This window comes from Lytechinus pictus, chromosome 2 (genome assembly GCF_037042905.1).
Source record: "Lytechinus pictus isolate F3 Inbred chromosome 2, Lp3.0, whole genome shotgun sequence".
In the NCBI taxonomy this organism is placed as follows: domain Eukaryota; kingdom Metazoa; phylum Echinodermata; class Echinoidea; order Temnopleuroida; family Toxopneustidae; genus Lytechinus; species Lytechinus pictus.
The window spans coordinates 61,396-133,484 of NC_087246.1; the positions used below are offsets into that span (position 1 = coordinate 61,396).

Below are 72,089 nucleotides of genomic sequence, written 5' to 3' on the forward strand. Positions count from 1 at the left end.
AACACTTTTCTGGGGTGGACTTGACCTTTAAATTAGATTACAAAGATGACATCTGCAAAAACAGAAGAAAATTTGAAGTAAAATTGGGTGTTAAATATGCAAATAATGTTTTTCATAAATAAATTTGCATATTTTATTCATAATGAATAAAAAATAATTATTTTCAGAATTTTTTTAAATATTAGCTTGTAGTTTATGTGGTAAAGAATGTGCGTGCCAAATTTCAGTGCGATCGTGCGAACGGCGGCCAAGATCAGAAGGGGGGGCATCATGCCGCCAACCCCCCCTCCCCCTGTCCTCAATACATCTCAAATAGCCCAGTCCTCTTAGGGTTAACATGAACATAAGGTTAAGAAAGTATTACTGAACATCCTGCCCGATTTTCAGGTTATATGACCAAGGTCATTTAGGGTCAAGGAACTTGTTAAAGTCTTTATTCCATTTCCATTCAGAACGTAATACAAAGTAATATAAATCAGATACAATTTTACAGATGAGCATTCTTACCTCGTAAAATAAACGGTATAAAATTGAGCATAAATGGAAATGAGGCAGGAAATGTTTGGGAATCGACATCAAAATCTTTACCTAGGTTAAGTTTTTGAAATGTCATCATACATGTAACTTAAAAAGTATATGAACCTAGTTCATTAAACTTGGACATAAGGTAATTAAGTATTAATATATCCTGCCTGAGTGTCGGGTCACATGACCAAGGTCAAAGGTCATTTAGGGTCAATAAACTTTGGCCAAGTTGGGGGTATTTGCTGAATTACCATCATAACTTTAAAGTTAATGGATCTAGTTCATAAAACTTAGACATAAGAGTAATAAAGTATCACTGAACACCCCATGCGAGTTTCAGGTCACATGATCAAGGTCAAATTTTATTTTAGTTCAATGAACTTTGGTGATGTTGAGATTAATTGTTGAATTGCCATCATATCTTTGAAAGTTTGTGGATGTAGTTTATGAAATGTGGACATACATGTAGGGTGTAATCAAGTATGACTGACAATCCGAAGGTCCAATATAATTTAAGGTCAATGAACGTAGTATTATATCATTACATGTATGGTGTGTTTTGTGAATGAATATTTTTAGTAGTTTTCAGATTTAGCACTGCTGCTATATTGAATTGCGTAATGCAGGCGAGACTGCCAGAGGTGCTCCACTTGATTGTTTTTTGTTACAATTTGTCTGTGACATTATTACGAATCAAGGTACTGTCGGATAATTTATTTTTCTGATTTCTAAACGGGAAAAGTGAAAACTGATTCTGATTTTGAGATTGAAAACAGAAAAACGGTCATTCATCAACAATCTGTATCAGGAATGAAATACCGGTAAAAAAAATAGAGAGTAAACAAATCATTCATTTATCTGTTTTAACATATTTTAACTTGTAGATTTTGCTTTGACAAAACAAAAAATTGAATTGAAATTCTGGTTTCCTTTACATTTTTTTTTTCATTTTTGCTTTCACAAAACAGAAAAGTGAACATTCTTCTTGTTTCCCTTGTATCTGAAAGTACCATTATTATATGGTACGATCAGATAATTCATTTTGCTCTGACTAAACAGGATATTGAAACCATGTGCGTGCACACTGACTTTTTTGCAAGCTTGCATAGGACAGCTATATAATCACGGCCATCCAAAGAGCAGAAATAAAAGAAAAGGAAAACTAGGATGAGGAAGAAAAAGATGGAGAAGAAGAAGAAGTAGAAGTTTACTCAAATATTCCTCCCTTTTCCCTTCTTTTTCATCTTTATGTTTTTTTCCCCTCTTATTTCTGCTTTTTGGTCGGCTGTGATTATAGCTGCTCTATGCAAGTTTGCACAAAAGTCAGTGCGCTTCCACATGGTGTCAATATCTTGTTTTGTCAAAGCAAAATAAATTATCTGATTGTACCTTGACAGCAGTTATTTCAGATAGTTTCTTTTACTGATTTCGAAACAGAAAAAGGAAACAAGAAGAGGCGTTCAGTTTTCTGTTTTGCAAAAAACATATTCTTGTCATTGTAAAATGTGCAGTCACCCTGTTCCTTTCCAGAGAGGGAATAACAAAATCAAATAAAAAAAAAACCCTTGTGCCCTACCCCCTTAAAAGAGTGAAATGTTTGTGTGGTTTTTTATATTTTCTTGCATGAGGATTGTTTGTGATTATGTCTCTCATATTCAGTATCATTCTCATCTGTATGGTGTCTTTCTGATCTTTTTCCTTATTCCTTTGGTGAAGTTGTATGGTTGGTTTGTTTCTTTTGCATGTTCTTTTCATCTGAGTACATATTAATATCTTTCTGATTTCATGTTTTTTACTGTATATCTCTGATTGTTTTTGGTCTTATTTTTGTGTTGCTCTTTAAAAAATCAATGGGTATCCCCTGTTAAAAGTGGCCATGAATCTTCCAAATTCTAATTCATGACCCGATATTCTTTCTTGATTTCAGTATGATTATTTCTAATCTGATATCTATACACTCTCTGTATTACAATACTTATTTGACTGTATGTATGTTGTTTTATTCCCTTACTCTAGCTGTGTCTGAAAAGAATTGTGACTGGTGTCACATATGATATCAACAAATTTAGTAGTTTTTTGTCTCGCCTGCGTAGCGGAGTGAGACATAGGTATCACTATTTCCGGCGGCGTCGTCGTCAACAATTGTGTTGTACACCCAATAACTTTCTATAGCTTCGAGGTGGGATCACCAAATTCATACCAGAGGTCCATATCCTGAAGGTACAGGTCAAGTTCGAATATGAGTCGAATTTGAATAAGGTCAAAGGTCAATGAACTTTCCATGACTGGCACTGTGCTGTGTTGTACACGTAATAACTTTCTATATCTTCGAGGTGGGATCACCAAATTTGTACGAGAGGTCCATATCCTGAAGGCACAGGTCAAGTTCGAATATGAATCGAATTTGAATAAGGTCAAAGGTCAATGAACTTTCCATGACTGGCACTGTGCTGTGTTGTACACATAATAACTTTCTATAGCTTCGAGGTGGGATCACCAAATTCATACCAGAGGTCCATCTCCTGAAGGCACAGGTCAAGTTCGAATATGAGTCGAATTTGAATAAGGTCAAAGGTCAATGAACTTTCCATGACTGGCACTGTGCTGTGTTGTACACATCACAACTTTCTATGTCTTCGAGGTGGGATCACCAAATTCATACCAGAGGTCCATCTCCTGAAGGCACAGGTCAAGTTCGAATATGAGTCGAATTTGAATAAGGTCAAAGGTCAATGAACTTTCCATGACTGGCACTGTGCTGTGTTGTACACACAATAACTTTCTATAGCTTCGATGTGAGATCGCCAAATTCATAACAGACGTCCATCTCTTGAAGGTACAGGTCAAGTTCGAATATGAGTTGAATTTGAATAAGGTCAAAGGTCAATGAACTTTCCATGACTGGCACTGTGCTGTGTTGTACACATAATAACTTTCTATGTCTTCGAGGTGGGATCACCAAATTCATACCAGAGGTCCATCTCCTGAAGGCACAGGTCAAGTTCGAATATGAGTCGAATTTGAATAAGGTCAAAGGTCAATGAACTTTCCATGACTGGCACTGTGCTGTGCTGTACACACAATAACTTTCTATATCTTTGAGGTAGGATTGCCAAATTCATACAAGAGGTCCATCTTTTGAAGGTGCAGGTCAAGTTCAAATGTGAGTTGAATTTGATTAAGGTCAAAGGTCAATGAACTTTCCATGACTGGCACTGTGCTGTGTTGTGCACTCAATAACTTTCTATAGCTTCGAGGTGGGATCGCCAAACTCGTAACAGAGGTCCATCTAAGTCATATAGCATAGTTTTGACATGCAGTCTCTTCATGACTGCAATATGCAGGCGAGACAACGCTTGGCGTTTGCCTTGTTTCTGGTTAATGCAACTATGACACTTGCACGATATCGGGGCCTGATTAGTTCATGTCTAGTTTGTGCATTAAATTGTACCAGGTCGCTCAGTGATGTGAAGTACATGTATGTTGTCTTTGTCTTTCCGTTAATGTCAACAATCATAGTATTGATTATAACATTATGGCAATTATACATGAAGATTGACTTGACCTACAGAAGATTTTTTTTGCTAGGGACTGGCAAGTGCAATACTCTGTGTAAACACCCTACTCTTTGATGCATAATGTATTTCGTTTAAATGCTATGCCCAGGACCACTATTTGCAGGCCAGTGCGGAACAGTGCTTGAAGTGTCATGCTAAAACTTTAGAATTTTTAAGATTTTGGCACCAAAAATATTGTGGCCAATTGTCCTGAACTATTTAGCCAAGAGCCATTTCTAGAAAAAGGTGTCTGTATAAACTTCTAGAGGAATGTTGGGTTAAAAGTTGGGGACTGGTATATTTTACACAATTCCGATTTGAAGAATCTGATAAGACCAGTTCCTAAACTGATTACGTAAGTTTTGACCACCTAATCTATATAAACAAAAAAAAAGGCTGCCAAATTGATGATTTTCAAGCTAATTGTCTCACGTGCATAGAGCAAGACTAGGTGCCGCTTTTCCGACGGCAGCTGTGGTGCTGTCAACATTGAAATCTCAACCAAGGTTACATTTTTGAAATGTCATAACTTAGTATTAAGTATATGGACCTATTTTATGAAACTTGGACTTGAGCTTAATCAAGTATCACTGAACGAATGACTAAGGTCAAAGATTAATGAACTTGGTATTTTATTATCATATGAATGATGTTTTGTGAATTATGAATCTTAAATAGTTATAAAGTTAGCTCTGCTGCTATATTAAATTGCATAATGAAGGTGAGACTGCCAGAGGTGTTCCACTTCTTTCTTCAATATTTCCTCATATTCGTTTTCACCATCATGGTTACTCCAAAATTCATTTGTATCATTTGTGAACATTGGTTATTCCCAGACAGAGCAAGAATATGGGCGCCACTTTTACGACAGTGGCGTCATCAAAATTGAAATCTTAACCAAGGTTAATTTTTTTTAAATGTCTTAATAACTTTGAATGTATATGGATCTTGTTCATTAAGCTTGAATAAAGTAATCAAGTATCACTGAACAAGTGAATCCTTCTCGAGTTTCAGGTCACATATCTACGGTCAAGGGTCATTTATCGTCAATGAATTAAGACCATGCTTGGGGAATCAATATCAAAAGCTTAATAACTAAGGTTGAGTTTTTGAAATGTCATCAACATATCTCTGAATGCATATGGAGCTAGTTCATGAAAAAAATGCAGCGTAGAGTACAGTTGCTAAGTAGGCCTACTATATTGTATTATTAGTCATACAAACCTTGGGTCAGATATTCACTTTATTTTGGGATGATAGTTGGTATAATGCAGATTCTGTAAGGCTAAGAATGATATGTTTAGAACAGATTGAAGAAAAATCAGACAAAAGAAAACATGGAAAATTTGATCAAAATCAGTTTGATTTGCACTATTTAGGCAAAACAGTTTTATGCAATGTGTTTATGAATATTCAAGGATCAAATTAATGATGTCATGTCTCCACATGTTCTTTTGATATATTTTAATTTTCATTGTATGAAATTATTTTGATTTAAAATTTTGTCCACAGAAAATAAAACTATTGGATTGACAGCAGCTTTAATGCATTGGATATCAGTTACTGCAACCTATTCTATCATAAGTGAGGCCCACACATGTATGAAAATATGAAATAATTATGATTTTATCTAAATAACATATTAAAGAAAATTGAAAGTTGGGACAATCTAATGAATATTCAAGATGACTTGCATAGTATCTGTTTTCACAAAATATTGCTCAACTTTGAAATTCAGTAACTTTGTTATTGTTATCAAATGTTGATGGAATTTTCAGCATTTTGCTCAGTGACTTAATTTCAGTCTGTAGTACCGGTACCCCTTGAATGGTAATGTTCTGGATATACATGTAGACTAGCCTCTTGTCGAGGCCCTGTCGGCTGCTTCCCGAGCGAAGCAAGGGATATAGCGAAGCAGAGCGCAGCGAGACAGGGCCTCTTGACATCTGAGCCGAATTTCACCGACTTTCTTTTGTTTTTTATTGTTTTTACCAATATTCGGACCAAAAACTGGTCGGTGAAAATCATCCAATGAGAGCGCGGGCTGCTATGATGACATATTGAATATTCATGAGCTCATCTTGAATGGCGAGCCGTGGATTCTTGGCGAAGAGTGACGACAAAATATCAAAGAGCATTGAATATATTGACCGATTTAAGGATTTGCAAGTCGATGAAATTAAATCTGCACTGAAAGGACGAGATGTTTTTGTAAATCTACCCACAGGATTTTGAAAAAATGTAATCTTTCATGCGATTCCACTATGCGTTGATTATCGATCTCCGCGGTGCAGTGAGGGAATGCTGGAGTCGAGTTGTTCAGTTAGTGGTGCTTCCCCCTGACTCGAGTCTGACCAGGCCGATCTCCCGGGAAGTTTTGGGGCGGTGATGGGTCTGTTACGGCTAGTACTAGTAGTAGTATTAGTACCACTACTTGTAGCATTTTGCTGGTTATATCCCCTTTAGTGTCCCGCAATTAAATGAATCCCCTGCAGAATAGTGGACTTCTAGTATTCTGAACCCCGGACAAAAAAGCTTTGACATGGTTTACTAGGTGACTGGTAATATTCATGACTCATGTATATTCATTAGGAAGATGTTCCTCATGAATATATAATTCAGCTCAGATGTCAAGAGGCCCTGGCTCGCTGCGCTCACCAGGCCTAAATCGCTTCGCGAATTAAGAAATCCCTTGCTTCGCTCGGGAAGCAGCCGCCAGGGCCTCGACAAGAGGCTAGATATAGACAGACTACAGCAAATTAAGTTTTGTGCAGCTTCATAGGCCAGAACTCCACTGCTTGCATTAAGTATATTGCTTTGTTTGGCAACATATCCATAAATCGTAGGCAGTGATTTTACAAACCGACTCAAACCTAATTTTTTGGTCAAATTTTTAGATTTATTTTTTTTGTGCATTCTGAAAGCCCTTGAATTACAAAATTTCAGATCAAAATTTGCGATATTTTAAAGAATAAGAGCCTATTTAATTGTCTTACATACCGGCTTAAACCCTTCCTTTGATTTTTACGCAGTGACATAAAGCATTCTTTGTGTACTATAAAGACTGGCATGGCTCGCAGAGGTCAAAGATCCGACCTACATGTTGTGTGTATGCGGTGTATGTATGTGGTTTTTGCCGCTCAAAAATACATGTGCATGGCATTGGATGATTTTATGAACTGGCTCAAAACGTGGTTTGTGTTGCTAAATAACAATGCGCATGGTATGTGTGATTATACGAAGTGACTTTTACCTCTTTTAGTAAAAATATACAGTTTCTGAAATGCAAACCTGCACTTCATTTCAATTATTGAAAAACTAAGTTCAAAGTGCGAACAAAATTTTGCATATTATAAAAAAACAGAATGAAAGCTTTAAATTTGTATAAATAATTGATCTGGATCTTTCTAACACAGAGTTAATTATTAGAGTTGGAGAAACCTCCAAACTTTGAACATGATTATCTGGAAACCATATTTTGGAGATCAGCCAAGGTTTTAGCTGGTTCATAAAATCACTGATGAAATAACCCGGGGGAGGGTGTTTAAGTGTGACTTAGAGTCGCACTTCAAGATAAATGCCAGTTGTGATAACAATCTCAAAATAAGTTTGAACAGAATCCTATCAAATGACCACCCAAGTGTAGTTGCAGAGAAATGTGCAAAAGAAGCATGGAATTCCATAAAATGTTGGGTATTGGCAGAATTATCAGTTTTCAACTAAGATTTCATGATTCCACAAAGTTCAGTTTATTTCAATGTACCAGATCTAAATTAACCTTTACTTTTATGTTATATTCTAAAGTATTTTAATGTATATAAATTTGTGTGTGTGTTATCCCTTCTATATAAGTGATTTCAATGATGCTTTAAGACATTGATTAATATTAATATAGTTTCTGTTGCATTATATATCATGAATATAATGTAGATTATTTAGAGATTGACAGACATTTCAATTTTTTGTATATCTTCCGTTACCTCACAGATCATACACCAACGGAAGATGATGATGAGTCTTTTGATGACTTCAAGTCTGCTCCTTCTGATAGTGGACCTGCTGAATCAGAGCTGGATCCGTCTCCGGTACCATTCCCTCCTGGGCATGGTCTCAAGTCATCGGCCAGTCCTGTTGGTCAAGTAAAACATTCTGCAGGAGCTAGTCATGTACCAGTCTTAGTCCCACCAAAAGGAATGTCTTCTAGTACCTTTACTGCAATAGCACCTCCACCACACAAAACTAAACCAGGAAGCAATGCAGTGAGACTGTGTGGATCAGAAGAGAAGCTGAGGACAGGAAATGATGACTTTGGAGATTTTAAGGCAGCTGGTGGTGAGGCCCCAATCCCTTCGCTTGGTCTAAAAGGAAAGGACGAATGGGGATCATTTGCTGGACAACAGTTCAAGCATTCTGCTTCAGAATCAAATCTGCAAGGATTGAATGATCGCTATGCAGCTCTGCGTGATATGGGAAGTAGTCTCTTTGATTCAGACCCACTAACTACAAGCCAGCCTGCCATTGGTGTAGCAGGAAATGAGGAGGGTGAGTTCGCAGATTTCCAACAAGCAGGTGTCCTTCCTGTATCATTGTCTGACACAGCAAGCATGAATATTCCTGGAAATCAAGGAAGTTCTTTTTCAGTGACTGAACATCATCATCAGCAAAACCTTGGTTTTGCTGCATTTTCTCCTCCAAAAGAAGGGTCTGACTGGGCAGAAACAGCAAAGCAAGATAGAGATATTACAACATCTAGTCCCCATGAAGAGGAATTTGAAGGCTTTTTTAGTACAAGGTCCAATGATTCAAATAAAGATGTAAAAAACCAAAATGATGAAGTGGTCACTGATAAATATAGCTCATTGGCTGGACTGCACTCCTTTTTAGTGGATAAAGATGATGAAGTGGAAGAGTCTTTCTTTGGAGATTTTCAGGCAAGTTTGAAACCTCATGCACCAACCTCTTCTGCATCAGGATCATCAAGTAAAACTTCTGTGGTGCCATCAAACTCTGGAATTACTTTGTTCCGTCTTACCCCTCCTCCCATGACATCATCCTCTCCTAGTGAAGATACTCCAGGTGATGATCGTTTCAATGCGCTCAGAGATCTTTCAGCTGTGGATCCGTTTGATGATGTTGTTACTTCTCCAGGCATAGATGGTACAGGGGCTGACTATTATGAAACACAGTTTACTACTGTAGAGAATGTAAAAGTATCCCATAAAGCAGAATTAGAATTAGATGATTTAAACATTAATGACCTTCCCCAGACAACTCCACATGAATTGGAACTCACTCTTGACACTCCAAGTAGCACCACAAATAAATCTTTTCCAATTGGGTCCATCAATCAATTAGATTTGAAAAACTATGACCTAGATCTGACCATGGAAAGCAATGCTAAAGGGATTACTAATGAGCCAAGAGAGAGGGTTGAATCATTTGGTGATTTTACTGCAGCCAGTACATCTGAACAGGCTCCTTGTGCTAAAGGTATGTTATCTAGTTTCTTATAGTCTACTGCATCAATTTTTGAAAATTGTGCGATTCAGTTTTCATAAAATAATTCAATTTTCGGCATAAAACAATATACAATTTGTAAAGTAATGACAAGTAACATAAATATAAAAATTGAACCATTCAAAAATTTTGGATATCATTTTTAGTTTGAAAAAATTCATTATTTACGAGGAACCAAATGCTTATTTCTTTCCAAATCATCTGGAGGCGTGATAGTTCAGTCAGTAGAGCAGGGTCTCCGATTCTGCTAAATTGGTTTGGTTTTCCACTTGGTGCGCTAGTGCACATTGGTAAGGCTCCTCATTGCAAGGTCCCTTTGAGAGGCCTTCAGTTCACTAGTTTCTGCTTCAGTCTATTCATTTATGCTTTCTTTCCAATCATACAAAAGTAACCAAATACCATCTGTCAATTTTGTAATGCTTGGTCTAGAATTTACTCGATTGATTTGTGTACATTCAAAAGTCCTGTAATAAAAGAATTGGACATGGAAATGCATGCCAATAGAAATGTCTATTTCCACTTATGCCCCCTCTTTTTCATACATATCAAATTAATTTTATTTTCTCTCTCAATAAAAATAGTAAAATTTGTTACAAGTAGTCGTTGATTATATACAAATGACATGACTATGTCCTAAGAATAGAACTTTACCTTTACAGTTCATTTTTCTATGTCTCTCTACAGATGATTCTGGAGGATTATCTTCATCAAGTGGTCCCCCTCCCTCTGCTTCTGTACAGAGTGAAACATCATTCTTTGGAGATAGATACTCTCAAGTTGCTGGTGATTCTTCTGTAAGTAATTTTCATCAACATCTTTCTAACTCCTGTGGAGATAACCAATATCAGAAATTTGTTGTTTTTGGCAAATTTCAAGTATGATTTTAAGGCCCTCATGTGAACATTTTAATTTTTGTTAAAACTATATAAACCCCTCAAAAAAGAAATCTGAATTTGGCCATTAGTTTCTCCCAACTCCAGATTTTACACAAAGCATATTTGATATCATTAAAAAGGTAATTTAATTCTCTTTAAAATGATACCATGCTTGTTATGATCATGCCATCACGAAACAGCAGGATTCAAAAGTGTTGGATGAGGTCTGAATTGAAAAGCTGCAAATGAGCAGAAATAGTCATGATTTCTTTTGTCTGTGTCGATACAGATAAAATCCATTTAAATCAAGCCCCTGCTTCTTCAATTTGTATGTTTTGTTGTGGTTTATGTAGTGATGATTCTGTGAGATACCATGGTTTGAGTCGTGGTTTGTAATACCCATGCATGATTGTTTGTTATGTTTGCTTGTGCAGAGGTGCATTTGATTCCATGTTAATATTGATGTTAAGGTGCATGAAAACAAAAGAAACCGCTGACAAACTCACTCATCACTACGGATAAAAGAACAGTGACTTTCAATATTGCGTCATTTTGCAACTTTTGAATTTTGACCTTGCCCCACATTTCAAGGCACTGCATCTCCATGTGAACCATAATAATATCATGTAGGGTATCATTCTAAAGAAAATTAAATGATCTATTCATTGGTATCATATCAATCACACATTAATATTCACTAAAACTGAGGAGGGATTATCAATCAAAGTCATATTTCCAAACTTTTTTTTAGAAGTTTATATTATATCCACTAGCATTTATTATATAATCTATTAATTTGTTGGTCGGTGCTGGTTGAAACCCTCTACCAAACTTCCAGTATGCAATCAATGCAATATCACAATTGCACTAATGTCACAATTGACAAAGAAATGATATGAAAATTATATTTTGTTTTAAGCCCTGAAAAATAACTACCTTCCCCCTACTGTTGCATTTTTTGGTATTATGACGTCCGCCATTAGAACCTGTGGGTAACACTTGTATTTTCTTTTGTGCAGAATGAAGGACGCCATTCATCTGAATGGGAGAAGTGTCTCATCAAGTGTTATGAAGTGATGAGTAAAGCAAACTCGATCTTCAATAACATAAGTACTTCATCAGTTTGTAGTGAAGTTATTGGATCATCTGCAGGGGTTGATTATTTAACAGGTAATAACAGTGGTACTTCATCAAGTTTTAGTTTCATTATTAAACCTTTTACCCATGCGACACAAATTTTGTCTCAAGAGTAGCGCGAGACTTGAAAGAAAAGAGTTGGTAAACGGCGCTGTCAAAAAAGTTTGTGTTGTAGAATTATCACAATATAGCGAGTTTTTGCTAACTTCAGGGACGCATCATTAGGGTCCGGTAACACAAAAGTTAACAATTAATCATACACTCAATTTTTAAGATTGATTGTACATTATAGTCAATAGAATCAAACGTAGAAAACTTCTATAATCATTGCTAAGCTATGTGTTACAGCCCATATAGATCTGCTTTTCGCGTGCAAAATTCTTTCGTGCGACACCAAGCATGCCTTTCTAAGATGTATGACATGCCTTTCCAATATGTACGACTGGTCATCAGCGTATGCCTGCCTGAGCCGACGGCGGGCCTCTACTATGGCTGCTAGTTGGAGATATTCGAAATGCTGGGCCTACATGGTAGATTATGACATGGATACAGGGATGCCACTTTTCCGTCTTTAAACGGAATTCCATCTTTTTCCCTGTTGTCCATCTTATTTCCGTATTTCCGACTTTTCCTGTTTTCTGTGTATTAAAAAAAGTCGGAAAGTCCTCCTTTCCCTCCCTCTCTCTCTCGATTGCGATGCATGTCGATCGACCAAGTGAGAGATATTTCTATGAGATATTTGCTTTTATACAGTACATAATTTATAAACGCGCGCACTGCCCACTACGTTCATTGAGTTATGCTTTTATCAAGGCTTTCCGATTGGAATTCTCCATATCCTGGCCAATCAATGCGAGCGACAAGTTCCGAACGCACGCACATAGACAAGCGCAAAGCAGCGGCACGAATCGCGATATAATAGCGACTGGTAAATACATCTGTAAAGATGATGACGTCATCCAAGATGGCAACTTACTATGACCAACGAAAGGATCGAGGATGACTAAGTTTTGATCATCATTTGAAAGGAATTAGCGGTAACTGCGGTCTAAGGTACACGATGTTTCTGAATTTCATATATATGTACCAAAAACGATCCGAAAATCGGGTTTCCGCCGAATGTTAGATCTAACGTTACTGCTGCATGCTGATACGTAACCCAGGGAGCTCCGGCCCGCTTCGGGCCGGAGCTCCCTGGGTTAGCTGATACGTTGTCTTTATGTATGGGCCAACAACTCTTCAGTCTATGTATTGGTGAATGGAGCCAACGCGGTTCAGCGGAACAACCAAAATACAGAGACTCAAAGCTTTTGGTCCAGCGTTCTATTAGAAACACAACAACTAACTACCGTTAGTTTTTCAAACCTTGACTTCAAAGTCATCGATCACAACAAGGTAAGAAGCCACTTGGTCCTTCTCCCCCCCCCCCCCCTAAATTTGAGGTGGGGGGACGGACCTCCCCCCCTTATTTATTTTTATTTTTTTGCTTGCTTGCTTGCTTGTCCAATTTTTTCCTGTCCATCCCAAAATTTAAGGTGGACCCCCCCCCCTCCGCCGCCAATGCCCCAATTCACTGTTCTTGGACACTGTCCCTGCCCGTGATAAGTTTCAGTATTTGGGAGGATTCCATGGGTCAGATCACCTCTCTAGCCGAGCATGCGTTGATATGTACACAGCATCTGCAATAGGCCTATCTGTCTGAAAACCATCCAAATTTGCTGGGTTTTTTCTTTTGCTCTCTCCTACACAAACGATAAGCAATCTAGCACACATTGTGATGGGCATTATTTTTTTCTTTCCCCCAAAATGGGGGGATTAGATTCAAATTCCTGGGGGGACCAGTTCCATTGACGAATGGATACCAGGCGCGACCGTGGGGTTTCGAAAAGCACCCTAAACATGGGAAGCAAGCCTTTTCCAGATTATGAAAAATACATCCCTTAATAAGTATTGGAAATTTGACCGAAAATATGTAGCTTTCCTAACGAAATATATCCCTTTTTTCAGTATTTTAAATGTCATTTTTGACACCCTTATAACGTAACATATACGTAACGTGCCTACTCTTGAAAAGAAATCCCTTTTTACATGTGGTCGCGCCTGGTATCCACTCATCAATGGAAGTGGCCACCTTGGGCGGCCCCTCGAGCTCTGGGAGGAACCAAATGTGGTTCTGGAACGTCGTCCTAAATCGGATATATCTAGATCACAAATCTGGTCATCATGCCCCCCTCCAAGTCCTCAATATATCTCAAAGAGCTTAATACTTTTAGGGTTAAGGAGGTTTCTCATCGTAAGATATGATTTGTTTGCTAGTCATTAAACCCTTCTAAGATGATTCCGAAATAGTAACCCTTTAAGGGGGCTTGTCATCCTAATAAATAATTTATTGATAGTTAACCTTTTAGGCGGTTTATCAACCTAATTCTAAGAGATGATTTGTTACTATTTAACCCTTTTTAAGGAGTTTTATCGTCCTGAGAGGCTTGTCATCATTAGATGTGGTTTTTATATCTCCTTGCAGGTGTCATAGAAGTGTACAGAGTTGCATGTAGAATAATAACATCCATACAAGCATTAGGTAAGTATTGATGAAGAAAGTGTAGTTTAATTTGAATTAGGGTTATTTTACAATCAGGGTACTATCGGTGAATTGCCTTCTGTGCATCATGTGTATACATGTATATTCCAACCTGTCCTGTCCAACCTTCCTTTATGTTAGTGCAGCATACTAAACCAGAATTTTTTCTTAATCTAATAATTACTTGAGGCAATGGGAATTCAACTTCAATTAAACTTTCCTACACAAATTCACATAACATACAGACACATTGAATAATAAAAAAAACCATATCGTACCCAAATAACCAAAAGAACATAGCCAGGAGAATTATTCATTAAATCATGGAGCAACGCAACCTTACGGAATTTGATGGATATGGTGAGCGCCATCTATCAGTTGCAGCGGAGAGGCCAAATATCGCAACGCCTCATTGGAAAAAGTCAGCATGGATATTAATCTCTTGTTATTGTTATTTTATTTCCGCAATGAAATGTATGTTACAACCCGATCCTCCCGTCGATGGCTCTCAAACCGCTCAAGATGCTTCTTCGCCGGACATTCATCTATATCCTGTAACCCCTTCTCATTATCAACAATGTAACCTAAACAATCACCCCGTCCCCAGTAGGAAAAAAGCACAGTCGAATATTGCTCTACTGTCCTTTAATGCCAGAAGTATTAGGCATAAGACTGTCTCCTTGCAATCTTACTTGCAAACTAACCCAACTGATGTTATTTCAATAAGTGAAACCTGGCTAGATGATGAATACAATTCTAGTGAGTTAGGATTTCCTGATGACTATTGCATTTTCCGTAATGATAGGAATAACCAAAGAGGGGGAGGTGTTCTCCTTTCGGCTCGATCTCGTCTCCTTCCAAAGCGTCTACTGGACATTGAGTCTCCGGATATAGAAATGGTTATTTGTGAAATAACTCTAAAGAAGAAGGTTAAGTGGATTATTTGCTCAATCTACAGACCACCAAACTCCAAGGCTGAATTTTTTGATAATCTTGAAAGGGTGGTAGATAGTATGCTGGCCCAAAGTAGGAAATATCAAGGTATTGTCTTTGTAGGGGACTTTAATGTAAACTGGAAAGATGAGAACTGTAGAAATAGGGATAGACTGCTTCAGATATTTGAAACAATGAATATGACCCAATGTGTAACCGATATAACTAGACCACAGCTAGATGACCCAAGTAAAGGTTCAATAATTGATCTTGTTTTCGCTAATCGTCCTGAACTCCTTCAAAGTATTGATGTCACTTCAAACTGTGTCATTAGTGATCACCATGCAATATTGATTAGATTTCATGCTTGTACACCTCAATTACCAAAGTCAATTATTCAGAAGTTTTTGTGTTACCAAAAGGGGGACTACGAACATCTTAACAATCTTCTTAGGCTTGCTCCCTGGGACCTATTCATGAATGACAATGATGTTAATGAAAGCTGGGAAGGTTTTTTGGACTTATATCAGGTTGCTATTAATGACTGTATACCGCATAAAATCCAAAATAAAAGATTTTGCCCTTGGATAACCCCAGAAATCAAACGGCTAACTAATAAAGCTAAGAAGCTTTTCACTATTGCCAAATCGCATGTGAATGATGAAGAGGGTGTAAGGAATGAATGGTGGGCTAAGTACAAAGCAGTTCACAATCTCGCCAAGCATGAATCTAACAAATCTTATTGGAATTATTTAAATGGGCTTTTCTCCATGCGAGATAACAGAAAACGATTCTTTGGATACATGCGCTCGCTGAGACGCAACCCAACTCCACCAATAATTTCTAGTCGTAATGACAGAGTATTGAACAAGCCTGAGGAGATTGCCAATTGTTTCTCTGATTATTTTGTTTCAGTGTTTAGTCCATGCGATTCTGACAATGTTCCAGAATTACCGAGTGTATGTAGTTTCCCTATTGATTCAATGAGTACCCTTGATTTCCCTGCAAGTGAAAGAATGAAGCTTATTGACAACCTATCATTGAACAAATCTCCAGGTATCGATGGGATCACGGCTGTTGTACTCAAGAAAGTTAAAAAACCGATATCAGTGGTATTACAGCATATGTTCAGAATTTCATTTTCACTAGGTCAACTTCCCATTCAATGGAAACAGTCCATTGTCATTCCAGTTCATAAGTCTGGTAATCCCTCTGATTATCATAATTATCGTCCGGTTGCACTCACCTCAATTATTTGTAAGATGATGGAAACTTTTATTGACAGATCAATAGTGTCACATGTCGATTCATATGGTTTGCTCTCTCCAAAACAACTTGGTTTCACTCCCAAAAGGTCATGTGTTGCCCAATTACTTCACATTACGTCAAACCCCCGTTTGAGAATTTACCGCAGTTCAGATTGCAAACTGCGGTATTTCACCCCATTTTGCATTTGAAAATCTAAAACATCATTTCCAAGCCCAGGGGCCGTTTCATAAAGCTGTTCGTAAGTTAAGAGCGACTTAAAGAGCGACTGGTGATTATCGCCAATGGTGTGTACCATTTACCGCAAGACAGGATCACCAGTCGCTCTTAACTTACGAACAGCTTGATGAAACACCCGCCTGATCAACCCTGCTTGCCCAGGTAATCCCCGCTGTCTCAATTTCACCTCCACAGGCCAGATTATGAGCGTTGAGCCAAGGACGAAATGATAAACAACAGCTGTGCTATTACGTAAGACTTCTCTGCCTGTAGTAGGACCTTCTGAATGAAATTATTGTATTCGATATTTAATCACGTTTTCAAAGGCATATTGTATTCAGAAATTCAATGTTAGTCCATTTTTAATTTCGAACGAAGAAAATCGACCTCGAAATAAGGAAAGTAAGCGAATAGAAATGACGGCTTGCTTACCGGGTCCGCACTCAGCGCTGCGCATGCATCCCATCGTGTGTGGCCCCCTGCTGTGACTGTATATGCCGGGCTGTTGTGTTATCTTCGGACCGAGGTCAAGAAACAGGTGTTTTGATACTTACATTGCATGCTTGGGGCAGTAGGGTTTGTCGTACTTGGAGAAGAGAATTTATTGCAAGGGAAACTGGGGTATAGTGTTCTCAAATGGAGGTTTTTCGTCATGATATCACCCATGACTGGTTAACGTCCCTGGATGTATCGCCCACTCCTTTAATCGATGCCATTTTCTTTGATTTTAGCAAGGCGTTTGACCGAATGCCGCATAGTCTTCTACTAAATAAATTATCAAAAAACTACAATATCCAGGGCGATACGTGGAAATGGATTAAATCTTTTGTTTGTGGGAGAGAGCAAACCGTTCAGTTCCGGGGATCACGATCATGCTGGTCAAAAGTTACTTCAGGAATACCTCAGGGAAGTCTATTAGGGCCAAGATTATTCAATCTGTTCTTTAATGACATCACTCATGTAGTAAAATCGCAATGTGTGCTCTTTGCGGACGACACGCTCTTACACCGTATAATACGAAATGAGTCCGATAAACAATTAGGGGAAGGCGGGGTATTAAAGTTGTGACACTTTTTACATTTTGCATGTTAGAATTGATATGACTAGTAATATTGTAGAGATAAGTACCTTGCCTTTAAATTTTATTCTTGGAAAATATTTTTCACCTATATAAAACTTTCTATCCCCACACTGAAAATCGTTGTGACCTTTGAAAAAACTGATGTCAAATGGCTCAACTTGCCCCATCTGTGGGGTAAGTTGTGCCACCGTCTGGGGTAAATTGAGCCACAAAAACTATGTGCAAAATGTATGCGGGAGAACCAGGATGTCAATTTTTCATTTAAAGTATATTCACTTGCTAATTCTCTATAAATACCAACATCTTCTAAAAGTAAAAGAACTGTCATGTGAATTTGCTCCTTTCTGCCTGCGTATCAATGGCTTTTTATGTTTTTAAATTTTTTTATTATATATTAATATAAGAGTTACCATGGCTCAACTTGCCCCATGTTGGTTGGCTTAAATTAGCCCCGTCCGAACTTTTTGTGATATTTTCACATCCACACATTTCTTATGCATCCATCATGTAAAAGACTCTGACAAGAGCGAGAATCAATACCTGGACTAACAATATTGTTCTTATTTCTAAAATATATTTAAAGACGTTTGTGGGTAAAAAGCACTTATCTATTTCACACCCTTTTTTACTTTTTTGGCTGGAATTTGTATTTTTCCCTCTAAAAAACTACTTTTTGTTTCAAAGTTGAAAACAATGTGGTGGGGTTGAGGTTTATGCAATGGGTCATCAATAAATGACACCACCACAATGTCTGACTCATTCATTATTAGCCTGGGGGTGGTGGCTCAACTTACCCCGCCTTCCCCTACTCCAAGCTGACATTTCATGTGTAATTAACTGGTGTGAATCAAACAAAGTGCAACTTAATGCTACAAAAACTGAAGTTCTTTTAGGATTGCCCCTCCTAAGAAAAATGTCGGGCAAACAGAGTACACAATTGATGATACAATGATAGAACAAGTACACTCTGTCAAGTACCTCCGGGTCACCCTAAATTCTAGTGTGACCTGGGATGACCAGGTTGATAATTTAATTAAAAGGGCAAATAGAATGCTAGGTCTTATATCGAGATTAGGTAATGGCTTGTCACAACGGGCATTATTCTGTCTGTACAAATCACTTGTGTTGCCAATCCTGGAATACGGGGTCCCGTCATGGTATGTTTTCACAAGGAAACATACTGAAGCCCTGGAACGAGTTCAGCGAAGGGCAACGCGAGTAATCTTGAAACAAAGGCAACAGGAAATGCCTTACCCACAGCGCTTACAGACCCTTTCTTGGTTTACTCTTGAATCCAGAAAGAAGTATCTTATGATGTCATTTGTAATCAAAAACCTGTATAACATTGTATCATGTGAGGCGGTCAAGGACAATGTAACGGTACGAGCACGCCAGAGTGAACACACAATCCTATTCCACCACATGAAAGCCAGAACCGAACGTTTGCACCAAACTGCAATACATAGATTTCCGATTATATGGGAAAGTATGCCCTCACATATCAAAGATGAAATTGTATCTGGAAACATCTCAAAAGTTCTGAACCTCCTACGTCGTGAAATTCTTTCTGTTTTTTTAATAATTAGATGTCTGATTTATAATGATACTTCCTTCTATGATGCTTAATTTATTATTTTCCTCATTGACCAATTTCAACTGAAGAGCAAGTTTATTCATAATTTATACACTAAATCTAATCCGGCCTATTTCAACCTCAATATTATGTCATTTGATCACTCTTACATGGTTTTTGTCTCACCTGCATAGCAGAGTGAGACTATAGGCGCCGCTTTTCCGACGGCGGCGGCGACGGCGGCGGCGGCGTCAACACCAAATCTTAACCTGAGGTTAAGTTTTTGAAATGACAGCATAACTTAGAAAGTATATGGACCTAGTTCATGAAACTTGGCCATAAGGTTAATCAAGTATTACTGAACATCCTGCCTGAGTTTCATGTCACATGACCAAGGTCAAAGGTCATTTAGGGTCAATGAACTTAGACCATGTTGGGGGAATCAACATCAAAATCTTAAAGGAGAACGAAACCCTTGAAACTAGCTGAATCCATATCAAAGAGAAAAATCAAAGAAACATATTGTTGAAAGTTTGAGGAAGATTGAATGAATAATAAGAAAGTTATGAGCATTTGAATATTGAGATCACTAGTGCCATGTAGATCCTCCCATCGGCAATGCGACCAAGATCTGTGATATCACACACGTACAACTCCCTCATTACTTTAGTACTTATTTCACTTATATTCTCACTTTTATAGAGTCTATCACAAGGTTAGGTGTTTTCTTTATGAGATGACAAGTACAGAGGTTTCACAACATTACATCATTGATGAATCGTTTGTCATATGATTAGAATGAGCAAAAAGAGATGTTTTGGGGTATATTTTCAGTGTCCGAATGGGAGAGTTGTACGTGTGTGACATCACAGATCTTGGTCGCATTGCCAATAGGAGGATCTCCATAGCATTAGTGATCTCGACATTCAAATGCTCATAACTCTTTTATTGCTAGTCCTATTTTACTCAAAGTTTTGTCGATCTTATTCTTTGATTTTTCTGCTTTCACAAAAGCTAACTTGCTCCAAGAGTTTCATTCTCCTTTAACCTAAGGTTAAGTTTTTGAAATGTCATCATAACTTAGAAAATATATGGACCTAGTTCATGAAACTTATACATAAGGTTAATCAAGTATCACTGAACATCCTGCATGAGTTTCACATCACATGACGAAGGTCAAAGGTCATTTAGGGTCAATGAACTTTGGCCGAATTGGGGGTATCTGTTGAATTACCATCATAACTTTGAAAGTTTATGGATCTGATTCATGAAACTTGGACATAATAGTAATCAAGTATTACTGAACATCCTGTGCAAGTTTCAGGTCACATGATCAAGGTCAAAGGTCATTTAGGGTCAATGAACTTTGGCCAAATTGGGGTATTTGTTGAATTACAGCCATAAATTTGAAAGTGTGTTGGTCTAGTTCATAAAACTTGGACATAATAGTAATCAAGTATCACTGAACATCCTGTGCGAGTTTCAGGTCACATGATCAAGGTCAAAGGTCATGTAAGGTCAAAGAACTTTGGCCACGTTGGGGGTATTTGTTGAATTGCCATCATATCTCTATAAGTGTATTGGTCTAGTTCATAAAACGTGGAAATAAGAGTAACCAAGTATCACTGAACATCTTGTGCGAGTTATAGTAGTTTTCAAAATCAGCACTGCTGCTATATTGAATCGCGTGATGCAGGTGAGACGGCCAGAGGCATTCCACTTGTTTATATTCTTATCGTCTTATATCCCATTACTTATGATAGATGTATTATATATTTATATTTTTAAATTTACGATTGCTTAAATGTTTGATGCTTATCATTCTAATGCTTGTAGATACATAATGATGTGATTGGGGAAGGTATTGTGGGGGTTGGCTTGAAGTGACCAAGTCACATGTATGACCATTGTATTTTGCCGATTCTAAATATCTTCATTTTATTTTTACCACTAGTGTTCTGACCTGGATGGGGTTGGGAGGTTTGGGGAGGAGGACCTGTGGGTTATGGCTATTAAGTTAGCCTGTTCCATACCCAGGCAGCCTCTCCAACTCTCATCCAGGTCTTATTTTCTCTATCATGTACAATTTTGATTGATCTTGTCTCTGATCTGTTTGTATTCTTTGTTTTTTGAAATGCCAAATAAAATAATAATAATAATGAAATATGTACAATGTAATACAAGATATGATCCTTTTCATCAAGATTTTTTCTTCCAAGTAATATCATTTTTTAAAGTGTTTGAAGACATTTTTGGCTCGCCTGCATACATGTAGCAGAGCGAGACTATAGGCGCTGCTTTTTCGACAGCGGCGGCTGCGTCGTCAACATTGAAATCTTAACCAAGGTTAAGTTTTTGAAATGTCATCATAACTTAGAAATTATATGGACCTAGTTCATGAAACTTAGACATAAGGGTAATCAAGTATTACTGAACATCCTGCCTGAGTTTCGGGTCACATGACCAAGGTCAAAGGTCCTTTAGGGTCAATGAACCTTGACCATGTTGGGGGAATCAATATCGAAATCTTAACCAAGGTTAAGTTTTGAAATGTTGTCATAGCTTCCAAAGTATATGGACCTAGTTCATAAAACGTAGACATAAGGGTAATAGTGTATCACTGAAGATCCTGCCTGAGTTTCAGGTCTCATGATTAAGGTCAAAGGTCACTTACGGTCAACAAACTTTGGCCATGTTAGGGTTATTTGAGGAATTGTCATCATAACTTTAAAAGTTTATAGATCTAGTTCATGAAACTTAGACATAAGAGCAACTATGTATCCCTGAATATTATGTGCGAGTTTCAGGTCACATGACCATGGTCAAAGGTCACTTAGGGTCACCGAACTTTGGCCATATTGGGGTTATTTGAGGAATTGTCATCATAACTTTGAAATTTTATAGATCTAGTTCATGAAACTTTGACATTAGAGCAACCATGTATCCCTGAATATCATGTGCGAGTTTTAGGTCACATGACCAAGGTCAAAGGTCACTTAGGGTCACCGAACTTTGGCCATGTTGGGGTTATTTGAGGAATTGTCATAACTTTGAAATATTATGGATCTAGTTCATGAAACTTGGACATAAGAGCAACCATGTATCCTTGAATATCATGTGCGAGTTTCAGGTCACATGACCAAGGTCAAAGGTCACTTAGGGTCACCGAACTTTGGCCATGATGGGGTTATTTGAGGAATTGTCATCATAACTTTAAAATTTTATGGATCTAGTTCATGAAACATGGACCTAAGAGCAATCAAGTATCCTTGAACATCCTGTGCGAGTTTCAGGTCACATGAACAAGGTCAAAGGTCATTTAGGGTCAACAAACTTTGGTAATGTTGGGGGTATTTGTAGAATTGTCATCATAACTTTAAAAGTCTATGGATCTAGTTCATGAAACTTGGACATATGAGCAGCAGTGTATCCCTGAATACCCTTTATGCATTTCAGGAACATGGCCAAGATCAAAGGTCATTTAAAGGTCAATGAACTCTGGCCGTGTTGGGAGTATGTGTTGAATTGGCATCATAACTAAGGAAGTTTATGGATCTAGCTCATGAAACATCGACATAGGGATAATCAAGTATGAATGATTGTTTTGCACATGTCTTAGGTCACACGATCATGGTCAAAGGTCATTTTGGGTCAATGGGCATAATATTTTATTATCATATTAGTGTTTTCTTCTGTGAATGATATTCATTAGCTATTTTCAAAGGAAGCACTGCTGCTTTATCGCATTGCGTAATGCAGGCGAGACTGCCAGAGGCGTTCCCCTTGTAAAGAATAGACCCTACATTAGAAAGAAGAACAATAGCTGATGAAATTTATCGCATGATCATCATCATTGGCAAATACGCTATGATGACTGAAGTCTGTGAAGAGCATTTTCAAACAAAAGAAACTGATGAAAAGTGGGATTGCATTTTTTTTTTGTTACAGAATCTCCATTGTAATATCATGATAGGCTATTTTTCTTGATCTTTTTAAAGCTTATTCGATATTTTAGAAATTAAATTAGTAAATATATATTAACTACTTGCTGTCATTTCATGTTTAAAATGTAATGATAAGGAAATTTTTGTAGGCCTATATAATAATAAATTACATTCCTTTACCCTTTCCTAGACCAGATTTTAAACTTGTAGGATGTGCAAATATTCATAACTAAATCTTAAGTTAAATCTAGATCACTACGCACAAATCCCCTAAAAACACTCGCGCCTAACGGCGCCCTAACAGTGCTTTCTGAGCCTTCTGAGCGGTCATTCTACCCATGTTATTAGGAGCTGATTTGTTGATGAATAATGATATACAGATTGTGATGTCAAGCGTTGATCCCAGATGTAAATAATGCATTACTTTGACATTAGCCATCATGGCGCAGTGTTAGCAGCGTTTCTGTGCGGCCGATACAGGTCTACGCAACCAGGAATGAGGGCGTGCACCATCTTTTTATACGCCCGTCCTATGGGACGTATTATGGTATCACGCTCGGTGTCCGTCTGTCCGTTTACTTTTCCTTGTAAACGCTATAACTGCTATTGATTTTGAGGTCAAAAGGTCAAACGTCAAGGTCACAGTGACCTGTTTTCATCTTACCCTTCTGCGGTCCTTGTAAACGCGATAACTTCAGTTTGACTTAACCTAGGCTCATATAATTTTGGTGTCTATGATACTAGCAAAGATCCCAGGAATTCTATTGAATTTGAGGTCAGAAGGTTAAAGGTGAAGTCGCAACCTTCAACTTTTCTTGCTTGACCAATAACTAAATTTTCCGCGTTACAGGCGGGCGTATTATGTGCTTGCCTTAGAGACACTCTTGTTAGAGGAAGGATGTGGCTGCCCAACCCCAGCCTTTGGGCTAGCTAGTGTCCACACTTGACAACATAAATTCTTTGCAAGGTTTTTCCCTGTTCTGCTATTCTTTCTGACAGTAACTGTAGGCGACTGCTGTGTCATCAACATTGAAATCTTAACCAAGGTTAAGTTTTTGATGTCATCATAACTTAGAAAGTATATGAACCTACAGTAGGTCATGAAACATGAGCTTCAGGGAAGTGAAGTACACTGAACATCTTGCATGAGTTTCAGGTCACATAACTAAGGTCAGAGGTCATTGAGGTCAGTGAACTTTTACCATGTCTCGGTTATCAACGTTGAAATCTAAACCAAGGTTAAGTTATTGAAATGTCTCGCAACTTTGAAAGTTTACGGATCTATACACAACAAAAAAAGTAAGTCCCCCCTAAATCAAATTGCTGTAACTTTTGAACGGAATAATTTTAAAATATGAAATTTCGTAGGTGGTTTTCTACACTCGTTAGGCAACTCCTGGAGAAAAATGAGATTCATCAATCGAGTCATGCATGCGTAATCAAAGATTTAATTAAAAATGACCATTTTTGAAAGTCACAAGAGTCGTTTTTCAGATCGTGTAAATACAAAGTTGGGCAAAGCTTGTTTTTAGGTGAATTTTATGGTGTTAATGCTGTTTTACTATCCATCATTTAGCCACTTCACACAAAATTTTGATATCGTATGTTTATGGTTGAGTGAGCACAATGTTTTGTGACGTATCATCATAGGGGTTTATGGCAGTATCCCCTATACAACTTGTTAAAACATGTTAAAATTTGAAAATGTTGGTCGTTCCCCCAATTACTCGGCCCCTCCCCATTTCAAAATTCTGGATCCACCACTGATTTGTCCATAAATTCAACTGATCCTGAGAAATTGTTAGGAAAAGGATGCATTTATGCATTATAAAGAGTATTCATTCCCAGGTTTTTGAATGTGCTCGCTCAACCATGAAAATGCAAAAAGTTCGGAAAGTGTGTGGTGATAGAAATGATGGATGATAAAAACAATAGCAATTAAAGTCTTATTTGAAACCGAATTTGCCCCCATTATTCACTTATACCCTGGCTAAATTGCCATTTAGCCCCACCTATAGTACGGGGTTAAGCTTAGCCCACTTTCTTTTTACACAGCATTTTTGCAAAGTGGGCTAACCCCACCTTTAGTACGGGATTATTTGGCCCTGCAAAAAAGCAGGGTTATCCCAGCAATTGCGGTGCTAAGAGCGATAGTACGGGGTTAAGATCGCTAGTGTAAAACGAAAGTGGGCTAAACTTAACCCCGTACTATAGGTGGGGCTAAATGGCAATTTAGCCTCACCTATAGTACGGGGTTAAGGAAATTTTAGCGTGTGTAAAAAGGTACGAGTGAATGAGCTACCACTAGTCCGGGGTTAGCGAGTTTCGTGTGTGAAAAGCAAGGATTCCTTCTCCGGGGTTAGCAATAAAAATTTGGCATGTGTGAAAAGGAAAAAAAATAGTACGGGGTTAAGGATAGTACGGGGTTAGCGATAGTCTGGGGCTAAGAAAATCCTGTGTAAAAAGGGTATTAATTACCCCCTCAAAATGAGTCTGTGACATTGAAAATGCCTCTTTTCCCACTTTGATGCATGCTCACTCATCCATGAATAAACATATCGATTTCATTTTTGCACAGAATTCTGCCCATAGGTTGATAAACATAACCGCCAAATGACATCGCTAAAGAAAGCCTTGAAAAAAATGTCCACCATATTGAATAAGGGGTCACTTATTCTTAAACATACATGTATGTACCCATAGTGTACACAATGTCTATGAGAGAGGAAGTCAATATTTTAACAAAAATGAAATGAGGGTTTGTTTCATGGACGGTTTTTGTTACTTCTGCCAACAATTTTTTCATGAAACTTCGCACATAGCTTTAGATTAACACTTTCCAAAAGGCGCGCACACTAAAATAATCATTTGATATGGCACAGAGTGGGGCCAAGGCCTTAAACTTTCTTCTCATTTGCATAATTTTCGAATATTGTGTGCTCACTGAAGCATTAGACATAGGGATTTTCATGAAAATCAAATCAAATGAACAATGCAAGGAGGTTTGTGACAAATATCCATAGTTAATAATTGCATTTTTTCCATAACCTAAAAAAAGCTAATCGCATTTCACATGTTCATTCAGGCGTGAATGTTTAATTGAACGCATTTGAATCATTGAAGCATGTTAATTGGTCATGAACTTAACAAAAAAAGTTGAGGAAAGATCATTTCAGCCGGTTACCAAAATGAAACAATACTTGCCTATGATATTTGACATTCATATTTTTTGCTTTCATTAAATGTTCATTGATCCGTGAAACAATGAATATTGTTGAAGATACTCTTCCCAAAAATATTTGTCATCATATTCGATCATTTTTATCGATAGAAATGTGTAAAAAATCCAATTATAGAAAATTTTGACTTGTGTTTATTCAACCGTGAAATTTAGCAAAAACCTTGTATCGCCTATTAGAAAGTACCTTTTACAAGCCTTCTGACTATTTTTCATGATGAGAATGTGGAATTTGTTCCAATAAAGTGGAATCAAAATCATGATATTTGGCTTGTGACTTTGGAAAAGTGACAATTTTGCCTTCTGGCGGTGCTCACTGAAGCATGACATAAAATACGTCCATGACATTTACTCAGGGGGTAGCTTATAGAATTACCTACACGCTCATGTAAAAATATATTAAAAACTCGCATTGGTTCCGAAATTATGGATGTTTGTTTAAGGGGGGACTTACTTTTTTTGTTGTATATATCATGAAACATGGACATAAGAGTAATGATATATCACTGAAAATTGTGCCCGAGTTTCTGGTCACATGATCAAGGTCAATGTTGACATCTTATAGAGCAGTTCTATGGTGTTATAAAAATGTTTCTATTTTCTGTTGTCTTTACAGGTATTGATGATAATGAGTTGGGTACATTGAAGGATAACATCAATAAGATATGGCATAATTTAACTGTATTTCTCCAGCTCAGTTCATTGAAGGTAAGTGAAAATCACAGACAGATCAACCTTGACCTTCAGACACCTTAAGGCCTATGTTTTCAATGCCCTGGCCTTGATGATTTGGAGTCTTGAAATTTCAAGGCAGTTTGTATTTTGTTCTTCCAAATTTGTATGTACTAATATTGCAGCTTCTGTAAAGCTTTGGGAAAGGATCTGCATTGTTTAGAGCCTTATCATATTACATCAGAAAATTTAAACTCCCAGTTATCTTATCTTTATATTACAAAAGTGTAGCAGTTCTTGAATGTTTTTTCCCATTTTAAAATATATCATCCATAAGAGTTCAAATGTGACTTCTATTGGCCTCTCTCAAAATTTTTTTTTTTGTATTTTTATTTAAATTTAAATAGCACTTTAAACTCTTAATATCTAGTTAACAGATTTATTAACTAGATAATAGAAAAGCTGCTGACAAAAACTGAAACATTCAGCCCATTCGTTACTTGAGAAGGAGTTTTATACGCAGATATTTTATTGGGTTTACTGTTTATTTAACCTAATTTGTTTGTTTACCTTGAAAGCCAATCACAACTTGTTTTTTAGTGCCCATTTTATTTTTTGAACTATTATTCATCATTTTGTTCAAGCATTTTTGTGTTTTTTTACTCCAATGAGTGCATTCTGAAAAGCTTTAGTATGTCAGTTTTTAATGCTATTTTCTGATAGTACATTTTGATCTGTCACCCGATCAACTTAGATTTTTATGTAAAATCAGTGTTTATCCAATAAAACACATTTTTATTACTTGATAGCTGAATTTTATTAGTTGAATTTATTCATTTATTAGTTGAATAGTGACAAGCACCTTTTTCTCTTTTTTTTTTGAGGGGGGGAGGGGGAGTTGCAAAAGTAAAGACAGGCTTTAAGGATGTTCCCCAGGTATGTTTGTGCACATCCCTATCTGCGCATATTTTACACCATACGTGTTGACGTCACAATAAGTGAACAGGTGAGTAATCACCTACAGGTATCAGCTGATTATCTACACTCTAACTGCAGGTCTGATGTATTATTTTATGAAGCTAATAACTGGAATTATTCCATGGGCTTTTTTAATACCTCTACAATTTAAAAATACTTAACTCTACAGTGCTGCAAAGGATAAAGAATATGACCCCGAGGTTGAATAGATGGTAGAGTGGTTTGGAAGTTTTCCTCACATAGATGCAAAGCATTTGGCGTGTTTTTGGTGTTTTAAAAAGCACATTTGCTCTAATAAAAGTGCTGGGGAAAATGATGTAGGTTTTGAATAAAGTGCACCATTTATTGTACTTCTCAAGTTTGTGATTGACAATTCACATTTTTGAGATTGGGTTTTTGTTAGCTTTCACACCATTTTTAAGATTTGACAGTGCTGATACACTTAAACAAATAACCATATAAATGATTCTCCATCTGAAGGATACAATTATTAACTATATCACAAAATTTGATGAAATTTTCATGGATTTTCTTTTGAGGTCTAAAATTGCCAAATTCTTTTGAATGCACAATTCTTAAGAACAACCTTTTTGGGTGAACTTTGAAGCTCTGTAACAAAAAATAGAGCACATGGATCCATGTTCATTTTTTGCTAATTTGGAATATTTAAGTGCTGAAGTATCAATGCGCGAAGTTTGGTGAAAATGACATGGATTTCATTTAATTGTGGAACGTCCTTAAATGATTTAATTGTTGTGCATGTTGAATGACAATGATGGACAATACTACCAGTCACTAGTAGTAGTAATACAAGTGTACTAGTGGTTTCACCTTACTTTATTACATACTCAATTCAGTTTATTTACATTTTCGATGAAGAACATACATAAGATTGGGCCTGGGGCCATGGACCCACATACAGTTTCATGATCAAGAAAAGGGAAGAAAAGGAAGCAAAAGTTGTGAAAAAAGGCAATGTCAAAATCTCATTGAAAATTTTTGAAAATTCAAAATTATGCTTTCAGATTTTTATTAATTTTGCTCCTTATGCCATGTCTTGCCCCCTAAAACAAAAGCCTCCTTCAAACAAAACAATATTTGTGTCAGTCAATCCCAAACCACTAATATTAGTTACACCCATATCCATGAGGTTTTCGGCCTTTAATACAGCACTGATACAGTTATATTGTATTTTCCAATGTCCGACATTGATTGTCCAATTGTATCCACACAGCCCACCGAAGGTTCCTTTGTCTTCAAGTCAGCCATGCTAAGACCAGAACCTAGTAATACATCTCAGGCATGCGGAGTTTGTCTTTTGAATGTAGACTCAAGGAGTAAAGCATTTGATAGGTCAGAAGATAGCCACAAGCTCAGCTATGGAGGAAGGCAATACCATGCAACATGTGCTAACCTATGGGTTAATATGGTAGATTCTATCCTCCCTGCTCTACCACTTAACACTTTACTTTAAACACCATGCAACATGTGCTAACCTATGGGTTAATACATGTATGGTAGATTCTATCCTCCTTGCTCTACCACTAAACACTTTACTTTAAACACCATGCAACATGTGCTAACCTATGGGTTAACATGGTAGATTTTATCCTTCTTGCTCTACCTTTTAACACTTTGCTATAAACACCATGGAACATGTGCTAACCTAAGGGTTAAGATGGTACGTTTATATGTCGTTTGTATCCTCCCTTCTCTACCATTTTATTCTTCACTTTAGAGGGTACTCAAGGCTGAAAATAATATTATTTAAATAGAAGAATCAGATAAACATAAATCATCTAGATCGGACAAGGAATAACAAAATTATAACATTTTAAATCTTCTCATTATTTTGGTAAAATATTTATATGTATTTCTTCATGAATATATGAGGTGCAAGCTGATGATATATCCCTGCTTACTTTTTTGTATTTTATTATATTATATTAATTATTGATATTATTAATAGTAATTTTATGATATGAAATTATGTTTATTCAGATTTTGCTCACCAAGAATGAAAACAAATTTAATTAAATACTTATTTATTTCATTAGATATTCATTGCTGCCACTTACTTTGTTGTAAGGGAACATATTATATTCATATGTATGAAAATATGAAATAATTATTTAATGTAATAATATTATGACTGTTTTCACAGAATATTGTTAAACTTTAACATTTCAATTTAAGATTTTAATTAAATATTCAGCACTTTGCTTGGTTAGTTTTACCTTTTTTACTTTTATATATATTATGTAATTATTTATAGCCCAGATTACCCCCTTTAACCTCCCCCCCCCCCCAAAAAAAAAAAAAAAAAACTAGACCATTTTGACACATAAGAAGACTGGGGGAATGGGGTTGATTCAGAGATTCATGAGGTCCATGCAGATACTCCCCTGGGAGGTTTGTGTGTATGATTGTTCAAGTCACTTAAAAAATAGACGTTGATTTCTTGTAGCTTCTATTTGATTGAGCCAATCACTTAAACAGAAAAGTGTGAAGTTTAGTTAATCCAATCTCATTTTCATTGGTAAAACCAATGATGTGAGGGGCTATTGCCTCTCTGATTAATCCAATCTCTTCATTATTCTCATGTGCTCAGTAAAGATTATTGGAGCTAGCCTGTGTAAAAAAATATAGTTCATTTTGACTGTGTGGAATTTGTGCAGTGCCCTTGTTTGATCAGTTACTTTTTGAACCTAGTTTACTTAATACAAAGCTTGAATGGAGGTTTCCTGATGTATAATGAAAAAAAGCCTCATATCTTTGTGATTGTTCTACCATGGGGGTGTTTCAAAAAGATTTAAGTGACTGTGACTTAGAGTCGCACTTAAATGCCTAGTTGTGTGCAGTATAAAAGGCATAACCGCATTGGTTAGATCATGAGAAGAGGACGCGCACTACTGCGTATTGATGAATTAGACTGCGCGTTGCATTTCAGATGCGTGTCGTCATTTAAGTGCGATTTAAGTCATACTTAAATCTTTATGAAACACCCCCCCCCCCCATATCACATAAGATTTCACCCATTTGTAGAAAATGAATTGTAGTTAATGGGTGTAAAGATTTAAACAATATAATGTAATGTTAATATTACGCCAAACTGGAGTTATTTTTGTGGGACACACTTTGGATGCACTTTAGCAGAATGTTCTGGCTTGATTTTCAGAAATAAAGAATTACAGATTTGACCATTCTTTTTTGGCTGTGTAAACACGTGGGGGTACTTAGTATAAATGTGTGATATGTATGTGCCACTGTTGAGATCCCCATATTCAGCCCAAATTTCCATTCCAGAGCATCACCATTTCAGAAAGCCATAGAAATTCCTATTTTTCCCATTCCGGATACCCTGGAATTTGTAGTTTCTTGTTCCAGTATGCGCCCATCATGAACTACTCAGCCGGTCATAACAGTGAACCCAATTGGCGCAGAGCCATATGCCGGGCTGCCTGTGCCCGCAGCTAGCGCTAGCCCGATATGAACTAGCAAGACTCGAAGGCGTATTTACACAGCTGCTACTATATATGCGACGCCTACGTTCCGGAGACCCCTTTTATTGATATGGTCAGTTCCAGAGCATTTTAACGCTAACACTCGTGATCCAAGAGCCATTCCGGAGACCCGTGCTTTAACCCTTATTAAATGGGGGGTCAATTTCGACATATTTCGTCACTGCGCCACCGCGCGAATTTTTTTGACAGCGCCGCTTGCTGACTTTTTACTTTCAAGTCTTGTGCATTTTTTTTTTAGACCAAATTTGCGAGGCCCGGGTACGCGTTTTTTTTTTATTATGCAACATTTTGTAAGTGCATGTCAGACCAAAAATTGCTCAAAAACGTGATTCCGTGTACAAAGTGCATGCAAATAATGTTTTTCAACCAAAATTCATGAATGTATGATTATTTCTACTTCTGTTGGTTTGAATGGATTTATTTTATGGTATTTATGATCACAAAAGGGTCCCCGACAAATTTCATCGGAAAAAACAAAGAAATACAGAAGAATAAAAAAACGATAAACTCCATAGGAAATTAATTATGCTTTTGCAATTTTTTGTAGATATTTGTCTGAAATATAAAAATTGATACTTTCACCAAAAATTAGCATTCTACTAGCTATATAAATTGAGTTAAAGGCAAAAACATACACAAAAAATTCTGCGGCAATCGCGCAATCAGCGGCCGAGACCTAAAGTCTGAAAAAGCCCAGTTAAGGACGTTCCACAGTTAAAGTGAAATCCATGTCATTTTCACCAAACTTTGCACATAGATACTTTAGAACCTTAATATTCGAAATATGCAAAAATTAACATAGGTCCATGTGCTTAATTTTTTGCTATAGAGCTTCAAAGTTCACCCAAATTGATGTTCTTAAAAATTGCGCATTCAAAAGAATTTGGCATTTTTAGACCACCCAAGATTACTACAATGAGTTTAAACCTCTATTACTCAGTCAAAATACATGAAAAAGTCATCAAATTTCGCAAGAGAGTTAATAATTGTATCGTTAGAATGGAGAATCTATTTATAGTGCTATTTGTTTGCAATTTTAAGTTTAACAGCACTGCCATTTCTTAAAAATTGCATAAAAGATAACAAAATCCCAATCTAAAAAATGTGAAATTTCAGTTACAAACTACAAACGTACAATAAATGCTGCACTTTATTCAAAATCCATGTCATTTTCACCAAAATTTGCAGAGTTGTAGAAGAAGGTATACCTAAGCGTAACAAACATTAAAAAATAGGGGTTCATGTGCTTGTTTTTAAACTATCAGCATTTTTATTAGAGCAAATGTGCTTTTTAAAACACCAAAAATGCGCCGAATGCTTTGTATCTATGTGAAGAAAAAATCAAAACCACTCTACCATTTATTCAAACTCGGGGTAATATTCGTGATTCTTGGCAGCACTGCAGAGTAAAGTATTTTTTAAATTGTAGAGAATGTTTTTTTGAATGGTCCATGGAATAATTCCACTTTATAGCTTCATGAAATAACACATCGGATCTGCAGTTAAAGTGCAGAAGATGAGAAAAATCAGCTCATACCCGCAGCTAATTAATCACCTGTTCATCCATTGTGACGTCAGCGCGCAGAGTGTAAACTATGCGCAGATCATAATGCGCACAAACATAACTGTGGAACGTCCTTAAGACCAAGATTTAGTTCCACAGCCACCAACCCCTGATTTGGGTGCGGCACATAGGTATCATGTTATAACCCGAGTAACCCTCCCCCGATGTTAACAAATCAGCTGCATAGAATTGAATGTTGATGAATTTGCAATAAGACTAGTAAATTATAATGATGAAATGTGATGTATTTTGTAATTTTAGAAATCAAAGTACTTCTGCTTAATGCTAATAGTCAAGTTTGAAATAAATGAAGAAAAAAAACTGTTGAGTACATGTACATGCAAATAAATTGATGTGTTTACCATATTTACTTAAACATATTTTGTTGGCTATCATACTATGTAAATAAGGAAGATGTAATATTGAATTGCCTAAATGTTATACATGATCTGATATGTTAATGAGTATTAAGCAAAACTAAAGCTTTATATATTTGATGCATGTATATTACCTATAGATCCCAAAGTTTCTGTAAGCTATGTAGCAGTACTGTACTTATTTGCTTCAACTCATTTGAAAGTTCTATTCTTTTCCTTAATTTTATTTAGCTTGATTATTTGAGTAAAAAATTGCAGTTATGTAAATACCTAATAGCTAAATCTTTTATTGCAAGAAATTGGAAGTTACAGTACCTCAAAACTTTGGCTGAAACATTCAGTAAAATAAACCTTTGCATCCCAACAGGCCGGGGTGAACATCTGGTAATTTTTAATCTCTAGCCCTAGCAACTGACCAGCCGATGAAACAATGCACTAGTGACCCGTACAGCAGCGCGGTGTTTTGGCATTTCTACAATGCATAATACACAAACATTGCATTCATACTTTGTGCTGAAAACCGTGATGATTGAGTTTACCCATTTCATTATCGGGAAGTTTACAAATCTTTCTGAAATTTTAAGTGCTGTTTCTGACATTATTTGTGTTTCTTATACTTTGTTTTCATAGCACTAAGGTCATTGCTGTCGTCGTTAACTTAAGCAGACGTGACGTCACTCTGCCCATGCCTATACTGGAATTTGTAACAGCAAAGGATCAGGTTGTTGGTCTTATGGAAGTTTATTTTGGCTTTTGCACAGGTCAGTGTTGGAGCCTATACTCTGAAATTAATGACTTACCTGACCCATCTCACAAAGTATTTATCCAATATCTGAATTTTGTTGAGGAAAACCTAAGACATTGATGATCAAAGTGTTCAAGAAGTTTTACATACATGAAATAGAATGTTCACCCAGAATTGTGAAATCGGCGTTGCCCTATAGCCTCATCTCTGCCGAGTTGCAGCATGTTTAAATCCTTAGGGCATACTGTCAATAATGGAAAAGTTCTGATCTTGGTTTAGGAATGACAAGTATTTTGAGAAAGGGTTCATGGAAACCATCTACATCAGGACTTTGCAACCTAACTTGAACCATGATTAACTATAAACTTCTCAAGAAGTGCAAGACTCTTTGACCCAATTCTTTGCTGTTTCATTACATAACTCCAGTTAGAAATCAGAATCTCCCAAACAGCCGACTTTATCTCCTATCTATAACTTAGTTAAATTAAAATTGTGAAGATTTGTCATAAAAATGCCTTAAAGGCAAGTCCACCCAAAAATATTAATTTAATTTGAATAAAAAGAAAATCAAATAAACGTAATGATGAAAATGTCAATTTCTTTTAATTTCATGAAACAGTTATCCATTATTCTGCATATGAGGGAACCAATGATGTCACCCTCACACATTTTTAAAATAATTTTATCACAAGAAATAAAAAATATCTTAATTTTGTTATTATAACATGAAACAGAGTCTGATTCCTCTCTGAACATGTGAAAATGATGAAGTTGTAATATATTATTATTTAATGAGTTCATTATTGATTCACTAATTTGGCATATGAATGTGTTGTGCATGTAATTTTTTGTGAAAAAATAAGCAACAATTTAAAATATAACTATTTTATTTATTTCACATCAAATTTCAATTGACTTTTGAGCATTAGGATGTCTGATATTTCTCTTTTTGTTCATATCACTTTTTTCATGCTAAGAACTTGATTTGTGACATACTATTGTTTGTCATGATATATAATTATCCCTATGCAATCTGATTGTGATTAGATCCCTGTAAACACTGTCAATGCTTTGTACATAGGTATATTTTTCATGTTTTTAGGGGGGAAATAATTTATCAATATGGAAATAGATGTATATACATGTATCTCTGAAGCTTTACTTGTATAAAATATTTGCTCTACACGATTGTTTTACCTGCGAACTGGCCTTCAACAAAAAATAAAACATCCTGGTGATATTACATTTACAAGTATTTGGTTTATGACAATGACTTTGTTGATGCATTGAAGGGACAGACCACAGCAAGAATCTTGAAATCAATTGCAAATCAAGGTCAAGTTCAAAATTATTTTGTAAGCCTTGTAATTGCAGATTTACCACTCTTCTCTGATTCGTAACATAAATATCTAAATTTCACTTATTGTAACTTCTTGCAAATGATCATTGTAAAGTTGATTAGATTCAACAAACACTTTTTAAGAAATTTGTGGTAATTATTGTATGGAAGTGAGTCCAAACTTCGCGCGTGTCCATACTTCGCGGACGGTCATTATCTAAAATACTAGCCAATATCCTTAAAATCTGACATCATCAACTTGAAAAGCGACCTAAAATTACCCTTTGGTGTAAGTTTCTTTAGGATGAGTTCAGTATTCATGAAAATATTGGCAAAAGATCGGCAAATTTGTCACGTTTAGCACCCGTTTTGAAGAAATCTGATATTCTCAACAAGCATCACGATATCACCATTTTGCAAGCAGAAATCATCAAAAACGTGAGTTAAATGTGGTACTAACCGATTCTATAGCACTTTGCCATCAATCTGATATGAATATTTCACTTTTTGAGCTTGAGTTTTTGTTTAAATGTCCACAAAAACTTTGGTCCGCGAAGTTAGGTCACACTTTTTCTGAACGCTTTTCCAGCACAGAGCGCATTTGCCGATCGGAATAGAATTTTGAGATCGCGATACCGGCGAATCCCCTTGACCTACTTTACATTTTCGTCCATGATTTTATAGTTTACGATCTTGCCACCAATGTGGTAACTATTTTTTAAATTGGTTTTGTATAAATTATGAATATTTTGTGAAAAAATTTAAGCCTGATGAATATTTTTGAAAAGTACGCGAAGTTTGGACACCCCATCATACATGTGGCATATCCCCTTTTGCTTTTAATAGTATAAATTGGAAATTAAATGAAAGCTTATGTGCAATACCTTATCATTTTTGTGGATCTGTATTTATTATTGTTGTATAAGCAATGAAGCACTTATGTATGTTGGCCCTATAGCAGGGTGACCAGATTTTTGTTGTCGAAATATGGGATACTTCCATCGAGGTCATGCCAATGGTGTAATGAGCTCCCATAAATGGAGGTCAGACATTGCTTAAGGTGCAAAAAATGTAAAAAAGTAGCGAGTGAGAGAAGAGAGAAAGCAAAAATTTGGCATCTTATATTGAAAAAAATATATATATTTTGTGTTACATTTTGACACATTACTCAGAATATGATATCATAATTTATACGCTTTTCTTTTCGTCTCATTTTAGTCCTGACATTTTTTGGCATGACGAAAAACTTCCATTTGAGAACACTATACCCCAGTTTCCCTTCTCATCAATTCTCTTCTCCAAGTACGACAAACCCTAACTGCCCCAAGCAAGCAATTTAAGTATCAAAACACCTGTTTCTTGACCTCGGTCCGAAGATAACACAACAGCCCGGCATATACAGTCACAGCAGGGGGCCACACACGATGGGATGCATGCGCAGCGCTGAGCTCAGTCCCTCCAAAACATGCCGTCATTTTTATTCGCTTACTTTCCTTATTTCGAGGTCGATTTTCTTTGTTCGAAATTGAAAATGGACCAACATTGGATTACTTAATACAATATGCCTTTGAAAACGTGATTAAATATCGCATACAATAATTTCATTCCGAAGGTCCTACTACAGGCAGAGAAGTCTTACGTAATAGCACAGCTGTTGTTTATCTTTTCGTCCTTTGCTCAACGCTCATATACTGGCCTGTGGAGGTGAAATTGAGACAGCGGGGATTACCTGGCCAAGCGCGGTTGATAAGGGCTTGGAAATGATTTTTGGGAGATCCAAATGAAAAATGGGGTATAACACCGCAGTTTGCAATCTGAACTGCGGTCTTTCTCCAAACGGGGGTTTGACGTAATGGAATCCATATCCCCAAGCCCCTACCATCTCTACATCAGTTGGTCTGAAAGTGAATTGTTCATGTCAATTAAAACTTAACCTCCCTGGCCAAACTGCTATTTCATTTTATAACTTATTATAATAATAATAATAATAGGCATTTATATAGCGCCATCTATCTAGAAATAGTCTATTTTGAGGCACGATATTATTATTATTATTATTATCATTACCCCGGCTTTAGCTCGAGCTGCCTTTCAGCGCTCATGCATACACTTTCAAGGAATTAGTCTTGCCGGGTACCCATTCAACTCACCTGGGTTGAGTGCAGCACAATGTTGATAAATTTCTTGCTGCAGGAAATTACGCCATGGCTAGGAATCGAACCCATGCATGACCTGTTTAAGTCAGAAGACTAATCCACTGGGCCACAACGCTCCACACATTGTACACTTGTCATGTTTTTTGTATACTTGAATAGCTTTATGCTCTTATCTGTACATAATTCATATTTGATTCATTAAGTAATTCCAATGCATTTATTGCATTGATGCCAAATGGTGACAATGCCGTTCTTGTTCATTATTCTTGAATATTTTTTCTTCCGCCAAAATCCCATTCATTTAATAGTCTGTGGACGCTACCCTGCACTCATTCCTCATCCAAATTTGGTAGGAATGTTCCCCAGGACCCCTAGTTGTGCACCTGACATTCAATTTTCCAACTTCACTCGCGCATGACCATCTAGGGGCCATTATGTAAATTTCAAGTCTATTTGCATACCATTCCTACAGTAATTCTATCGTATCTCCCTTATCCTGGATGCTCCAGACTTGTAACAAATTGCTGTAGATTCTCTAAGAGTTGGCTTTTCATCTGCAAAACATGACCTGCCCTTCACATTGCCATCTTCGTGCCCTAAATTCAAAACAAAAATAGACTTTGTTCAAAAACTTCATATTTATTGAAATGCAAAGTCGGAAAATCGTAAAATGGCCATAACTTCCTTGTTTTCATTCATGTTGGTCTCATATTTTCAGTTTGCTTATGGTATCATCCCTCATAATTCAACCATGTTTTACGCATCAGTGACCATTACTTTGAGAAATAGCGCCGTCTAAAGTTTTGAAAACGTTTATTTTTAATTGAGCCTCATTGCGTCATACAAGGTCAAACCCGTACCCTTTCATGGATTTAGATTCTTCAAGATATGCCCTTTCAAGACATTAACAAAAAGATATACCTTACAACTGACAAAATATCACAAAAATGTTCCTGAAAATTTCAAAATATGAGAAAATGTCAGAACTACCAACTCGCTCGCACTTTTTTATTATTGATGCGAAACTTTTCCAACTTAATTGGCAAACTGAAAATATGAACTTGGAAGCGTCGTGGTGTAGCGGTTCTGACTCTCGCCTTGTAATCAGAGGGTCGTGTGTTCAAATCCCACCATGGCCTAGCGTCCTTTGGCAAGGCGTTAATCCACACTTTGCCACTCTCCACCCAGGTGTTAAATGGGTACCCGGTAGGATGTGAAAGCCTATATGTAGTATGCCTAGCATTGAGTCTTGGAACTCTTGTTGGAATGCTCCCCAGGGAGTGGAGAAGGTGCATACATTGTATGCGGGCATGCAAGGATCCGCTGACCGGGGTAATAATATGTCTGTAAAGCGCTTAGAGACGTCGTTCCGATGTATCAAGCGCTATATAAATGCGGAATATTATATATATTATATCAGGATTGATGTATACCACAACCGTTCGATAACATTTTTTTGACAGAAACTGACTTAGAGCTGACGTTAGCTTAATATAATGTATTCCCACTTCTGTTCTGTTGCCTGCGCACAAATTATGGTGGAAGCAATGTCACCGCATTAAAAATTCCCTCTCCATCAATACCAAATATGACATAGGTTACAGAAAATTTTGAGATAATCCAATTTTACCATGTGGCATAATAATAATGGTATTTATTCATCGTAATCTCAAGCAAGCAGATACAAAATGATTTACAGAGTACAATATGAAATGATTAAAATACAAAACATTATTACGATAGCAGAAATTCTGAATTGTAGTAACAATGTTTACAAAATAGATGGCCTGTAACCGTGAAATTCCAAATACGTATCATAATTAAATATTAAAAAGTATCAATGGAATGTGCACTTACAAAATAAAAATAGAGAGGGGAAAACAAAAGAATGGCCGAGAAGAGAGTCGGGAGAAAATTAATAGAAGAGAGAGTGTGGTAGTCAGGAGAGATAAAACAAGGTGGAGTCTGAAGAGATAGTAGGCACCTTTCGCAATCTTCTACAACGCGAGATTAGAGTCGGGTAACTCAAAAGTTAACGATTAATCATAGACTCGATTTTCTACATTGATTGTACATTACAGTCAATACAATGAAACGTAGAAAACTGTTCTACAATCATTGCTAATTAAGCTTTGTGTTACAGGCCCTATAGATCTTGCTTTTTGTGTGCAAAGCTCTTTAATACGATACCAGCATGCCATGCCATGCATGCCAATTGCCTGCCTGAGCTCCCCGGGGGGGCCACTTACATTGACGAGTGGATACCATGCGCGACCAAAAAAACACGTAAAAAGGATGTCTTTTTCAAGATAGGGCACGTTACGTACGTAACGTGATAAGGGTGTCAAAAACACAAAAATATTGAAAAAAGGGTATCTATTTCGCTAGGAAAAATATACGTGTTTAGGGTCAAATGTGCGGGGATGATAAAACAAAATCAAAATGTTTTATAAAGGATGTCCTTTTTGCCCCAACACTACGTGTTTAGAGTCCGATTTGCGCGATGTGTGGAAGGTGGGGACGTACTAAACCAAAATAATGGTGTCTAAAGGTACGACCGACGGACGCGTGACATAACAATAAAATACCTCTGTACTTGTTAAGGGGTTCATTTCAGGGAATACTTGCTAAGAGTATCGTTTTGTTTCCAATTCTTGTTAAGGGGTGCATTTTCAGAATATGGGAAACACATCGCTGTACTTGTTTAGGGGCTCAGTTCTGGGAATACTTGCCAATAGTATGTGTTTCCAATACTTGTTAAGGGTAGGGTTTCACACGCCAATACTTGTTAAGGGGTGCATTTTCAGAATATGGAAAATACGTGTTTAGGGTGCTTTTCAAGACCCCGTGGTCGCGCATGGTATCCACTCGTCAATGGAAGTGGCCCCCCCCCGGGCTGAGCTCGCGGCGGGACTGTACCTGTATCATGGCTATGACTACAGCTGGCTGGAGACATGCGAAATGTAGATTATGACATGGATAAGAAAGTGGTTTTTCAAACAAATCGAGTACATATTGAGTAAGGAAAAACTTACCGAATTAAGGCTTAGATATAGATCATTACAGTCCATCGAATCGATATTGCATTTAATGTGCATTATTATAAGTTCATTTCATAAGTTCATAAGTTCATTTTATTTGTCTTCCAACTTTGAGTTTGAATACATGACAAACATATAAGTGTGTATGAAACAATGAGCAGAGTACATGATAAAACAGGTATATATAAAACAGAGTATGCAGAAAACATTGTTTTTAAATACATTATACAGCTTAAGACAGAAAAGAAATAATTTTAAAGGAAGACGAGGAGACCTAAGTGAAGCAATGTAATTGATCATCTCTCCAGCCGGAACCATTTTCGCATGCGTTGACATGTACACAGCATGCAATAGGCCATAAACCGTCTGAAAAAAACACCAAATTTACGGGGTTTTCTTCGCCTCTAGCACACAATGTAATGGGCAGTATGTTTTACTTTCCGCAGAAATGGGGGATTTCCCGGGGGGTACACTTCCGTTGATGAGTGGATACCAGGCACTAATCAATGGAAGTGGGCCCCCCAGGCGGCCTCTCGAGCTCTAGGAGGAGTCAAATGTGGCTTTGGAAAGTCGTCCTCAATCGGATATATCGCTGTTGCCATAGTAGCAACCGGAATTTTGCACACGAAACGCATATTGAATGTTTCCGTCGCAGATGCAAAACGAAAAAAAAATCTCATGTCACACAATTTGCATTGCAGGACAGAACTTTACGACCATGATGACGGGCCCAAAAAGTTTCTTCCAAAATCAACTAACGTCGTAAATAAGCGTGCGCGTCCTCAAACGAAAGGTCGGGATTGTGTCATTTTGCAACTTTTGAATTTTGACCTTGCCCCACATTTCAAGGCACTGCACCTCCATGTGAACCATAATCATATCATATGTAGAGTATCATTTTAAAGAAGATTAAATGATCTTTTCATTGGTATCAATCACACATTAATATTCACTAAAACCGAGGAGGTATCATCGATCAAAATCAGATTTCCAAACTTTTTTGAGGGGTTTGTGAATCTAATTCCTCAAAGCTTCGTCTAGCTCTCTCTGTCTCCCTGCGTCTCTTGCTTCAATTTCATCCATGCTTCAATGCATGCACATCGTTGTGATACGATTGCAATTCTAGTTCTTTATCTGTTATGTTTCACTCATGCAGATTATGGAACAAATTTTGCGTGTGAAAGGCTTGACCTCCCAAATATTTATTGGGGGGGGCGGAGCTTACGTGACCTTTCAAGCACTCCCGTAGATTATGCTTTGATTGGCAAGTCACCAAGGATACATACCGCCTTCGCTCGGGAAAGTGAGCATGTAAAAGGTCCGATGATTCTAAGTTCTAAAGACGAATTGCAATCATTACACTGAAAAGGCCCATAGAGAAATTTGACGATGCTTTAGAAATGGCAGAGTGACGTGACATTGGGCCTTTTCACACGCTCACTTGAAAACTGTGATTTGAATATGAATTCCCGAGCAAAGGCGGTATGTGTCCTTGGTGACTTGTCAATAAAAGCACTGCATCATAATAGGATGAGTGTACAATTGCATTTTCTACGGCAGTGCTTGAATTAAGGTCACATAAGCACCGCCGCCCCCCAAGATGTATAGGAGGTCAAGCCTTTGACACGTAAAATTTGTACCGTAATTTGAGTGAAACTTAACTGGAATTCACCTCCAGAGTAGAATTTGAACTTGTGATTAGCGTTCGTGATTCTAATCATGTCCCAGTTTGGTTTCACACATGCTAAAAATTTGTCATTAGCCTTATATTTCACTGGAATCATCAGTCAAATCACAATTTTTTTTACCATGTGAAAGGGTGGATTGACAGGTTAATTCACTCTTCAATCAAGTGTTTTATATAAAACTATGTATTATACTACATTTGGCATATAAAACATATTGACCAGTCAGTAGGCAGGTCCTCAAAAAGTTGCTTCTTTCATCCAAGTGATATTCATAACTAGAGAGGTTTTGCATATTAAATGAGCTGGGTGCAAACCAAAACACCTCTTTTTATTCGGCCATTGCTGCTCTAAATTTATATCAAATTTCATAATTCTGGTATCATTGTAAAGAAGAAGAATCATTCTTTAATAGGTCATGTGTTTGAATTTATTTAAAAATTTTGTAATGTAGGTGAAACTTTTGATCAAAAACATGCTACAAAACAATAATTATTTTCACCTGAAAGAAGTTGTTGGTCTAAATTTTATTTTTGTTTGATCCCATACGATTTTTAGATCATGATTAAGCTGAATATGTGCATGTATGCTTACATATGATATAGGTTTCAAAATAGGAATTAGTCTAATTGGGTCAAGATCACACTTTTCATTGACCAACTACATTTAGCAGCTTGAAAACAAGAATACTACACTCTGATAAAAGAAATTACACACACACACACACATTCAAACTTCTACCGTTTCCACACTGAGCCCCTATAAGGTCACACTTACCATGTGGTAATCTCTTCAAATCACCCGCGCCTGTTGTTTTTTTAACCTTATCCAGCCAATCAGAACTCTAGATTTCAGAAATCTCGTCTTGTACCTTCGTGGGAAAAGTGTGATCTTGACCCGATTAAAAGGTGCCATTATCAAGAGTGACATTGTGAGAAAGTATAGAATTTAAGCTTTATGGTGATATAGATATCATGGAGGCTCAAAATAAAAGTTTTGCACAATTTGCAAAAGAAAACAGTAAGAAAATTCAGTTTTCAGGCACATTTTCAGGCCAGAAATTCACTATATTTATGTACATGACCAATATGAAAGAATAACATTTACTCTATCTGATGGTGCAATGACAATTCATTTGACTTGAGGTTAAAGTAGGTAAATTCTTGGAGAAAGAAAATCTCATGAATCACAAGATTTTGCAGGAAGAAGGATTCAGTCACAGAATGATTTGGATGAATCTGGCCTATTTGCTCAAGGACCTGCAGTCTGACTGTGACTGCTTTGATACTCGAGACATGTGCTCTCGAGTACCCCATAACTTGCTTTGACCCAGTGGCACAAGCACCTTGGGGTCAAAGCAAGATGTGAGGTCCCCTTGAGCCTATGGAAATAACAATGCCTCTCATAGCAGTCAATATATTATTTCACAATATGTTTAAAAAATTAAGACAAAAGAGGGCATAAAGGCCTACTGGACAAAAACAAAACCTTTTTCTTCCATTTCCTCTCATACACTTATACACTGGGATTGGATGGCAGCTGTTAAACATATTGACAACAGTTTTTTGTATAGCATCAAACTTTACCAAAATTATTTATTCATATTGATAGGTACAGAAACTTGATGATACATTATATACATCCAAATACATGTACAAATATAAACAAAAAAATACACAATGAAGTCATATTGAACAAGGTTTTAATTATTACTAACTGTACATACAAAATATTTTTTCCCAATAACAGCTGTACACTCCTTTCCCACCCCCTTACAACAAATGTAATCATTATGGCTTTACATCGATAAAAAATCATTATCATTTCATTATCTACAGTCTGTCACAACCAAAAAAAACTCTCACATCCAGCTGAATTAATTCCAAAATGTAGTATCAATAGTGTAGTAGGTTTCACGGTACACACAGTATCTTTCTTGGGCAAGTGTCGGTCCTGAAAAGGACCAACTACACTATTCTTCTTCGCCATAGAAACCTTCAGAAGTTAAATTTACAGAGTGAAAAAGCTCATTCCATTTTGTAACTTCTATGAAACTTCATTGGTCTAGCTTTCGCAATTTTTAATATACATACAGTTATGTAACAGTGATGCATTTCAGCCCATTCTAAGTTTGTGGTACTTCTGCACTGTCTCTAGCATGTTGCCCCCATTTTAAAATCCATGGTTACAGCAGGGACATTTTCCTGATCTATCTAGGCTCGTTAAATCATGAAATTGAACGAGTTCAAGGGACATCCCGCATGAGGCTTGATTGAAAGGGGAATCAGTGCACCAACCTGAGGTGTACAGTATGATAGCTGAACAATGATTGTGTAGCAGTGGTGGCACGTTCCCCTCCCCCTATCGACTGGCAAAAAAGGGGAGGAAAAAGATGGGGGAGAAAGAAAGGAATACTAGATATATTTTTTATTTGTTTGCTTCAGGTCTATGTCATGTACGTGTTCACTCCTCTCTACAATATCCCACTTTGAGTGCTCATTTGAGTGGAAAATTGTTCCTTCATAATGGACATGCAGGCTTGTGACTAGTGTAGATTTAAGTGCTACAAATCCATACACCCTGATCCAGGGAGGGGGGTTCAAGGTGCTAGCATTGCCTGTTAATGACATACACAATCCTGTACAAGAGGAATGGGTCTTAAATCTGTTTATAAGTCGAATATTGCTGCTTGCCCTGTGGACTTTCATTTTTTTTTTTTAGTGAGATACATGTATGCATATTAATCATGAAAATCCATATTTTATTGTTTGAAATTGTTTGAAGTACTCCAAAAATATCGGCCCGACAGCTACTCTGCAAAGCCAGATCGATGATGCTCTCTCTCTATCCAGTGTTTCCACTAAGTCCATCCACCATCCAAGTTTGGGTGAAAATTGACTTACGGTTGCGGAGTTATGTGTCATAAAAGAGTCTTGCACGTAAACTGTAACATTGACCTCAAGCTTTGACCTTATAATAGTCTCCATGAATGGAGCTGTATCTTGAATCTATTGCAGTTGATGTTTTGACTAATCTCCATGACTGAAGCTGTATCTTAAAACATAAGCAATCAATGTTTTGACTACTGTAGTCTCCCTGACTAAAGCTGCCTATAAACAAAGTTTTGACTAGTCTCTGACTAATTGTGCAGTCACATTCCCCTATGGTGGCCACACAGAGAGTCGAAAACAGCTGTTTTAACATTTTCTTTAAGAGCTACATATAGGTGATTTAAATATAAAGGAATAAATTAGCTTTTTTTGACTCGCTGTACGGCCGCCAAAGGGGAAATATGACTGCAACATAAAGCTGTATCTTGAATCAAAGCAATCAATGTTTTGACTAGTCTCTCTGACTAAAGATTATCTTGAATCATAAGCAATCAATGTTTTGAATAGTCTCTATGACTGGAGCTGTATCTTGAATCATAAGCAGTTGATGTTTTGACGAGTCTCTATGACTGAAGCTGTATCTTGAAACATAAGCAATCAATGCTTTCACATTCAGGTGCCTGACAAGCACAGTCAATACCTGCACACTGTATAAGAGAAGATCAGGGTTAGGAAAAGGGACAAAATAATAGAAGCACTTCAAACTGAATCATTTGCAACTAGTGATTAGGTAATTATTTGAAAAAAAATCAAATAATGGGAAACATTACATATATCTGTAATTTCTAACAACTTAAATCATAAATACAAGCTTCAGTTCAAGATCACTTTTAAGGCCAATCTCATGCACTAGGATGTCACTGTGACTTTGAGAGGAAATATATAATTTTTCTTATTTGCAATAAACATTTCTTCAGTCAAAACAGGTAGGATGTTATCTAGAGATTCACCATGGGGAATCTTCATGTTAATTAATCATATAAAAAGTAGTCTTGGACACGTCATGAACATGACTTTGATGAAATTAGAGAAAGTTTTTGTTTTTTTTATCTTATACAATCATGTATATAAAATTCTATGGTCCTTTTGCGAACTTGGAAAACTAGCAGCGCTATCTGCCCTAAATTCAAGTCTAAAAACTTCAATTTTCCAACAGCATTTTAATCAACTGACCCATAGGTCCTTCCTGTTTGACTTCTGAGCAGATATTGAAACCTAAGTGCTTGGTAAGGCAATTTTAGTCAAGATTGGTATTGATTTCGGAAGGTTTTAGCATTAAAAAATGGCCAAAATATACTGCTATACTTTGGAGGCTCATGAGTCCCATGACATGTAGGCTATGGTGGATCCCTGTGGTTGGGGGACTTGGGAATAGATCCTTTTGGTTCTGGAATGCGACCGATCCACAGTCGGTTTGGATTCATCTTAGATCCATGCAATTTGGAGTATACATTATAAAATCCGGATATGTCATGTTGATTTAAGATATTAAGTTTAAAACTAGAACCCTTAGCTCAAGATCTGTGTGTTAACATTCCCAAAAATCTGCCACAAAATCGTAATACTTTGCCTGAATTCATAGACTAGTACATATGCAAACTCCATTGGAGAATATTATGCCAATTTGTGCATGAGTCTAAGCTAGGTCACAAGACCCCATTATACACTAGAAATTGACACAGATGCCCCCGCTTAACGTGATCAGAAATTCATTCAATATGATTGAACTTAATATCGTGCAGACACCAATATGCATAAATATATACATATATATATAATGAACAAATTTATACCTTTGACCTAAAGACTCAGCCTTGTTACAACCGATAATGTCGCAGCAACGCATAATGTCGCAGATATCGACATTATGCCAAGAGCGTCCAACGCATGTCGCAGTCAACGCATAATGTTGTAACTTGTCGCAACGCATAATGTCGCAGCAAATTTCTAACGCATTACGTCACATGTTGCAACGAATAATGTCACAGCGGTTATTCTTCAGGACTCGAATTACAGATAAGATATAAAATATGCTTTCACTAAGAATTTTGAGACACGAGAAAGAGAATTATGTGATTTGGAAATCAGGATTACTATATTTATCGGGTTATTGCCTTTCGTCTACTGCCTTTTTTCCCCACAATCGCACGGTCTAATATCATTTCATCTACCATTAGTTAGTCAACTATCAACATAGTCCAATAACCATTTCGTCTAATTACCATCTTGTCTAATAGCCAGTTGGTCTAATAGCCATTTTGTTTATTATCATTTAATAGTCTAATTGTATTTTTTCAATTGGTCCAATATCCACTTTGTCCAAAATCATTACGTCTATTACCTTTTGGCCTAATAGACAATTGGTCTAATAACCTCTTGGTTTACTTTCATTTCGTCCATGTTCCATTTGGTCTAACTTCAGTTGGTTAACTATCACTTCGTCTACACCCATTTCGGCTAACAATCATTTGGTATCGTTGTCATGGGTCCAATCACCAATAGGTTCAATCATCGGTATTTTCTTCAGGACTCGAGTTACATAACTAAAGAATTGATGGCAGCGCACAAGCTGAAAAAATAGATTTCGGATCTAAGAATAGGACACTCTTTTAATGTTTTGTAAATCGTAAAATGGATGGGTAAGGGGGTGTCTTCCTACATTAATGTTAATAATGCGAGCAGAAGTGTTTTTATTTTCTGATCTGATAATTCAAGCACGTTATAAATATATAGAACAAGCTGCGTATCTCTAAACTTGAGGGCGCGTTTTTTTAGATTTTGACCTAGAATTAAGGCATTTTGAATACATGTTTTAATAATTTCATTTTATTTACTATTTTCTGTTTCACAATGTTGTATATAATAAACATATAATAAAAATAAAGAATATAACAAAATATAACATCTTATGAAACATAATAAGGCCTATAGATTTGATAAACACAATTAAGAACATTAAGCTGCCTTAAATGATTTTTTTTTATCTTAGAGTAAAACGGAGGGGGTGCATGTGAAAATAAGCAAAGCTTGTATGTGAGGCCAGCCCCTAAACTTAATTTTTATTACCTAATTTCACACACATGCAAAAATATAACATTGTAATAGTAAAAACAATAATAGTAGTAATTATCGATGTACACTTTGCAAAACAATCAGAACTGAAAAAGCATAGCTAAAGCGAGAGTGAAGGGCGAGCTAAATATACTTCATATTCCAGTCCGAAAGTGGTAAATTTAAGTACTTTTTCAAGCACTACATATATGTATGAAAATTCTGAAGTGGATGTGGATGCGAGTGCAAAGCGCGAGCGAAAATTTTAGCCTTTAGAGTACATGGTGATTTTTTTACCTGATTGCTAAGAAAGCATGAATGCTTGTAAGCAAGCAACCAAAGGACAGACGGCTTAAGGTCCTCTCCAAGGGACCTGGTAGGCGTAATGACTATTATGCCTTACCAAGGGGCACTAACGCACCAATTAGGAATCAAATCTCGGTCACAGGAATCAGAAACCCCCGCTTTACCGACTGAGCTATCGCGCCTCTTTTGAGACATGAAAGATTTTTATTTCTATTTTATTCACTCTTCTGTCTCCTCTTTTCCCCTCCTTTCCCCTTTTCTTTCTTTCCCCTTCCTTTTTCATGCGGGGGGGGGGGGGAGCCGGGCCTTTCCCTGGATCCGCCTATGCCCTGTCTGCGGATGGTAGAGGGGTTTTTTGCGCTCGCGAGCTGAACCACAAATCAGGAGTAGTACAACAAGTCGGCAATGATACATAGAGTCACCGTAAGGGTCTAGTGCCAGTAGACCATTATGGTTATAAGATGAAATAAATATGCCTATTGGACGAAATGATTGGATGAGATGGTGATTGGACCCATGGCAACGATACCAAATGATTGTTAGCCGAAATGGGTTTAAACAAAGTGATAGTGAAACGACTGAAGTTAGACCAAATGGAACATGGACGAAATGAAAGTAGACCAAGTGGTTGTTAGACCGATTGGCTATTTAGACCAAAAGGTAATAGACGTAATGATATTGGACAAAGTGGATATTGGACCAATGGAAAGAAATACAATTAGACAAAAAGATAATAAACAAACTGGCTATTAGACGAGATGGTAATTAGACGAAATGGTTATTGGACTATGTTGATAGTTGACTAACTAATGGTAGATGAAATGATATTAGACCGTGCTCTTGGCATAATGTCGCAATCTGCGACATTATGCGTTGGTGTGACATTATGCATTGCTGCGACATTATCGGTTGAAAAAAGCCTTTCCATAATAATCTCTGACAGAAGATATGACAGTCGGGTCATTTGATGTGGAAAATCTCTCACTTCACCTTTGGGCTTCGATTTCAAACTTAGCCTGTTATTTGGTGTCATCTACCCAGACACCAAACATTTTTAATATCTGGTAAATATTTTCAAAGTTATCATGCCGAAACCAACTCGCATATTTAATGAGCTGTGACCTTTGACCTGCGGACTCTGAATTCGAGCTTAGCCTGTATTTTGGTGTCATCTACTTACACACCAAATTTTTTTTAATCCATTTTAAATATTTTTCGAGTTATTGCGCGGAAACCAACTCGCATATTTAATGAGCTGTGACCTTTGACCTGCGGACTCTGAATTCGAGCTTAGCCTGTATTTTGGTGTCATCTACCTACACACCCAAAAAAAATTTAATTCCATTAAATATTTTTTGAGTTATTGCGCGGAAACCAACTCGCATATTTAATGAGCTGCGACCTTTGACCTGCAGACTCCTAATTCGAACCTAGCCTGTATTTTGGTGTCATCTCCCTACACACCAAAATTTTTTTAATCCATTAAATATTTTTCAAGTTATTGCACGGAAACCAAGTGGAAGGACGGAAAGACAGGGGCAGCGCTTAATGCCCCCTCCGGACTTCGTCTGCGGGGGCATAAAAAGGGGGACACACTCACTGTATTAACTTGCCTCATTTGATAATAAGTTATATTACTGTTGAATCCCTAATGCAATATAATGTGTAAAATCAGAGGAGCGTTTCATTTAATTTATCTGACAAATCCTGTTTTATCCGACAGTTGATATTAAGAGGGCTTCCCAGCCAATCAAAATAAAAGAAGTTGTTAGATCATAAATGTTAATGAAATGCTCTCCAGATGCTACCTGGTCAGAGTCTGTTCTCAATGATAATTTGCATTTATTTTGTTAACGTTACAAGATGATTCATTATTTGCTTGTAGCATTTCACCGAATTGTAGGGTCACATAACCCGATGCTTAGTAGAATTGCGGGATGTTTTCTACAACTCTACGCTAAACATAATTACGTTCAAGTCCTACAATATGAAGTCTTATTAATAGTTACGGTTAGAAGTCTGTTGCACTTTTATTTTTTCTCTCATGAAAGAAAATGAAAAAAAAAATTATGTCCCAGTGCACCTTCAGGAATTTTGGCTCAGACCCAAATGAGCTTAGTATTTTCTTCAAATAAACACAAAACACACACAGCACATTACATTACTCTTATTGCAAATTTTTCAGCATGGAAAGAAAAGGAAAAATTACAGGGTGGCTCAAGGTGAATTTGCCCCCCCCCCCCAAAAAAAAAAAAAAAAAATGCGCAAAAAGCCCTAGAAAAACTCCATTCACAGCGATGTTGAAGCTTTTGATCCACTGTAGCAGATTTTGGCAGTAGGTTGGGGATTTTTTTACCTTGAAAAAAAATAGCGGTACATATACAAACCGCGCTCTCTGCACTTGACATTAATTACTCCTCAAGGAATGCAATAAAAAGACTAAAATTATTTTTAAATGTTTAATATTTACCTCGCAACCCTCAGAGTTGTCACAGCATTGCAAACAGGCCTGGCAAGTTAGACATTTTTCAACAGAACATTTCTGGACAGAAAGAAAGAAGCCCAAGGAAGCCAGATACATGGAAGACAAGAAAAAAAAAGTGCAAACCAAGAGAATTTTTTTTTTTTTTACAAATATACTGTAAGTAAAAAGTACAGGGTCATCATATATATGATGATCTAAGAGAATGAGCGATATTCACAAAAAAAGGTTTATATACGGAGCTGCCAACCTCTGTTGACCAAAAACATACTGATCCATCCACTCGTTAAGGGTATCAAAAACACTGATATCTTTTTTTAAAGGTGGTTTTGAAACACTGGTCAATGGTCAATCGTGGGGTCAAACGTATTTACGGTATGTTTTTTCCCAAGCTTTTCCTCAGGGCTTTTTTAATTACCTGATAAATTTTGGATGACACTATAATTTAGTGTTAACATTGTATTCCTAGGTATTTTAACCCTAACTGCACTAGTCCAGGATAGGCCCCAAAATCACATTTTAAGGCAGTATTCCACTAATTTACCACAAAAGCATGCATTTTAGCGCTCACCTTGTGATTGTTTTTTTCCTATCTAACATCGTACATAATACTTCTAGGGCCTTTGGTGGCCATTTTAAATATCAAAATACAGGATTTATCACACACATGGCATGTTAAATTACATATTTTGTTAATATGTTTTTAGTCAGTATTTCACTCGTTTATCTTAATAAAATGCATTTTAGTGCTCATTCTTGTGATTTTTTCGCCCATTCACATTGTACATAATAGTAGGGCTTTTGGAGGCCATTTTGAAAATAAAAATACAGATTTATCACACACATGAATTAACAAATGATATATATTGTTAGCAATCATGTTTTCGGACCTTACTTCACTCATAGATCATTATTATTTGCATTTTAGTGCTCACTTTTGTAAAACTTTCCCAATTCATATTGTACAGGGGTCTATCGCAGCCATTTTGAATATCAAGAAAATATTTTGTCAAAAATCATTTTTTCGGAGAGTATTTCACTCCGGCAGTATAACTGCATGTTCATGTATTCATAGCCAATGTGTGGACAATTTTATGATTTTCATGGATAATTTGAATATTTTGACAGCCATATTAGATTTTGCCAATTTGCAGAAAATGCTCAAGGTAACAAGTGGCATTATTTAGATTCGTAATCAGCGCGCTCGAATTGACCAGAAACCATAAAAAAACATGGTTCAGCCCCTTCTATCCTGGACTACACCGGGGGGGGGGGGGGCATGCAATACCCATGAATATAGTTTTGTCTTTTAAAAACTTTTTAGGGGTCACATTCTGGCGACAACTTGTTTAGGGGCCAAAATGTGTAAATGGTAATAAACTTGTTTAGGGGGTATTTTGCACACAGAGAAAAACTCAATGGTATGGAAATCCCGGGGAGGGGCCACTTCCATTGACAAGCGGATACCATGCGTGACCATAAGGTCTTGAAAAGCTCCCTAAACAAGTATTTTCCATATTGTGAAAATGCACCCCTTAACAAGTATTGGCATGTGAAAGAAACCCTATACCCTTAACAAGTATTAGAAACAAAATGATACCCTTGGCAAGCCTATTCCCTGAATTAAACCCCATAACAAGTACAACAATATTATATGTTACGGACGTTGGTTTTACCTTTACCTACATCATTGGGTTTACAACCCCACTTCCCACACCTCGGGCAATCGGACTTTAAACACGTAGTGTTGACTGTTGGGGCAAAAGTACATCCTTTATAAAAACATTTTAGTCTTTTTTTATACCCTCGCAAATGTGTTTTTAACACTCTTATTACGTTACGTACGTAACGTGCCCTATCTTGAAAAAGACATCCTTTTTACGTGTTTTTTTGGTCGCGCATGGTATCCACTCGTCAATGTAAGTGCCCCCCCCCCCCTAGAATATTTCCCTTGTTCTGTAACCTAAGCCATTATTATTACATGTAATGTTAGACATTTTAACCCTGAAAAAGCATGGGGGTTGAATCACCCCCCCCCCTCCCCTCCCCGGGGGGGCCACTTCCATTGACGAGTGGATACCATGCGCGACCACGGGGTCTTGAAAAGCACCCTAAAAACGTATTTTCCATATTCTGAAAATGCACCCCTTATCAAGTATTGGCGCGTGAAACCCTACCCTTAACAAGTATTTGAAACAAATACTATTGGCAAGTATTCCCAGAAATGAACCCCTAAACAAGTACAGAGATATTCTATTGTTATGTCACGCGTCCGTCGGTCGTCGGTTTTACCTTTAGACACCATTATTTTGGTTTAGTACGGCCCCACCTTCCACACCTCGCGCAAATAGGACTCTAAACACGTAGTGTTGGGGCAAAAAGGACATCTTTTATAAAACATTTTGATTTTGTTTTATCATCCTCACATATTTGACCCTAAACACGTATATTTTTCCGAGCGAAATAGATACCCTTTTTTTAATATTTTTGTGTTTTTGACACCCTTATCACGTTACGTACGTAACGTGCCCTATCTTGAAAAAGACATCCTTTTTACATGTTTTTTTGGTCGCGCATGGTATCCACTCGTCAATGTAAGTGGCCCCCCCGGGCTCCCCTCCCAGCTAACACGCAAAAAGCCTAGCCTGATTAGGGTTAAAGCTCTGTTGGTTTCAACCCAGTTAACCCTAATAGTACCGTGGGGAACAGGGCATTAGTGCCTTTATGGGCCTCCTAAGATGTCAGCCGTGGAATGCACAAATTAGGAATTAAAAATGAAATGATGATACAGCACTATCCTCTAACATTAGATTTAGAGATTACCCCCCCCCCTCCCCATCTATTAGGGCTTAAAAAAATGAAAGTAAACATTTCACTCAAGTGGACTCATACCACCACTAGCATAGAAAGAGATCAAATGTGACAAAGAACAAAAACCAAACATTTCTGACAAAAGAACCAGGCCCTATAAGGTGGAGGTTACCCAGATTCATAAAAGAACTCTTGTTCTAACGTGAAGAAGGTTTACAGTTCACCATGTGTAATATGAAGGAGGGAAGGAAATACAGGCAGAAAGATTGAAATGGAAAGACGAGAAAGGATGAAAAGGGGAAATTAGAAGTATTCTTTCTTGAAAGTGAGTTAAGTCCTGAAAAGGACTGTAAACCAGATGAGATGAGCCAAATATGGCTTGAGTATAGCGATGGATTGAGTAGTAGTAGGATGAAGTGAAGAGAGGTTACTCGACATTTCAGGCAGATTGACCGTCTTGTTCTTTGTTACAGTTCTTTTGTGGACTTCACCCAGACCCCCCCAAAAAAAAATTGTTCTAAGCAATAAAATTACACAAACTGCATCCAATATAGCAGCTTTATTCAACCAAGATTCATGTTTATAATGCCACACAGAATAAGAAGCATAACTTGTACCTGTTTAGCCGGTCCACACACAGCATCTAGACATGTTTTGATATTAGGATAAGCACAACAGTTGCATGACTCTGCCAATGCTATCCAGCAGTCACAGCATTGTAGACTTCCATCTTCTCTACCACAAGGTGCACATTCTACACAAATACCTCTTGCCTAAGCAGGGATGATACAAAGTTTTGGATGAAAATAAAAAGTTAAACGCACCAAAAAACAAAGTTTATTTAAATAAAAAAGGAAAAACAATCCATCAAGCATAAACCTAAAATTTTCATAAAAAACCACATGTAAAATATGACAGTTTCGTCATTTTAAATTTTTGCTAATTTTCTAGTTGCATGAGGCAAAACCGTTGTTGAAAAAGGCAAACCCCTGTTACGAACCATGGAATACCTAAATCACCCCAGGTCAGTTATCTAAGTATCTAAACATGTGTTTCTTGACCTCGATAGGTCCTAAAAAAAACTAAACCACAATTACATACGCAGCGCGCAGATTCAAGCAAACCATCGCATGCAGTCATTTTTTATTTATTTTAATAGTTTCCTTATTTCGGGGCCGATTTTCTTAGTTCGAAACTCAAAACAGTATAACATTGGATTTCAAAATACAATATTTATATCCTTTTGAAAACTTGATTAAATATCAAATAAAATAATCTAACTCCAAAAGGCCTACTACAGGCAGAGCTGCTCTTACGTAATATCAGCTGTTGTTTATGGTCTAACCCATTATCGGCAATACAGGGTTGATAGCGCTTGGAAATAAAATATCATGAGGGCCGTCTGCACCATCCCGAGGTTTCAAATTAGCGCGCTATTTCTGATCCGGCAAATTATCCCGATCTGAAAAATCTCGAGATTTTGCAGTGGAGACGCAATTATCGCGCTAGTTCGTAGGATTAATCTCGAGATTGCAATCCCAAGTCAACTCGGGTTTATTTGCAAAATAGCGCGCTATTTTACGAATTATCCCGCTAATTCGTAGGTGCAGACGCACTCGAGATTGGACTCGGGGTAATTTATTCATGACGTCAGTCCATAATGCAATTCGCGTTCCACTTCCGCCTAGGTCAAAACATAAACACGTGCGAAAGTCAACTTTATACATGCGAATAGCGTTCATCAATTGCCTAATCAGCAACGATGGTGTCCCACCAGTGAATGGATTTTGGGAGAGACCAGACCGAAGGGGGAGGCGCTCATCGACGATGGTCATATTCAATAACAACACTGACAGCAGTGTCGTCTTATTCCTTCGCAAAATGTGAGCAAATAGCATTTCTTTCCTCCTTCTCTCCCTCTCTCCCTCTCTCTGTCGTTGCCTCCTACTCCGCCATCATATTTAACGAAGAATACATCACTTCTTCACTCGCTGAGCTGAGAGAATTGTTGCATAACACCCGTCAAATTCGGCGAAAGTGCTAGTGAAAGGAGTACATTGCTTGCATATCGCGGGAAGTTATTCAAAAGCGCGGGCCGTTGAAACTCCAAGATCCGAAAGTGCGCATGCTCGGAATATCGGGCTTGTTGCCTCGCTCGAGCAGGAATCGCTCTTCTTGCGATGGTGGAGACGGGGTTTCTTGAATCTCGAGATTAATCGCGAAGTAGGCCGATCGGGCTAAAATCTCGAGATTGAGCAAACTCGGGATGGTGCAGCACCGCCTATGGATCCTCTCTCTTTCTGTCTCTCTCCCTATCTTCTTTTACGTTTCTGTGTTTCCTCTTACTTTTCCTTCTTTACATTTATATTTGTTTCTTTAAATGTTATTATTTCCTTCCTCGGTTCCTATCTTTCTTTCCTCCTTCCTTCCTTCGGCTTCTATCTTTCTTTACTTCTTTCTCTTTCTTCCTTTCTTTCTTTCTTTCTTTATTGCATACGCAGCGGGACGATTCAATCAAATTCTGCAGCCCACCAGCGCATGCAATCATTTTTATTCTCTTTAACAGTTTCCTTTTTTCGAAGCCGATTTTCTTCGTTCGAAATTGAAAACAAATTAACATTGACTTTCAAAATACAATATGCCTTTGAAAACTTGATTAAATATTGCAGTGTAAAAACGTCGACTTCATAATGTGTTATATAATGTGTCATAATGTGGCCCTGGTTGACAAAAGTGTCTAAACCACTGAAGAGGCTACATGTACCCTGGGTAAAGAAGACAAATGAAAAAAAATATATATCAAATACAATAATTTAATTCCTAAAGGCCTACTACAGGCAGAGCTGCTCCTACATAATATCACAGCTGTTGTTTATGGTCTAACCCTCGGGCTTGCGCCTGCAGACAATGATGAGCAAATTAAAATATTTCATATTTCCTAAAATGAAAATACAAAATAAATAGTGAATGGGTGATGTCATCAGTCCCCTCATTAGCATACCAACCAGGATGGAAATTAAGTGAAACTTTAAAATGTCACAACTTTCTTATTGTGCGTCCCATTTTGATCAAATTTTCAGAATTATGCTTGTTTATTCTCCATATATATCTAAATAAACTTTTTGTTGGGGAGGACTTGTCCTTTAAGTACATACATGTATGTATATAATGCACAATGTAAACAGATATCAAAATAGAGTCAAGTTATTTGGACCATCTCAAGACAAGGAGATTTGGGGTAGGTGGAGAGATTGATTAAGGCCCCCCCCCCCCCCCCATGCGTTGTGACGAAAATGGGCATCAACATTCCATTACAGAAACTACAAAATGTTATTGTCAATTCAGAAATATTTCCATCTTAATTACTTATCAATTACTTAAAATCTATCTATTCAGCAATACCTCCAACATGGCCAAAGTTTGTAGACCCTAAATGACCTTTGACCTTGGTCATTTGACCTGAAACTTGCAAAGGATGTTTGGTGATACTTGATTGCTCTTAAATATAAGTTTCATTAACTAGATCCATAAACTATCAAAGTTATGATGGAAATTCAACAAATTCCCCAATATGGGCAAAGTTTGTTGACCCTATAATGACCTTTGACCTTGGTCATGTGACCTGAAACTCGCACAGGATGTTCAGGGATACTTGGTTGCTCATGTCGAGGTTTCATGAGAATTATCTGACTGAGAATTATCTTTTTTTTTGTTATATTCATGACCAATTAACATGCTTCATTCAGGCTTGAATGAACATGTCGAATGTGAAAAGCTCTTTTTTACGTTATTGGAAAAAAATGCAATTGCTATCTATGGATATCTGTCACAAACCTTCTTGCATAGTTCATTTGATTTGATTTTTATGAAAATACCGATGTCTAATGCTCCAGTGAGCACATAATATTCGAAAATTATGCAAATAAGAACTAAGTTCAAGGCCTTGGCCCCATTTTGTGCCGTATCGAATGATTATTTTGGTGTGCGCACCTTTTTGATAGTGTCACTCTGAAGCCATGTGCAAAGTTTCATGAAAAAACTGATGGCAGAAGTAACAAAAACCGTCCGTGAAACAAACCCTTTTTTCACTTTTGTTAAAATTTTGATTTCCTCTCCCATAGACATTGTGTTCACTATGGGTGCATATGTTTAAGAATAAGCAACCCCTTATTAAAAATGGTGGAACTTTTTTTTCAAAACTGTCTTTAGCAATGTCATTTGGCAGTAATGTTGATCAACCTATGGGCAGAATTTGTTTATTTATGGATGAGTGAGCACGCATCAAAGGGGGAATGGCATTTTTAATGTCACAGACTCATTTTGAGGGGTTATAAATTGAATAGGGGGGGGGGCAAATTCAGTTTCAAATGTGACTTAATTGCTTTTATTTTTGTGATCCATCATCTTTATCACCACACACTTTCCAAACTTTTTACACTTTCATGGTTGAGCGAGCACACTTGAAAACGAATGAATGCTCTTTATATTGCATAATGCATTCTTTTCCTTACAATTTCTAAGGATCAGTTGAATTTATGGACTAGTGAGTCGTGAATCCACAATTTGAAAATGGGGAGGGGGCTGAGCAATTGGAGGAGGGGAGCCACTAACATTTTACAATTTTAATGTGCTTTTTTTAAGTTATAGAGGATACTACCATAAACCCCTATGATGATACGTCACAAAAAAATTGTGCTCACTCAACCATGAACATAAGTTATCAAAATTTTGTGTGGAGTGTCTAAATGATGAATAATAAAAATAGCATTAGCACCATAAAATTCACCAAAAAACATCCTTCGCCAAACTTTGTATTTACACAATCTGAAAAACGACTCTTGTGACTTTAAAAAAATTGCCATTTTTAATTCAATCTTTGATTACTCGTATGCATGACTCAACCGATCACTCTAATTTTTTCCCAGGAGTTGCGTAATGAATGTAGAAAACCACCTACGAAAAATTACATCTCAAAATTGTTTTGTTCAAAAGTTACAACATTTTGATTTAGGGGGGACTTACTTTTTTTGTTGTGTATAGATCCATAAACTCTCCAAGTTATGATGGCAATTAAACAAATACCCCAACATGGCCAAAGTTCCTTGACCCAAGATGACATTTGACCTTCGTCATGTGACTTGAAACTCGGCAGGATGTTCAGTGTTATACCATTACCCTTATGTCCAAGTTTCAGGAACTAGATGACGACTTTTCAAAAACATAACCTTGTTTAAGATTTCAAAGTTGATTATTTAGTGGGTTTTTTTTTTATTGGATTTGTTTTATATCTTAAATCAACTTAATGAGATTTTTTTTCCCATAACAAAGGAAGATGACTGACTTTGTTTTTGTTCAAGATGCACACTGTAAAAACTTTAATGAAAACCAATTTCAGAAGAGCATTTGTACTCTTTCAAAGAGACTATTTAGTCTCATCCATTCTAATGTAGAAAAGCTCACTGCATATTTAATATCTTTAAATCATTTTTTCCCTTGGTCTGAATAACTGAAACATGGCTATACATGTACATTGTGTCATTCAGCTCATTTATCCAGAAAAGGTGGTAGAGTGACTTTTTTACATAAATAGCAAACTTAGAAACTACAGATTTTTAAGATTGATGGTGCAGAATTGTTATTTATTGAAATTCTTATACCAAAATTAATGGATTTGTTTGTACATCGTAAACCTATTTAGCATTGCTGATTCTACAGGTAGCCTTGCAAAATATTCTTTTTGTAATATAAATATACCTCCTCTGGAGAGAAAAGGTAATAATCGTATCAAAATTAAACAAGTGGAGTGCCTCTGGCAGTCTCGCTTGCATTACACGATTTAATATAGCAGCAGTGCTGACTTTGAAAGCTACTATGAAATAATCATTCACAAAAAAAAAACATTCATTTAATGATATAATACTTCGTTCATTGACCATAAATGACATTTGACCTTGATCATGTGACCTAAGACTTGTCAGTGTTACTTGATTACACCTACATGTACATCCACATTTCATTCACTTTATCCACAAACATTAAAGGAGAATGAAACCCTTGGAGCAAGTTAGCTTTTGTGAAAGCAGAAAAATCAAAGAATAAGATCAACAAAAGTTTGAGTAAAATAGGACTAGAAATAGAAGAGTTATGAGCATTTGAATGTCGAGATCACTAATGCTATGGAGATCCTCCCATTGGCAATGCGACCAATATCTATGACGTCACAGATGAACAACTCTCCCCTTTTGGACACTGAAAATATACCCCAAAACATCTCTTTTTGCTCATTCTAATCATATGACAAACGATTCATCAATGATATAATGTTGTGAAACCTCTGTACTTGTCCTCTCATAAAGAGAACACCTCACCTTGTGATAGACTCTATAAAAGTGAGAATATAAGTGAAATAAGTACTAAAGTAATGAGGGAGTTGTACGTGTGTGACATCACAGATCTTGGTCGCATTGCCAATGGGAGGATCTACATGGCATTAGTGATCTCAATATTCAAATGCTCATAACTTTCTTATTATTCATTCAATCTTCCTCAAACTTTCAACAATATGTTTCTTTGATTTTTCTCTCTAATATGGATTCAGCTGGTTTCAAGGGTTTCATTCTCCTTTAAAGTTATGATGGCAATTCAAAAATTACCCCTAACATGGCCTAAGTTCATTGGCCTTAAAGGTCAAGTCAATCACAGGAAAATGTTGATTTGAATAAATAGAGAAAAATCAAACTTGCTTGTATTATAAAATTTTTCATTTTTTACAAATGTGACAATATGGACCAACTTGACAGAACCATATGATATTAAACAATGCTAATTCCATATGTTCATGGAGGAATTATTGTTGTTTCACTTGACAATGAGGAGACAATTAGAATATTTTATATAATAAAATTCAAAAGAAATAGTGAGTGGATGATGTCATCAGTCTCCTCATTTGCCTACCGACCAGGATGTGCATACAAATATTTCGTGAAATTAAGCAAAACTTTAAAATGTATTTGTTTATGCCGAATAAATAATAATAATAATAATAATAATAAATAATAATAAAAAATGTCATAACTTTTTTATTTTACATCCGATTTTGATGAAATTTTCAGTGTTATGTTTGTTGGGTTTTATTCTTTTTATTCAAATAAACTTTTTGTTGGGGTGGACTAGTCCTTTAGATAACTTTTGAAGTTGGCCATGTGACCTAAAACTTGCACGGGATGTTCAGTGATACTTGATTACTCTTATGTTCCAAGTTTTATGAACTACATGTAGATCCATAAACTCTCAGTTATGATGGTAATTCAACAGATAACCCCTAATTGGCCAAAGTTCATTGATCCTAAATGAACTTTGACCTAATAACCTGGAATATAGTAATGTTAAAAGTGAATCCCCTAAGAAAATGGGAATTTAATCTATTATCATGTTACGTTTTCAGCGTATAGAAGTTTACAAGATGACTGTCATATTAGGTTGTAATATGTATTCGTATATCTGTACATGGATATAAGCTGCTTTTTCGTATACATTGCGTTGTCATGTTTTATTTTTGATGTTGTTGATTATTATTATTGTTAAAATCACTGATATATTTTTGTTTATGTTTTTTGATAATATTGATTTAATAAAACACATAAAAAAAATAATTAAAAAAAACTTTGACCTTGGTCATGTGACCTGAAACTCAGGCAGGATGTTCAGTAATCCTTGATTAAACTTATGTCCTAGTTTCATGAACTAGGTCCATATACTTTCTAGGTTATGTCATTTCAAAAACTTAACCTTAGGTTAAGATTTTGATGTTAATTCCCCCAACATGGTCTAAGTTCATCAACCCTAAATGACTTTTGACCTCAAGTGGTCATATGACCTGAATCTCAGGCGGGATATTCAGTAATACTTGATTAACCTTATGTCCATGTTTCATGAACTAGGTCCATATACTTGGACCTTCTAAGCTATGATGCAGGGCTGTCATTTCAAAAACTTAACTTTCGGTTAAGATTTAATGTTGACGCCGCCGCCATTCGAAAACAGTCTCGCTCTGCTATGCAGGCGAGACAGAAACCTCAAAGATCTTCTTGCATTCTGAAATCTATAAAGTTAAATAACATGTTATGCAGTAAATCCTAACTAAATACATCTCCAGAAAATGAACTGTATCATAACAAATTTAAATGTGAAAAGGAGTGCGAAAAGAAAATACTATATAAATTCAGAACCATTCAATTTGATATACGCAAAACATGGAGAATTGTTAACAACATTTTTAATAAGAAGAAATGTTACTTTATTCAAAGCCATTATTTGAAATGGTTGCAATGACCCTAAATGACCTTTAACCTTGGTCATGTGACCTAAAACTCAGGTAGGAAGTTGCGAAACTTGACTACTGTTATGTCAAAGTTTCATGAATTGAATTTATATAATTTCAAAGTATTAAAGGATGGCATTAAAATTGAAAATGGCGCAGATTTCAATGTTGATTTCTTCTGACATGGTCTTAAGTTCATTGACCCTAAATGACTGTTTTCCTCCTAATCAAGGATTTTATTTTGAAAAATTCATAGCATTACACAGACAAATGTTAAAAATAATTACAATCATGAACTTTTGACAATGAAAATTATACAATTAAATATAATATAACAAACAGTATGGGAAATTTTTATCTTCTCTTTGTCTTATATTATTTAGTATTATCCTTTTTTTTCAAATCTCTCTTTCAAGTAAGAAAACAAGACTGTAATTTCTTTAATCAAAACCAAGTGAATTTCTCTCGAAAATCAATTAATAAATACTCCATAATGCAATGAATATCATCAAATCTAAGTAAGTATTTTCCAATGTTAATAAGTAACCCATATTGATTTCTATTTCAGTATGGAATAACTTTTAATCAAATACTTAATGAAAGTAACAAGGCATAAGCAATGACGTGTCTCACCCACTTGTGAAAATGACCAGAAATATCACGATTTGCAAGGGCACGCAACAGTATCAAAAGTTCATTGTATAATAACTGGGATGGAATAACATTTGTCGTAAAAGTCTTGCATGAAAACTTTAATGCTGACCTCAAAATGACATTTTACCTTACCATGAGACCTCCAAACACAATAACATGCAGGTCTCCTAAGTACATGTACATCAACAACCCAAGTTTGGGTGAAAAAAGATTTTCGGTTTCAGAGTTGAGTGTCATAAGAGTCTTGCATGTAAACTTAAATGTTGACCTGAAAATGATCTTTGACCTTACCATGTGACCTCCGACTGCAGCATAACATGCAGGTCCCCTTAGTACATTTACCATCTAAGTTTGGTTGAAAAGTGACTTACATGTACGGTTGCAGAGGTATGTGTCATAAGAGTCTTGCATGTAAACTTTAAAATTGAGCTGAAAATGACCTTTGACCTTACCATGTGACCCCCACTGTAGCATTAAAAGCAGGTCCCCTAAGTGCACCTACCATCTAATTTTGGTTGAAAAGTGACTTATGGTTGCAGAGTTATAGGTCATAAAGAGAGTTTGCATGTAAACTTTAACGTTGACCTGAAAATGACCTTTGACCTTAACATGTGACCTCTGACTGCAGCATAACATGCAGGTCCCCTAAGTTCATCTACCATCCAAGTTTGGATGAAAAGTGACTTATGGTTGCGGAATTATGTGTCATAATGTTTTTGGCGGACGAACGACATTTGGATTCCCAAGTCTCGCCTTCACCTCTGGTGGGCGAGACAAAAAGAGATTTGTTTTCCTCGCAGTCAAACTACAACTATCACTGAAGGTGATTAATACCCCTTCCTTCCTCCATTACCATGGCAACAGTATCCAACACATGGTAAAAAATATGCCTTCCCCATATTTCCCCAAGATTTATGTGTGAGCAAAATATCCTGAAAATGGGTTTTAAAATACTGATGAAGTAGTTTGAACCGCAAGATTTTTGCTTAACTTGGGGCCTTAAATATGTTGTTACCATGGCAACACAACTTTCGACACACACAAAATGTGTCTCACACAACTTTACCTTGAAACCTATGTATGAGCCAAATTTAATGAGAATTTGTTGAAAATTGATGAAGTAATTAAAACTGAAAGTTTTTTATCAAATTTTTTGTCATATGTTGTTACCATGGCAACATGATTTCTGACACACACACCTTTACATCAGTCCCCAGTGGTAGCCAACATGTTCATGGAACATTTCGAGGAGACAGCTCTCCAGTCAGCAACCCACAAACCCAAAGTGTGGCTTAGATATGTGGACGACACTTTTGTGGTTTGGCAACATGGAGCTGAGGAAACTAGCAATTTCTTACAGCACCTCAACTCTCAACACGAGTGTATCAAGTTCACCATGGAAATGGAGAATGAGGGGTCTATCCCCTTTCTTGATACGAAGCTTACGAGGACGGCACAGGGATCCCTATCCCATCAGGTTTCTCGCAAACCTACTCACACTGATCGCTACTTGAACTATCGTTCATTCCACCACCCATCAGTGCTGAGATCCACCAACAAGACATTAGTCAAACGAGCCCACAAGGTTAGTGACCAGATCCACCTGAGCGGTGAGATTGAGCATATCAAACGTGTTTTGAAATATAACAACTACCCCTCACATAAGATCTCCACTGAGCTTCCCCCCCTCACGGAACCCTCATGTAGGACAGCCCAAGGCGAGAGTCGTTCTTCCATATCTGGGAGCAGCCTCTCACAAGATTCAGAGGATTTTGAGAGAAACCGACATTGAGGTTCGTCATAGTTCCTCAAATAAGATTCAATCTGCCCTCACTACCCATAAGGACAAGCGCACCTCCAAGGATCTCCCTGGAGTTTACCGAATTCCTTGTGAATGCGGTAAACTTTACATCAGAGAGACTGGTCGTTCCTTTAACATTCGGATTAAGGAACACAAGGCCCATGGTAAGAGAGACGAGAGGGACAAGTCTGCAATCATTGATCATGCTCAAACGCATGATCACCGGATCCTCTGGGATGAAAGTAGACTGGTCACTCGTGTCCCCTACTGGCATCAGCGGAGAGTCAGAGAAGTGTTGGAGATTGAGGAACAGCGGCCTCCAACTCAGCAATAGACAAAGAGGCTAATTAGCCTACCGGGACGTTCCACACACATGTGAGCACTGCAGTGTACAGGCGGAAGTGGTGGCTTTTGTCATTCATGCTAATCCTAGCGGGAATGATAACTGACGGCAATTCCGGTCGTCGCTGGTTTTGCGCGCCCAATTTTGTGTGTTGTCACCCACGTCTGCATATGTGGATGTCATGCGACTTATCTAGCCAATCAGAGACATGTACCTGCAAGGTACCGTGCATACAGCACTTCGACAGAGTATATAAGGCCTGCTTTTACAAACTTTGCTCATTCTCCTGAGGACGACAAGAACACACTTGTCGAAACGTCGAGATTGGGTGGTCCTTTTCAGGACCAACACTTGCCCAAGAAGATACATGGTGTACTGTGAAACCTACTACACTATACATCAATACCATTGTGTGTACCAAACTTCATGAAAATTGGTTACTAACACATCAATGATGTGGAGCTCATCCTGCATCTCGCAACAAAATTTAACACAATTTTTAATTTCAGCCGAGTTGACACTGTATTGGTGACATAAATTGAGGAAACAGAATTGAAAGTGATGAAGAAATGAGTAATGACATAGAAGAAGCTTTTCTTGTGTTTTATTAATAAATTTTGTATAAATAAGCATAAATAATTTTCTAGTCAAAATTTCTAAATTCTGTGTAGAACCTTGGTGAACCTCATGTAGCTCTCAGATGAAACCCAACAAATCAAAAGAAGTCAACAAATAATTTTTCTGTTGAAAAATATGCATAAATAAGCATATTTAATGAATTTCAAAATTCTGTGCTGAAATTTTGTATTGCCACCTAGAGCTATCATATAAAGCAAACAAATTTGAAATTGATCAACAAATGAAGGAGAAAAGGCATTTTTTGTGAGTTATGAATAAATTTTGCATAAATAAGCATAAATGAGTTTCTAGTCAAAATTCTGTGTACAAGTTTGGTGAACCTCATGCAGCTCTACCAGATGGAAGAAAAATTAAAAATCGGTCAACAATTAAAAGCATTTTAAGTGAATTTTTAAAAATACACATAAATAAACATAAAAATTTTCTAATCAAAATTTCAAAATTCTGTGTAGAAGTTTGGTGAACTTCATGAAGCTCTACCAGAAGAAAGCAAAAAATCAAAATCGGTAAACAAATAAAGAAGGAGAAGCATTTTTTTGTATTGAAAAATGTGCCTAAATTATAGCATATGGGCAATTCCACAGGTTGGTGGACATGAGCTTAAAAATTCAAATTCAATCTTTTCTTGAATTTTTAATACTTTAAGTCCTTCATGCATGATAGTTTCAGGAACAAGAAATAAAAAGTTTATTTTCATATGTATACTTTGGAAAAAAATGGTCAAAAGTTGTGTCTTCCTTTCTGTACCAAAATACAAGAAAAATAGTGAAAAATGAAATATGCCTTATTACCATTTTGTTATTGCAACAACGTACCACTTTATATATTTCTGAAGTTTAGAAGAGTCAAATTACCTAAAATACACAACAGCTTTTCAATTAAATTTGTAGTACTCATTCAAAAATGAATATTGCAACCCGCTCAGGTGATGTAACGTGAGTAACCGAAAAAACTGACTTTGTTTTCTGAGAGAAAAATTCTTCACAGTTAATTGGTGGGATTTTAAATTCTCTTCCTTCAAACAATCTTTGACACAGTAATGACTATCAAAATCATTAAAAAGTACAATTTTTTATAAAAATGATGAAGAAAAACTGTAACGTGAGTAACTTTGTAACGTGAGTAACCATCATGTAATGTGAGTAACCAGTAAAAATTATGCAGTTAGGTAACATTTTCTGTGGGATGTCAAGTTTTAAGTCTCATGGTTAGTTGTGAAGTTATTTTTGATTAATTAAAAGCAAAATGAGGGTACACCTCTTTGATGTGACTCTTTGTTCATCAAAATATCAGTGGTCATACAATCACACACAAAATTGAATATTAGTAGAAGTATTCACAATGCGAGAGTGCATTAGTAAGACTTGGTTTCGATTATTCCAAACTTTAAAGAGTGTTCGAACAACACATTGAATGTCCTTACCTGTAACCCTATCTAGGCTGGGGTATTTTGGGAGTTAATATGGCCCGGGGGGGGGGTGGGTGGGGCCTCCCAGGTCCCCCTTGAGATCTCCGCCATTGGCCGCACGATCACGCCGAAAATTTGCACGCAGGTTGTCTTGGACATAATCTACAATACTATACAGTAATTTATTTCATGCAAATTGGTATTAAGCAATTATGCTAATTTATGCATAATTAGTAAGCAAAATCATACTTTTCCCTCTTCCTCCCTAATAAAGCTCCAATTGTTCCAATTTTTTGTATAAAATCTCTTTTTGATGTTCCTAGCAATGAATTTTACACACATTATTGAATTTTTAGTGACATTTATGTTGTTGACCATACATGGACAAAATGTAACGTGAGTATAAACCGTAACGTGAGTAACCACTTTATCTACACCCCTAGTAAAAACCATATGTTCTTTATTTTTTTTAATTATGTACAAAGTTTGTCTCCCTAATATACTTCTTTGAAATGGATATAATCAACTTTCATAAAAGCCTTGTATGAGGAGACTTTTCACTTATGTCGACTTATCATTTTATGCATGTCCAAATCATGTAACGTGAGTAACCGACACATTCCAAAGATTTGCCAGGAGCATAATAAAATTTCCCAAGTTTTGTTTTTATACAAAGGATAGTCAGATTGTGTACTTTGTTGTGATAAGGAGATGTTTAGTTCCTATCAATAATAATGGAGTTACAGCTCCAAGTATGAGTCAAGGTGTCTCCAAATGTAACGTGAGTAACCGTGGAATAGCCCATATATATTTAATGAGTTTCAAAATTCTGTGTAGAAGTTTTGAATCCCCAACCTAGTGCTATCATATAAAGCAAACATAATTGAAATCAGACTTAAAATGATGAAGAAGAAACTTTTTTGAAATTCGGTCAACAAATAAACGAAGCATTTTCTGTGATTTATGAATTTCGTATAAATTAGAATATTAAATAATTTTCTACTCAAAATTTCAAAATTCTGTGTACAAGTTTGGTGAACCTCATTAGCTCTACCACATGGTATAAAAAATTGAAATCGGTCAAAAAATAAAGAAGAAGAAGCATTTTACAAATGTATGTGAACTTTTTAAAATACGCCTTAATTAGCATAAAAATCTTTATAGTCAAAATGTCAAAATTCTGTGTAGAAGTTGGTGAACCTCATGAAGCTCTACTAGATGGGAAGCAAAAAAAAACAAAATCAGTCAACAAATAATGAAGAAGCATTTTTGGTGAATTTTGAAAAATGCACATAAATTAGCATATTTAATGAGTTTCAAAATTCTGTGTATAAGTTTTGAATCCCCAACCTAGTGCTATCATATAAAGCAAACAGAATTGAAATCGGACTTGAAATGACGAAGAAGCATTTTGAAATTGTGGACAGACGACGGACGCCATGCCACGTCATAAGCTCATCTGGCCCTTCGGGCCGGATGAGCTAAAAAATTGAGAAAGTAGTTTGAACTGCAAGATTTTTACCTTATTTTGGGCAAAAAATACCGCTAGCAACACAATTTTCAACACATGTATGCAAAAAGTGTGTCTTGCACATCTATACCCCAACACCAATATGTGTTCCAAGTTACATGAAAATCAGTTAAAAACTGAGGATTAGTTTGATGCGCAACATTGCAACGGACCGACCGTACGCTGATTCCTATATACCCCCTTCAAACTTCAGTCTGGCGGGAGTATAAAAATGCATGATTAATTTCTTCTTCAATATCACAATTTAAATATGAATTACCATTGATTATATTCCACTTGCAAAGGTTTCGTCAGGTGGGAAGTAAATTATATTCTCGAAGTCTATTATCGTCAACCTTTGACCTTGGTCATGCGACCTGAAATTTGGACAAGATGTTCAGTGATACTTGATTACCCTTATGTCCAAGTTTCATGAAATAGGTCAATATACTTTATGATGACATTTCAAAACCTTAACCTTCATGAAGATTTCAATGTTGACGACACCACTGTTGCCATCGGAAAAGCAGTCTCACTTTGCAATGAAGGCAAAATTACAAAGTGTTGGCAGGTTTTACTTTGTTCAATTGTTCAATTATTATGACATGTACAACATTTTTTTTTTTCGTTTGGGGCATACTTACAACCAAGAACTGTCTGATGACAAGGATTATGACTATGACTAAAATGTAGCTTCCAACAGCAATGACAACAATGACTGGAATTGGTAAGGCAAGTTCGCTAACTGGGGTTTCTTCCACTGACTGTACATATATGAAAAAAAAAAAACGTTAATCAAATAAATATTGTTAACCATACTCTTAAATTGTTCTGAAGCCTGCAAGAAAATACAGAAAATCTAGTTTAGATGGTCCTTTTCAGGACCAAACACATACCAACAAAAGAATATGTGGTGTACCATGAAGACTCCATTTGAGTTGTCTAAATCTGGATGTTTAATGAAGTCTTTAAAAAAGGGAAGTATCAATTGTTTAAATGACCTTTGCTCTGGCCCTGATCCACTGATATTGTACATCTACAAACTTCCATTCTAAGTCTGAATGAAATCGTTAACGTGAAATGTGGTGTACCATGTACAGGTTGCGTACAAATAATTATATACATGTTATCACACAACATTTAACCCTATAAGGCTAAACATTGGAAGCAGCAGATGAGTTTACCAGGATACACCTTAACAGTGGATTAAAAAAAAAATCACCTAAAAGGCGTTCATTAGACATTAGACACAATCACATCTCAAACAGTAAAACATATTGAACCCTGGTGGAGGCTTCATCAGGCATCATGGTGTACATGTACATGTAGTTCTGACTCCCATTTCTAAATCAGAGGGTATTGAGTTCAAATCCTACTCAGAGCGTCAATTTTCTTCAGCAAGAATGTTGTCCTTATTGTGCTACACCCAACCCAGGCCAGGTAAACAGGGAACTAGCAGGAACGCTATAGAGGTCCAGGGTAATTTTTTTAGAGACTTCTGATAAAGCAAGCGAGAGCGCTATTGAAGCAAACATTTTGAAATTATTACAAGCGGTGATACTCACATCAGCCATGTTTTATGTTTACTTGGAGAATTGTTTCCTTTCCATCTCTGCTAAATGACTTGCTAGGAGGAGGCTATAATTAAAGAAATTGCCAAGCCACACACATGGACCTATTTGTGGCAAAAAGGAAGAAAACATGTACAACATGTAATTCAAATATTACATGTGCACTGCATGATACTATAAAGGCTATGAACTAATAATATCTCTCCAATGCATAAAATGGCCAAAACAGGTACCTATGAGGGCTTATTTTATTTACTCGCGTTCGCGTCGCGTTGGAAATCACTCGCGTTTTGGATTTTTTGTGATTTTTTTTTTTCATTTCGGTGCGATTTTTTTTTCTAACGGTGTCTTCAATGGGAAAAGAAAATGAAATTGAAATTCGAGTTTCGTTTTGAGCCGGCAATTAAGTGCCTTGAATAAAATGTACTCGACTACTATGTATATAAAGTAACAATTTTGTTGGTCCCCAGGTGGGTGTTTCATCAATATTGTCGCGCGACAACTGTCAGCGCTGACTAAAAATTGCATTTCACGAAACTCTCGGAGCCCCTCTGACTATTGTCAGAGAATTTTTATTTTACAAATCGACTTGAACGGTTTTCGCTGACTAATTAGGCCACGCCCACTTCCAAAGTCGGTCGTGAAAAAAGATGATTTAGTTCGTTGATGTTTTCGCCGCTACGATTCGAAATGAAATGAATAAATTAGTAGAAGCGAAGGTCCCCGGTGTCGTGAATGAGGATTTTACCGAAGTAAAACCCTTCAAAATGTCGTTCATATTGTATGTAAGGTGATTGAATTATTTGTGGTGCATAATTATCAAATGAATTACAAGAAAAGAAAATCTTCTGGCAGGACCCCTGTTGATACGATCGATAAACTTGACAATACATAATCCAGTCTAGTCCCATACCCGTGTTTCTGTCTGTAGAACTATTTCAGGTCCAGACTAACGTTGATCCGCACATGGCTGCAATTTTATAAATTTTGCAAAGAGAATTCTTTATATTGTTTTTTCTTTATGTCATTCTATGTTACAAATCGTGGTTTTTCATTTCCTTTGGTTTTGCATTAATTTTGTCGCTCGGTGTGGTCGGAGATATCCTCGATCACCAGGCAAACCAGCGTGTGCAATTGTTAATGTACACTTATCCAATGGGGCCATCCCAATTTCGTGTTACAGATATTGTAATTGAACAAGAGCTAAATCACATGGTAATAATGTGGGTGGTAAATTGGATGTTCTTAATTAGCAAGTCACAAGTCAAATGAAGTGAAGGCTCTCGACAGCAGGCGAGGATTCTGGGGGGGATGATGTGGCGTTCACACCCAATAAAGATTAAAATCTATATATATAATTATACATGTAGATCCAAGTTTTAAATGGTGCACCCGTGGCCGTACTAGTAGTAGTATAGGACATAGATCGAGGCCTAACTTTACTACTGTACTAGAATAGGCCTAGATCTATCTTTAATTATCTTTGACTTTGTGCACCCACGTGAAATGAGCCATTCCATAGCTCCCTTTTAAAAAAAAGATTGTCCAATTTGGGGGGAGACGAAATAATGCTCTTCATTTGTGTGCGATAATGAAGTTTGTTTTGCTTTTTTTTTCTTAGTCAATTTTTTAGACAAATTACTAATTAGCACCCTATGAATTTTGACTCTCAATCTGCAATATCATTGGTGTTGTTTGGGTAAATAAATTAAATTATTGTTGATAGTGTCTCTTAATCTATTTTTTGAAAATATTATCCAAAAGGGGGGGGGGCA

At 36.7% G+C, this 72,089-nt stretch overlaps 2 protein-coding genes and 2 long non-coding RNA genes across 4 annotated transcripts in view; all 4 read left to right on the plus strand.

The window, feature by feature from the left end:
• The first annotated feature begins 7,151 nt into the window (after window positions 1-7,151).
• Window positions 7,152-14,445, plus strand: LOC129253707 (synergin gamma-like). The gene is made up of 5 exons (XM_064095889.1): window positions 7,152-7,191; window positions 8,070-9,572; window positions 10,284-10,393; window positions 11,494-11,644; window positions 14,136-14,445. The coding sequence occupies exons 1-5, from the start codon at window positions 7,152-7,154 to the stop codon at window positions 14,201-14,203; spliced, it is 1,872 nt and encodes a 623-aa protein (XP_063951959.1). The 3' UTR covers window positions 14,204-14,445.
• A 12,616-nt stretch (window positions 14,446-27,061) lies between these two features.
• LOC129255065 (uncharacterized) lies at window positions 27,062-36,533 on the plus strand. The gene is made up of 2 exons (XR_010295095.1): window positions 27,062-27,154; window positions 29,331-36,533. It is a non-coding gene; the product is annotated as an uncharacterized LOC129255065 (long non-coding RNA).
• Window positions 36,534-64,270: 27,737 nt separating this feature from the next.
• Window positions 64,271-65,177, plus strand: LOC129253708 (uncharacterized). Its single transcript, XM_054892123.1, has 2 exons — window positions 64,271-64,652; window positions 64,750-65,177. Exons 1-2 carry the CDS (start codon window positions 64,271-64,273, stop codon window positions 65,175-65,177), a joined length of 810 nt encoding a protein of 269 aa, XP_054748098.1.
• A 5,459-nt stretch (window positions 65,178-70,636) lies between these two features.
• LOC129276611 (uncharacterized) overlaps window positions 70,637-72,089 on the plus strand; it is an 8,032-nt gene continuing 6,579 nt past the window's right edge. The window contains exon 1 of the long non-coding RNA XR_010295096.1: window positions 70,637-72,089. This exon is cut by the window's right edge and continues 945 nt beyond it. This is a non-coding gene — a long non-coding RNA (uncharacterized LOC129276611).

Excerpts from the sequence above, each read along its gene's own strand:
- LOC129253707 (XM_064095889.1), top strand. The coding sequence starts at position 7,152 with ATGGCTCGCAGAGGTCAAAGATCCGACCTACATGTTGTGT. Across the intron at positions 7,192-8,069 it reads ATCCGACCTACATGTTGTGT|ATCATACACCAACGGAAGAT; the intron begins GTATGCGGTGTA and ends GTTACCTCACAG. Across the intron at positions 10,394-11,493 it reads AAGTTGCTGGTGATTCTTCT|AATGAAGGACGCCATTCATC; the intron begins GTAAGTAATTTT and ends TCTTTTGTGCAG.
- LOC129253708 (XM_054892123.1), top strand. The coding sequence starts at position 64,271 with ATGTTCATGGAACATTTCGAGGAGACAGCTCTCCAGTCAGCAACCCAC. Across the intron at positions 64,653-64,749 it reads TGACCAGATCCACCTGAGCG|GACAGCCCAAGGCGAGAGTC; the intron begins GTGAGATTGAGC and ends ACCCTCATGTAG.